This window comes from Vigna umbellata, chromosome 4, assembly GCF_029865625.1.
Source record: "Vigna umbellata cultivar VRB3 chromosome 4, Vumbellata_1.0, whole genome shotgun sequence".
NCBI lineage: Eukaryota > Viridiplantae > Streptophyta > Magnoliopsida > Fabales > Fabaceae > Vigna > Vigna umbellata.
Genome location: NC_142168.1, coordinates 43,881,319 through 43,942,266, shown reverse-complemented (window position 1 = coordinate 43,942,266; position 60,948 = coordinate 43,881,319). Strand labels below are relative to the sequence as shown.

Here is a 60,948-nt window from a genome sequence, read left to right as displayed (position 1 = left end):
GTGCTGAAACGTGAACGGAGCAAGGGATGATGAGTTACCAAAGAGAGAAGAAAGACAGGTTTTAGAGAGAGAATGGAGAATTTAGGAGATCAGAAATTTGAGGAAGAAGATGAAATGCACAGAGAAAGGGAAAGAGTTTTCCAGAAAATCATTTCTTTCCCCACGCAGGACGATCGTCCAACCGTCTGCTGCCACTTGGATTCCATTAACGTTTTTAGAACGTTCCAAAATGACACTTGTCAGCATGCATGCATATTGAACGTGAGTGCGTTTTAAATGAAGGGTGGGCGTGTCAATGGAGGTGTAAGCGTGGCAAGGTGCATTTATGAAAGTAGAGAGGTGAGTCAGCAGAAAAATAATGGGGCGTGACAATCCCCCTAACTACAAAAATTTTCGTCCTCGAAAATTGAAGACTTACCAGGGAATAAATGAGGGTATAAGTCCTTCATGGCATCTTCAACTTCCCACGTAGAATCGCCAGTCTTGTCGTCCCACAACACTTTCACCAGTCGAACGTCCTTCCCTTTGTATAATTTAGAGCGTTCGTCTTCAATGCGTATCGGCTTCATTTCTATCGTTCGGTCTTGTTGAAGACGAACGTTCTCCAGCTCCAATATGTGCGAGGGGTCAGCTACGTACTTCCGGAGTTGAGACACGTGAAATACCGGATGAAGGTTGGACAATTGTGGAGGTAGGGCTAGTTCGTATGCAACAGGTCCAATCCTTTTCAAAATCTGATAAGGTCCCACGAATTTAGGAGATAATTTCTTTGAACGCAACGCTCTGCCCACTCCAGTAGTTGGATTCATCCTGAGAAAAACATGATCGCCAGCTTTGAACTCCAGTGGTCGTCTTCTCCTATCGGCGTATGACTTCTGCCTGCTTCTGGACGTTCTCAATCTTTCTTGTATCAATTTCACCTTATCCGTTGTCTGTTGAACGAGCTCTGGTCCAGTCAATATGTGTTCTCCTTCTTGAAACCAACAAAGTGGCGTGCGACATTTGCGTCCGTATAGGGCTTCAAAAGGAGCCATTCCAATGCTCGACTAGAAGCTGTTGTTGTAGGTGAACTCTATTAACGGTAGTACCTCATCCCAAACGCCCATGTGATCGAGTACGCACGTCCTTAATAAATCCTCGAGCGTCTGGATTGTCCTCTCGGATTGACCGTCCGTCTGAGGATGATAAGCAGAACTCATTTGGAGTTTGCTGCCCAGCTCGCTTTGCAACGACTGCCAAAACCGAGAGGTGAACCTTGTGTCTCGGTCAGAGATGATGCTGGACGGCACTCTATGCAAACGAACGATCTCTTTGATGTAGAGCTTGGCCAAGTTGGTCATGGACATCTTCAAATTGACCGCTAGGAAGTGAGCACTTTTGGTTAGACGATCCACTACTACCCAAATAGAATCGTGATTCTTGACCGTGCGAGGCAAGTGAGTCACGAAGTCCATTGAAATGCTGTCCCACTTCCATTCGGGAATCTCCAACTGCTGTAGTAAACCACCCGGTCTTTGATATTCAGCCTTAGCACGTTGACATGTTAGGCATGATGCCACAAAACGTGCAACGTCACTCTTCATCCCTGGCCACCAGAACGACTGCTTGAGATCGTGATACATCTTAGTCATGCCTGGATGCATGCTAAGACGGCTGTGATGGCCTTCTTCTAAGATAATTCTCTTCAGCTCGCCATCATTCGGAATGCACGTACGTCCCATGTAACGTAACATGCCGTCCGTTCCAGCGTTGAAATGCTTGGCTTGATCCGTACCGAGCGCACTTAAAATCTTCATCAATTCTTCATCCTCTCGTTGTTTCATCCAGATACGATCAAACACGCTGCTCGAAATACTAAGGTTACAGCATTTGATAACGTTCGTTCCCAGCTCGAACTGTAACCTTAGGTCTCGGAAACTCTCCACCAAACTTAGCTCTTTCACCATCATTACCGAGACATGAACCGCCTTCCTACTTAGAGCATCCGCCACAACGTTCGCTTTACCAGGGTGATAAAGCAACTCGAACTCATAATCCTTTAGGAACTCAAGCCACCTCCGCTGTCTCATATTCAACTCCTTTTGATCAAAGAGGTACTTGAGGCTCTTATGATCACTAAAGACTTGGAAGACGGATCCATACAAGTAGTGTCTCCAAATCTTTAGAGCAAAAACGACCGCTGCTAGCTCTAGGTCGTGCGTTGGGTAATTCTTCTCATGTATCTTCAACTGCCGTGATGCATACGCCACTGCTCGTTTCTCTTGCATAAGAACGCACCCCAAACCTTGGTGAGATGCGTCACAGTAAACTTCGAAAGGTTTGGCGGTGTCCGGAATTACCAATACTGGAGCGCTCGTCAGCTTCTGCTTCAACTCTTGAAAACTAGATTCACACCGATCGGTCCAAGCGAACGGGTGATCCTTCCTGGTCAGCTGGGTTAACGGTGCTACTATCTTAGAAAATCCTTCTATAAAACGCCTATAGTAGCCCGCGAGCCCTACAAAGCTTCTAACTTCTGTAACCGAGCGTGGACTCTCCCATTCCAAGACCGCTCGTACCTTGGCCGGATCAACTGAAATTCCACCCGCAGACACAACATGACCCAAGAACTGTACTTCCTTCATCCAGAATTCACATTTAGATAATTTGGCGTACAACTCCTTTTCTCTCAACACTCCAAGTACCACCCTTAAGTGTTCCTCATGCTCTTCACAACTCTTGGAGTAGATGAGAATATCATCAATAAACACCACCACGAACTTGTCCAAATACGGCCTGAAGATGCGGTTCATATAGTCCATGAAGACTGCTGGAGCGTTCGTCACACCGAACGGCATGACCACGTACTCATAATGTCCATAACGCGAACGGAAGGCTGTCTTCTGGATGTCTCCTTCCTTGACCCGAATCTGGTGATAGCCTGACCTCAAGTCTATCTTAGAGAAAACGCTCGCTCCATGCAACTGGTCCAGTAGATCGTCAATGCGAGGCAGTGGGTATTTATTCTTGATGGTCAGCTTATTCAACTGACGGTAATCAATACAAAGCCGAGAGCTGCCATCCTTCTTCTTCACCAATAACACGGGCGCTCCCCAAGGTGACACGCTTGGACGGATGAACCTCTTGTCCATCAACTCTTCTATTTGCTTTTTAAGTTCCACCAATTCAGCGGGTGCCATTCTATACGGTTGAACGGATATAGGGGCCGCAGTAGTTACCAAATCTATGGTAAATTCAACTTCACGAACGGGAGGCAAACCAGGCACTTCATCCGGGAAAACATCCGAGAATTCGTCCACGACCGTTCGTCCTTCAGCGTACTTATTGAACGAACTTTCACAACTCTTATCCGCCAACTCTCGGTCTTCATGCGTCATGATCAAGAAGCAACTGGCGCCCTCCATGATATCTTCTTTAACTTGACTGAGCGTCACTCCTAACTCTTCTTCACATTCCTCAGGAAAAATCAACTCCTTAGCCCCACAATCTATGAGGATGCGATTGGTATTCAGCCAATCCATTCCCAGAATCACTTCTAAGTCCTTGAGAGGCAAACATATCAAGTTTACCTTGTATCTACGCCCCTCTACTTCAACAGAACATCTAACGCACATGGTAGACGTCCTAACCTCTCCAGCAGCTGGGGTTGACACCACTAAGTCGAACTGCATCTCACTCTCGGTTAATCCCAACTTATCAACGCACGCCTTCGAGATGAAGGAGTGTGTTGCCCCAGAATCATACAACACACAGCAAGGAATTCCATGAACTAAGCAGGTACCAGTAACGAGCGTACCTGAGCTCGCTGCTTCTGCACCAGTGATCGCATATACTCGCCCTACAGCTTGGGCTCGTCCACCTCTTCCTTGCTGAGTCCTTCCAGCGTTCGGCGGCCTCATCACTGTACGTCCGCCCATATTACACTCGTTCTCCAGGTGACCGTTTCTTCTACAACGAGTGCAATATTTCCCTCCAACCAATTGAGGGCATGATGATCTAAAGTGAGGTCCTCCGCACTGAAAACATCTGACCGGCCCTTGTTGATTTGCTTGTCCAGCAACTACCATAGTTTGTGAACCACTCGACTGGGCTGGACGAGCGTATGGGGTCCGGTTCCGATTTACATTAGGTCTCGACATAACTGGTCCTCTCGACGCCTGTTGTTTCTTATGTTGTTCCACCTCAGCCATATTTTTCTCAAGTACTTTAGCCCTTTCAACCATGGCTGGGAACGTCCGGATACATAGACTGGAAATCAACACCTTGAGATCACTCCTTAATCCATTCTCGAATTTTCTACACTGCCACACTTCACTTGTGGCCATAGTATTGAACCTGACGAGATGTTTGAATTTGTTGGTGTACTCCGAGACGGACATATTTCCTTGAACCAATTGTAGGAATTCCACCTCCTTTGCAAACCGCACGCTGTCAGGGAAGTATTCCTCATAAAATTTGTTTCTAAATACTTCCCAGGTGATCGGTTGCTGCGCGTCCGTAAGAATAGCCCTAGCGCTCGACCACCAATGGCTCGCTTCTCCAGTCAGTAAATACTCAGCGTACGCCAACCTGTTCTCATCAGGGCATCGTTTAGCATTAAAGATCTTCTCTATATCCCTCAACCACTGATCCGCTTCGTCTGGGAGACCCTTCCCATTGAATTTAGCAGGATGGTGTTGGAGGAAACTCTCCAAGCTCCATTCGGCAGTAGGCGGGGCAGCGTTGGAAGAAGATGCTCCAGGCGCACCTCTAGTTGCAGCCAAGATCTCCATCAACTGCCTCTGCGTGTTTTCAGAGTTGACACGCGAGGCCTCCAAACCTTGCATAGCAGCTTGGTTTTGCTGCATCAGGGTGGCGTTTTGCTCCAGCAACGTGGTGTTCTGTTGATGCAGTCGTTCAACTACGGTTTCCAACAACCTAGTGTTGCTGGACGTATCGGACTCATTCGGTTGGGGAGGAGGAGGAAGTCTAGGTGCCATCGTTTTCTGTACCAGAGAAAACGAACGTTAGAAATGCCTAATAGTTAAATCATTAACTTATTAAACATACGATCAGCACACAGCAAAAACGCAATGCACTCATAACCTACAGCGTTCTTAAGAGAACAAAACTGCTCTGATACCAATAATGTAACATCCCAAAATTATACAGTCATCAACTATATACTTAGAATAATTACACGTATTAATAATCCAAAACAGTTTTAAACGTAAAGGAACAGATTAAACAAATGGCCGAACGGCCTGTTATATAAAAATTAACGAGCGTTTACAAAAATAAGGACGAACGGTTTACAAAATAAATACCGAACGTCAAACTATAACAAACGATAAAAGAGCGCTCGCTCACAGTCGCTCGCTAACCTAACTAACAACCGAACGCCTCTACTGTTCGGCCTTTACTTCCACTTCTACGAGGTTGGCGTCCTCCAAATTTTCTTCTTCCAACGTTTCTTCAAGTAACGCCTCCCCATCTGCTCACATCCACACGGATGATCATTGCATTCGACAAGACAGATATACATAGACGAGACAACACAAAGGAATTGCAAGGGTAAGCTTATTGAATTTAATTCAAGTCAATCATACAGTTCATACATAACAAACGTATCAATTTATTCATACCACATGCATTCAAATCATACATTAACTCAACCAAAATCCTGATACTAGACCGACCGTCCGGACTGTATGAAACCTGTGTAGCTAAGGCGTCCATGCACTCAGGTGGGTTAACTGGAATGCTCATCAGTATCCACCTGAGGTTAGTCTTTTTGCCAAGTTACAGTTATGGTCTAGACCTCCTGCCATTCCCACGCATGACCTACTCATCTCTACTTGAGAACGAGCACTCACGGAATATCAGGATGGATCACCATCTAAGCTTACCACGTTCATACTACAAATGTCAATATCCAGACAAGAGTCGTTCCACCCTGGAACGCTCGTTCAAATTCCAAAATCATAATATCAATTCATATATGGTTCGCACAATTTATACTTCCCTCAACATCACATTTTCATTCTTAATTACACTTCCATAAAAGACGAACGTTAAATCACTGTTTGGACGAACGCTATTTGAGATCAGAACGAACGCTATTTAAAGATCAGGACGAACGCTATTTAAAGACCAACGCTCGACAAGGGCCGAAAGCTATTAAAGACTAACGCTCGACAGAGGCCGAACGCTATTAAGGATGTACGCTCGACAAGGGTCGAACACTATCAAATACGAACGCTCGACAAAAGAACGAGCGCTATCACGAACGAACGCTCGACATAAGGTCGAACGCTACCAAAGACGAACGCTCGACAAAAGAACGAGCGCTGCTAATCGTTTGCCTTTTTGAACGAACGTTCGGTCTAAGACCGAACGCCACTTAGGACGTACGTTTTTAGGTTAAGGCTCTTAGCTGAATTCAAAATCATAGAAATTGGGATTTATATAAGATGAGATAATTTAAAGTTTATGTTTTAATAATTTGACTAAAAGTTCAAAGGGATATTCTCAGACTTCTCAATTCTCACACAACACTCGTGATGTTTACGTATGACCGAAAGCACAACGTAAAACTATATAAGAGGGCGTTCGTTCTCAAAGGGAGTCCTTTCCAAATGAAAGGGTCCGACTAACACAAGAATTCACTGATAATACCGAACGGTCAATGACCGTATCGATACGAACGTTCAATTTCATGCACTTTTCACATAAATCTTCTTTTACAGTAACTCATTTTCCAGTATAAACTTTCATGCATTAAATCAATCTTAACCTAGTATTTTTCCATGCTTCTCATGCTTTTAATCAACATCATATACTAACATTCAACTATCAAAATCATCCACATACAACGTCACAGACCATTCATACACTCAGCATATAATTCCCAGTACATACATGCAACATTTTCATATATCATCTCAGAATCATATTCCTAAACTCAAGAGTCAAATATCATAAATCACACTTTCAAACATTACGTAACGCGCATGCAGTACAGAGATCATGTGAATTAAATTCTAACAAGCTTCCCTTACCCGGATTAAGTAGCGTGCTTTCGTTCTTCAAAAAGAACACAAGATTCCAGTATATTCTTCTACCCTTAACGTTCAAAACCCCAAAACTCTTCCAACTAAAATTACAGAAAACCAATACTGGTTCAGAGAAGGTGCATGCAGATTAAAACGAAGCTTGCATGTTGAAAATGAAGAGTGGTTGAGGACGTGAAACTTACCCGTTTCAGAATCCAAAACCAATCGGTTTGATGGAAAGCTCACGGTGCAGGGATGCTTCTCACGGTGCTGAAACGTGAACGGAGCAAGGGATGATGAGTTACCAAAGAGAGAAGAAAGACAGGTTTTAGAGAGAGAATGGAGAATTTAGGAGATCAGAAATTTGAGGAAGAAGATGAAATGCACAGAGAAAGGGAAAGAGTTTTCCAGAAAATCATTTCTTTCCCCACGCAGGACGATCGTCCAACCGTCTGCTGCCACTTGGATTCCATTAACGTTTTTAGAACGTTCCAAAGTGACACTTGTCAGCATGCATGCATATTGAACGTGAGTGCGTTTTAAATGAAGGGTGGGCGTGTCAATGGAGGTGTAAGCGTGGCAAGGTGCATTTATGAAAGTAGAGAGGTGAGTCAGCAGAAAAATAATGGGGCGTGACACAAGACAATTAACTTGTAATTCGAATTTAAAGATGATGAATATAGCCAGTGAAACATTTTGTTGAAGTGAAGGCCATCATAAAATTTCTGGTTTATATTTTGCAAACTCAGTTACGAATTCTAATTATTTATTGCACACCCTTTGCATTTTCAGTTAATCATAACATGGCTCGCCTGAACACCATTCGAATTTGATACTTGTTTTATATGGCTTATAATGCTACTGCCTACTGATCACTATACAACAAACTCATTAATATAGAGGAAGACATCAAGTGGATAAAGGAACAATGCTAGTAAAGTATCTAAAAAATGAATTAATTGCTTAGTAAATTAACCTGCTACTAAACGAATCAAATTTATTTGCAAGTGATTGTTACTGCTCTTTCATTTTATCCAATTCTAAATTTATTTTTGCTCGTGATTGTCAAGATTCAGAATCCCTACAGATTTAATTGTTAACCATTCTTGTAAGGACCGCACGTTCTTTTATTTTAGAAAAGAAAATGTGGTGGGGGTGGGCCTCATGTGGGTGGCTGCACGTTCAGCAAAAGTGGAAGTACCACTGTTTTGGCTTTGTTCAGCAGCAGATGTGAGTGGTGGGTCTCTCTACCTGGAAGTGCTTCAGCCACCAAGGGAGACACCATCATTACCTTCGTAGTGGGCTTGGCATTGAGGAGTGGAAGGAACGGCTGAGTATCGTCCAAGCTAGCACCAACAGTGGAGTGTAGAGTCTTCTTTCCTTTTAAGAGAAGAACCCATTGGATTCAAGGGGTGCTGGTTCTGAAATTCTGGAGGAGTGGAATTCTTGCTGCCATATCTGTGAGAGGGTGAAGTGGGGAGCTGCTGAAGTGCAAGGAGGCCTTGGATTGCAAGTCTTGGAGGAGATTGATTCAAGAGGGGTGTTCGGTGCTACATCTGGAGGAGTCTAAGGCTTGCTGCAAATCTGGGAGAGGTGAAGTGGAGAACTTTTGGAGTTGCAAGGAGATCAAGACACTGCATTTCTAGATCAAAGGAAGTCTTTAAGAGGTAAGGGGAGCTAGATCTTTTGTTTGATTGTAAGGGGAGCTAGATCTTTTGTTTGATTGTAAGGGGAGTTAGATATTTTGTTTGATTGTTGAAATATACTGTATTTGATGCAAATCTGGGAAGAAGGGGATGAAAAATGGGGTTTCTGGGTTTTTTGGAAAATCTGGTGCGATTCTGCAGAATTCTGCAGAACGCGCGTACGTTCAATTTTGGTCAGTAAAAATGGGGCGTTCGTCCAAATTGCTCGACCAATTAGTGGTCGGCAAAAGTAACGGGCGTTCGCGTTCGTCCTTAGGCAAAGTAAGTAATATATTAGACGTTCGTCAAATTTGTGTTCTAAGGTAACGGGCGTTCGCGTTTGTCCTTAGGCAAAGTAAGTAATATACTAGACGTTCGTCCAAACAGTATCCAGTGAATTAGTAATGTTAGGCGTTCGTCCTTAGTTTAGCATTCTCATAAAGCAATCTGTAGCGTTCGGTCATGGTAGATTAATGATTATGAGCGTTCGTTCCCAATTTGGTATTTTAGGTTTCAATCTTGAATGTTCGTTCTTATATTGATATTCTGAGGTTTCAATTCTGAGCGTTCGGCCTTCGCGAAGTATTCTTAGGTTTGAATCATGAGCGTTCGGTATTCATCTGAAATTCTTAGGTTTGGATCTTAACGGTCGGTTTTGATGTATTAGTGATTGTAGTGTTCGATTTTAATTCAGTAGTCTCCAATGGTGATCTAGAGCGTTCGTCTGGGTGTATAATTGACTTTGCGCGTTCGTTGTTAAATTGGTACACTTAGGTTTCAATCTTGAGCGTTCGAACGATCGGTCTTTCGTGTATTAGTAATTGTAGCGTTCGGCCTTCATCTGATATTCATAAGATTGAATCTTGAACGTTCGGTTTTGATGTATTAGTGTGCGTTCGGTTTTAAATTTATATTCGTAAACTTAGATGTGGAACGTTCGGTTGTAAATTGATATTCTTTAGTTTGATATTGAACGTTCGAAATTGTAGTATTCGGATTAAATTAGTATTCTCAGGATTTGATTTTGTACCGAACGGTCAGAATGGATTTAGTACCGTTCGTTCAGGTGTTGATTTAATACTGTTCTGTTAAATGGATTTCGACCTTAGCGTTCGGCCTTGGGTATTAGCGAGTGTGAGCGTTCGGCTTAAAGTTGGTATTCCTAGATTTGGATCTTGAGCGTTCGGTCTTTGTGTTTGGGAACGTTCGGTATTAATTCAATGGTCTTAAGTTTGGGATTTTCTAGCGTTCGGTTTTAGTGAACTAAGGAATTGTAAGCGTTCGTCCTAAATTGTTATTTTCAGGAAGCGATCTTGAGCGTTCGTTTTGATGAATTAGTGATTTTAATCGTTCGGCTTAAAGTTGATATTCCTGGGTTTGGATCTTGAACGCTCGGTCTTGGTTTAATGCTGATTATGAGCGCTCGGTCTTGGTTTAATGCTGATTATAAGCGTCCGGTCTTGGTTTAATGCTGATTATGAGCGTTCGGTCTTAGTGTGTTAATAATGGATAGCGTTCGATCTTGATCATATTTTTCTCTGGCTTTAACTTTAGCGTTCGTTCAAATTGTGTTAGTCTTAGGCTTCCATCATAGCGTTTGTTCTGGCAGAATTCATTTTGAGTGATGCTCTGTTTTAGCGTTCGGCTGAATATTGTTGGTGCTCCGTTTTAGCGTTCGACATGATATTGTAGGAAATGATAACGTCCGTCCAAAGAGTGTTCGACCTGGTTTTTTTGAAAATAGCGTTCGTTGAGTAGCGTTCGTCTAATAGTGTTGGGTGATAGTGCTCGGTCAAATAGTATTCAGCAGATATCGTTCGGCATACAGAGTTCGGTCATACAGCGTTCGTCCAGTTCGTTTTGTTGAATAGCGTTCGGCCAAATTAGTCTCGGCAAATAGTGTTCTTCCAATTGACGTTCAGTGAATAGCGTTCGGATGAATAGTGTCCCGTGAATAGTGTTCGGATGAAAAGTGTTCTGCAAATAGTGTTGGGTTCTAAGTTGGTTTTCCCTGGAATTGAATTATGTGTACAAATGTTTGAAATATATGCTGTGATGTAAAGTATGTGAATGCATGAGATATGCTAAATTACTGGGATATTATGATTGTGAATGTGAATAATGAAATTGAGTATGATTTGGACATCTCGAGGAGAGATGGACGAAAGTGATGTGTGGTGTTGTTGTTCTATATAATAGTTCAAACACTTTTCCAATTAAAAATACAGTCATAAACTATATAATTTAGAAAATCACATTTAATAATAATTCACTGAACATCCTTAATCACTGTTACAACATAACGGACGAACGCGCACAGCCGCACGTCCAAACTAAAGTTACAATTGAAAACCGAACGTACAAGAAACCTGACCGAACGGTTTACACAAGAAAAATACCGAACGGTCTAACATCACTTAAGAACGAACACATGAAGTGGTCGAACGACCAACCAAACCAACAACAGCCAGCATTAACTTCCCACAGTCATACTTTACAAATTTTCAACCTTTAAATCATGAGTCGTTCCTACCTGGAACGCTCGTTCAACATCACAACTTTCTATTCATCTCATATACTCTCCAAAATTTACTATTCATCAATGAGTCGTCCCTAACTGGAACTCTCATTCAAAAGTCACAATTCATTTTCCATCACATATATTCCTCAACCTTTATCATTTATCATTTTATAATCATTTTCATCATTTCTTTGTAGACCATAAAAAAAACGAACGTTCTGTCCCCGATAAGGCCAAGGACGAACGCTGGACACGAGACCAAAAGACATTCGTTCGAATCAGTGTACGAACGGCAGAGTTTACAGTTACGTTCGGTAATGGCTGAATAATATACTGTTCATAGGACGAACGTTATTTACCTTGAGAATCAGTTTAAGGAACTAACGCTCGTGAATATTCCAGGAATAATTTAAGTGTAGAGGCCCTAGGCCGAACACATTAAACGCGAACATTTTAAGACTTCAAGGAAACGTTTTTATAAAAATTCTCATATATAAGAATTTTTGTATAAGAATACGAGCGCTCAGACCGAGTACCATTTTTGAGCGAGCACTCAATATAAGACCGAGCCCCTTTTTAGAACGAGCCCTCAGTATAAAACCGAACACCATATTTGAACGAGCGCTCATTATAAAACCGAGCACCTTTAAGGACGAACGGTCAGTTCAAACCGAGCACCATTAGGACGAAAGCTCAGTGTGAGACCGAGCACCAATTATAGCGAGCGTTCGGTATAAGACCGAACACCATTTTGAGCGAGCGCTCATTATAAACCGAGCACCAAACAAAACGAGCGTTCAGTATAAGACTGAACACCAATTAGGACGAACGTTCAGTATAAAACCGAACACCCTTTAGGACGAGCGTTCAGTATAAAACTGAGCACCCTTTAGGACGAACGCTGGTGTGAGACCGAACGTTAATAACCTTAAAATAATAGATTTTACGAACGAGAAATATACTATTTCAAACATACGAGATACAACAGTGCTTGGCCGAACGCTCCAACAGAGTATTTTGACACGAGGACGCTCGTCCTCAACAGAAGATTTATCCAAACGAAAAATCAACATTTGAACTGTGTTACTAAGGAAAACCGAACGGTCAATGACTGTTCAGTACGAACGTTCATATTCATAGAAAATTCTCACTTTTCATTTCCAGTTCATTTCTCATCATGCAAATCTCATAATTTCATTCGTTCATATCAAACACTCTTATATTCCATACGATCCATATCATGTAAATTCACATATTTCATTTCACCAAATCAACGAACGTTCATGTACTTCAGTCACATCCAACATCATGCATTTACACACATACCGTCTGTCGCAACCGGAATCGCGACGGGACGACGATCCAAAAAGAAACGGGTTTTGAAAAGAGATTTTGGAGTCACCACCATAGTTTATTCTGGAAAACTACGGAAAAAACCATAAAATAATAAGACACGGTCCACGAAAACCAGATTCTGGGTTCGGGAGTCGGTTACGCGTAGGGAAGGTATTAGCACCCTACAGCGCCTGCCCGAAGGCAGTACCTTTAACTAAATGCGCGAATGTGATGTGGTTTTCAAAATATTTAACTATCCCCTAAAATAAAATTCTAAATAAACAAAATATATTTTTTAGTTTTTTGGGGCCCGACAAGGATTGACCTTGCTCCTACGTATTCTCATTCAAAATGAGAAATCAGGGTTACGTAGTTCTTTCTGAAAAAGTTTGAGAGATTTGTTTGAGAAATTGATTGAAAGATTTGTTTGAGAAGATGATTGAAAGATTTGTTTGAGAAAATGATTACGGATAAATTTGGATTTTTGGGAAAGTGAACCTGACAAGGGCTAGCCTTGCTCCTACGTATCTCCACTTTCGATGGAGAATCAAGGGTTACGTAGTTCTGGATGAAAGATTACTTGTAGCTGGGAATATTTTAGTATTTTTAATAAAGGAAAAAGGTTTTCTAGCACAAGGCCTACGCGAGCGGTCGCACGTGTGCTTAAACCTTTTCAAATATTTTATTTGATTTTTAACTTTTGTAAAAGGAAAGGAAAAGGTTTTTTAGCACAAGGCCTACGCGAGCGGTCGCACGTGTGCTTAAAACCTTTTCAAAATATTTTTATTTGATTTTTAACTTTTGTAAAAGAAAGGGAAAAGATTTTCAGCACAAGGCCTACGCGAGCGGTCGCACGTGTGCTTAAACCTTTTCAAAATATTTTTATTTGATGTTTAACTTTTGTAGAAGAAAAGGAAAAGATTTTCAGCACAAGGCCTACGCGAGCGGTCGCACGTGTGCTTAAAACCTTTTCAAAATATTTTTATTTGATTTTTAACTTTTGTAAAAGAAAGGGAAAAGATTTTCAGCACAAGGCCTACGCGAGCGGTCGCACGTGTGCTTAAACTTTTCAAAATATTTTTATTTGATTTTTAACTTTTGTAGAAGAAAAGGAAAAGATTTTCAGCACAAGGCCTACGCGAGCGGTCGCACGTGTGCTTAAACCTTTTCAAAATATTTTTATTTGATTTTTAACTTTTGTAAAAGAAAGGGAAAAGATTTTCAGCACAAGGCCTACGCGAGCGGTCGCACGTGTGCTTAAACCTTTTCAAAATATTTTTATTTGATTTTTAACTTTTGTAGAAGAAAAGGAAAAGATTTTCAGCACAAGGCCTACGCGAGCGGTCGCACGTGTGCTTAAACCTTTTCAAAATATTTTTATTTGATTTTTAACTTTTGTAAAAGAAAGGGAAAAGATTTTCAGCACAAGGCCTACGCGAGCGGTCGCACGTGTGCTTAAACCTTTTCAAAATATTTTTTATTTGATTTTTATGGAGAATGAAACAAATAAGTCTAGCCGATATAAATAAAACAAAAGCGTGTGGACTATCATAAAGGGGTTACATGCAATAAAAACTAACTAATAAAAAGAAAACAAAAGCATAAAAATAAAGCAAGAGAAAAGCCCAACATGAATAGGGGTACAGAAATAAAAACCAGAGGTATGGAGTGAAATTGAGGCTCTTTGGGCCCAAACCCTTTTCTCCAACTTTGTATCTGTCAGGGGTGTAAGGGTGAAACTGGAGGTACATCCCGAAATAGTGTGCACAGGCCCAATTCTTCTTTTATTTTTGTTTGCAGAAACAGAATGGGCTGAAGCCCAAAACGGAACAGGGGTGCAAGTGGGCAGTGGAGGTGCGCTACATAATTCTTGGCCTAGGCCCAATTGAAAGAAAATGCGAAGGGGTGCGAACAGGAATGCAGCGCGTCCGGAAGAAGGTTCAGCCCACCAGCTAGGTCCAAAACTCCTTCTAACCTAGAAACCTGTAGGGGTTCAACCAAATTCAACTCATTCCACCATTCACAATCAGCACATCAGAGACCTAGGGTCTCTTTCTCTGATCGAACTAGCCTAGGGCTGGGATTGCCTCCCTTGAACACTTGCGCCACTACTTCTTCGAACCAGACCCCCGCGCCACCACCTTCTACCAGTCTCGGCATCGGCGGCGACCCCAAGCGCTACCGGAATTACTGCCGGCCGTGGCGTCACTGCCTTATCTTCCTCTTCTCCGTTCGAAAACAGCAACCCAAGGAGGGGTTTGCTTCTTCTACACGTGCGCCGTCACCTCCGCCATGACCGGCCGCCGCCAGTGCGCTGATGGCTGCCTTAGATCCTGCCAGTTGTCGCGTCAAGCTCTCGCTCCTCTACCTCCCTCCTTCGAATGGGGTTCACACTTTCCCAGGTTCACCGCCACGAATCGTGACTCCTCGCCGGTGCTGCCGCTCACTGCCGCGACACCGCCACACCACAACGCCGTGACCGGGAATGCCTCTGCCTTTGCGTGGAAGTGGCCCTTGGGATTTTTGCTGGGTGATATTGGGGTGGTTACGGGTGTATGAATGATGATGGTGTTAGAACACGTGATAGAGGTAGAGGTTTTTGGTCAGAGGTGAATGATGGATGCTGTGGGAGGTGAGGAATTGGGAGTGAATTGGAACAAGATGTTGAACTCTAGTCGTGTTCATGAATGGGTCATGGTTTGATAATGGTAATGGAAGTTCTGTGTGTGAACCGTGTGTTTTTATGTTTTGGGTGTTGAGATGGGTTGGAGTGATGGTGATAGGAATGTGATAGAGGTTAGGAAGTGAGTGAGTTCTTCTCTGTTTTTCAGGTGTTGAAGAAGATGGAAGGGTAAATCCAAGATGAACGGATGATGAGGAGGGCGTTTCTTTGTACGAGCGAATAGAGGAATTGAGAGTTGTGGCGTGTGACCAATGATGGATGATGGGTGTTGGAGATGAGGAACTTGGAGTGAAAAGGAATTGTGGTTGGGATGGTTACGGGTGAGGGGAGTCAAGGAGTTTGAGGTTAGGCCGTGGTATAAGGTGTTGGAGATGAAAATGAAAGATGAAGGGGATGAAGATGGTGATCTTGGCTGTCAGCCCCTATGGATGAATGATAATGGGTGTATATGAGTCAATGAAGGATCGTCCGAGGTGAATGATGGATGCCGTTGGAGGTAATGGATTTGGGAGTGAAAAGGGAAAAGTGGTTGGGGTCGTTACGGGCGTCTGTGGAGCAGAGGGGTGGTGGAGAGCCAAAAGGGCCGTGCCTGTGTCCGTGTGCGTGAGGGAGTAACCGTTTTTTTCCTTTTTTCTTTTTTTTTCTTTTTTGCTTTTTTTTAAAATACTTATATGAAAAATCAAATGAAATAAAAAAAACGAAATAAAATAATAATAAAAATAGAATTAAAATCATAAAAACATAAAATAAAATAAGGCAAAATCAAAAGAGACTCATTATTTAGTCAACCCGGACGAAATTGGGTGTTGACACCGTCAAATAACGAACGTTCATACCATTCATTATATCATACATCATGCATTATTTTCATGCAGTAAATTAACGAACGTTCATACAAAGCACACCACATGAATTAAATTCAATAAGCTTCCCTTACCTGGAAATGACCGAACGCTCACAGACTCACAAAGATGCTTCTCCACTCAGACTCTACTCGCCAACGCTCGTTAATTCACTATACGAACGAACCCCAAAAACTAAAATGTTGGAACAATCGGTACCGTTATAGAGTCGCGCAGCGGAATAAAATATTCGGAAAGCGTGTTACGGTCACGAATCAAGTTTCGATGGTCCGTTTTAGAAAAACAATTTTCTTAGAGAAAATTTATCAAACAGTTGATGTGCATAAAACAATAAAAAGAGTAGGGAGTAGAAAAATTGATACACTGGATTTTTATCCTGGTTCGATTCAAAAGAATCTACGTCCAGTTGTTAATCACTATAAAAAGTGATTAACGTTTTCACTAAGAACAGTTTCACCAATTACAATAAGAGTGAATAAAAAACAGAGAGATAAAACCTTCCTTCGACGAACGAACCGGAAGATGACTACTTTGCCAACTCGAAGAGAACCGCTCCGACTATCGACACACGAAACGCGAGCTTCTCCTATTCACGAGACCAAGCAAGGGAACTTGAACTATAGCTTCTGAGAACTTCCTCTGACAAACAGTATTCTGCTAGAGCTTCTGTTCAACAACGTTTTCGTTCTAATTTCTCCAAAACAAGATATATAGCCAAGTACACTGAATGCCAAAGGTCAGCTCCCAACTGCCATGAATAATCGATTATTGTAAGTGATAATCGATTATTCAAGTCCGTTACAGGGCTTTCAAAATGTGATAATCGATTATATGAAGAGATAATCGATTATTCCTGTATGACTTTGTGATAATCGATTATTGCCATTCCATAATCGATTATTGCAGTTAAAAATGCAAGTTTACAAGGTTTACAAGAATTTCCTACTACATTTAATTTCTACAAATTGCTTTTAACTAATTCTAATATCTTCTTCAACTAAAACTTCTTGTAGCATCATCAAAACAAATTTCTTCAAGATTTACCAATACTCCTTATTGGTAACAATCTCCCCCTTTTTGATGATGATCAAAAATTCAATTTTAAAAGCAAGTTTGGCTTACCTGCAAGACATACAATCTAACAAACAACAACAAGGTTATCAATACCTGTAATAATTTATACTTCTCCCCTTGTATTATTCTTCTCCCCCTTTTTGATCAGAAGCAAAAAGATCGGATGTTGAAGGCTCCCCCTAAATATGATCTCCCCCTCGATTAATCAAAGGATGCATATAATCAAGAGATCATTTTATTTATGAAAATAAATATTACATTATAAGAAGAATGGACAAACTAGCCGTTTATGGTCGTTTATGGCCGTTATGGGATGCTCCAACGGCTCTATTTTTGAACCTGTCAGCGTGATAATCGATTATGGCTTGTGATAATCGATTATCAGTTCAATAATTACTGCCCAGAATTGCATGATAATCGATTATGCATAATGATAATCGATTATCTGCTCAAGATTTTCCAGAATTGATTTTAATGCATGAATAATCGATTATAACTTAGTGATAATCGATTATGAAGCGTTAAGTTTACGAAAAATGCAAAAATTTGCATAGATTTTGATTCTAAGAAATGTCTAACACTCCTAACTCTCTTCTAAGCTCAAAAAAATCTATCTCCAGGTTTAACAAGAAAGCATTTCAGCTAGCACAATCAGTTCAGAAACTAATTTTGACAACACAAATTTCAACTTCCCAAACACCAACTATGATTCATGCACTCTCATATCCCAATTTGTTCAACTTCATATATTCAACTATGCATATCAAAACAACATATGAAAAAAAATTCAATCACAAGAGCTGATTCAGGTGCTATCTTTCAACATTTTTTAAACAAAATAATTTACATCAAAATTATACAAATTTGATTAGTTCATTTTCTGCATCCAGGCTCTCAATGTATATTATCATAGCTGATTCGTTATGCATTTGAACTTAAAAACAAATCTCCACAGAATCAACTTTGAAATAGAAATGACAATTTAATTTTCACATGTCTTAATCATCCAAAAATGCTAATGAAAATCTGTAAGCCAACTCATTGAAATGACTTTTTCATATTTTTGATGTTGGACAGAGATTACACCAAAGGTAACTTTAAAGTACTCATGAAATTGAATACTAATCCAGTTAAACACAAATTCAATAGATAATTATTAACAAAGCACTGAAATAACAATGCACATGGCTTTACATGACATGGATGAAATTCAACACATGAATATCTTAAATAAATGAATTTCACTTGATCAAAGTGTGTAAACAGACAAGAACACACCACAGGATGAATAAAATAGTGATGAAAATATCATTTGCCTAACCAGAAATGAATATAACAGTAATCAAATAATGGAAAATTAGAAAGATAACCAGAACAAAGTGCAATAACACAGTTCAAACAACACTTAGCTCAATCACATGGAGTTCGAACCAAGGCTTTGAATGCCATTTGATGGATTCACTTCCTGCTCTTAGATCATTATTTCCGAAAGCATAATACCATGGATCTCTCCTCTCCTTTTGAGAACTTAACCTGCAAAATCATCCAAGAGAGGTTTGGTGCCCACAATCTCATTTGGGTCCTCAGGGTTAGAGACAAATTACTTTATAATGGGAATCCAAGCACATTTTCCATTTGGAACATCAAAATGTTTAATTCTGCATTTGTTTGAAGTATGTCCCTTTTTCATGCAATAAAAACAACAAACATCATGCACTTTATTTTTCACAAAAGTCCCTTTCTCAACCCAAACTCTACGAGTTCTCTTAACTTTAGACTTTTTATGATGATGCATGTTTATATTTCTAACATTGCTCTTTCTAAAAACATTTTGAACATGTGAGATAGGCTTGATTTCTTTAGAGAGTAAATTTTCCAATATGTCAATGTCAAACATGTGACTTTTACAAGATAAACACTCAACAGGTTTTTCATTTGAATTAGATTCAGACAATTTTGTTTCAAGATTACTAACTTTGTTTCTTAATATGACTTCCTCATCTAATGCATTTTCATATTTCCATTTCAATTCTTTAAATTCCTTTTTCATATTTTTATAAGCAACATTCAATGTTTCAGATTCATCAAGTAATTCAAGAAACGCCTTTTGTAAATCAAATTCACTAGATTCATAGCTAGAATTACTTACTTGGCTTCCAGCATCATCAAAATTAGCTGTCAAACACAAGTTTATTTCTTCAACAGAGTCACTTGAACTAGAGGTGGTTGATGCATTATCCTTCGAGGCAATGTGAACCTTCTTCTTCTTGTGAATTTTCTTTTCTTTTCTTTCTTTACTTCTTTTGTTGCTTGAACAGTCAGCTTTCAGATGGCCTCTTTCACCACATCCATAACATTTGAAACTTGAAGAGGAACCTTGATAGTCCTTCTTTTCCTTCAAGATTTGGCTGTCAGATGATTTAACGTTGGCCATCAAGCATAAATTTTCTTGCTTACTAGAATCGCTTGAGCTTGAGGAGTTTGATGTAGAGCATGAATTCGAACAAGTCAACTTAGCCACATTCGATACTTCATCATGAGTGACTCTTAAAAATTTCCACATTTCCTGAGCACTTTTATAAACAGATACTTTGAAAAAATCATCAATGGTTAGTGCAGATAAAATTATATTTCGAGCCTTAATATCAAATTGGGCTCTTCTATTTTCCTCAACAGTCCAGTCAAAATATGATTTTTCTATTTCTACACCATCAACTGTACTTTTAGGAATGTAAGGACCATTTTGTACGGCTTCCCAGATACCTCTATTAACAGACCCCATAAAAATCTCCATTCTCACTTTCCAAAAAGCATAGTTATCACCAGTAAACAATGGAGGTCTGTTAATGGAAGCACCCTCAGCATATACATGGTTTTGATTGTGACCGACCATTTTCGCAAATTTTGAAAAACTATCAAAGCAAGCTCTGATACCAATTGTTGGAACAATCGGTACCGTTATAGAGTCGCGCAGCGGAATAAAATATTCGGAAAGCGTGTTACGGTCACGAATCAAGTTTCGATGGTCCGTTTTAGAAAAACAATTTTCTTAGAGAAAATTTATCAAACAGTTGATGTGCATAAAACAATAAAAAGAGTAGGGAGTAGAAAAATTGATACACTGGATTTTTATCCTGGTTCGATTCAAAAGAATCTACGTCCAGTTGTTAATCACTATAAAAAGTGATTAACGTTTTCACTAAGAACAGTTTCACCAATTACAATAAGAGTGAATAAAAAACAGAGAGATAAAACCTTCCTTCGACGAACGAACCGGAAGATGACTACCTTGCCAACTCGAAGAGAACCGCTCCGACTATCGACACACGAAACGCGAGCTTCTCCTATTCACGAGACCAAGCAAGGGAACTTGAACTATAGCTTCTGAGAACTTCCTCTGACAAACAGTATTCTGCTAGAGCTTCTGTTCAACAACGTTTTCGTTCTAATTTCTCCAAAACAAGATATATAGCCAAGTACACTGAATGCCAAAGGTCAGCTCCCAACTGCCATGAATAATCGATTATTGTAAGTGATAATCGATTATTCAAGTCCGTTACAGGGCTTTCAAAATGTGATAATCGATTATATGAAGAGATAATCGATTATTCCTGTATGACTTTGTGATAATCGATTATTGCCATTCCATAATCGATTATTGCAGTTAAAAATGCAAGTTTACAAGGTTTACAAGAATTTCCTACTACATTTAATTTCTACAAATTGCTTTTAACTAATTCTAATATCTTCTTCAACTAAAACTTCTTGTAGCATCATCAAAACAAATTTCTTCAAGATTTACCAATACTCCTTATTGGTAACAACATCCAACATCATGCATTTACACACATACCGTCAAATAACGAACGTTCATACCATTCATTATATCATACATCATGCATTATTTTCATGCAGTAAATTAACGAACGTTCATACAAAGCACACCACATGAATTAAATTCAATAAGCTTCCCTTACCTGGAAATGACCGAACGCTCACAGACTCACAAAGATGCTTCTCCACTCAGACTCTACTCGCCAACGCTCGTTAATTCACTATACGAACGAACCCCAAAAACTAAAAATCAGAACTACTCCACTCAAGAAAGAACGAACGTACAACTCAGAATTGAGTTTGCATGCACGGAAAAATGAACGTCAGAGAGGAAGGAAAGGACTTACCGGTCCTGATTAACGAACCGAACGGTTCTTCTGGAATTCCTTGACGCCGAGCGTCCTTCAACAGTGCTGAAAAATAGAACGGAGCGGATGCAACGGTGGTTCCTTAGAGAGAGAAAGAGTTGAGAAATGAAGAGAGAGGAAGGAGAGAAAGAATTCTCAAAAATGAGGCAAAGAGGGGCGTGCAGAGGGAGTGGAGAATAAGTTCAGAATCTCAGATTTGTTCCCACTCCCTTTCCAGCGCACGTCCAGTCTGGCAACCACAATCCTAATCTGACAGCGCACGTCCCCACTCAACCAGCGCACTCCACTACGCTCCTGTCGGCCGTACCGGACGGTCGTCCATTCTGAGGTCGCCACGTGTTTTCCACTACCACCGGACGCACGTTCACACCCTGGCAGCTGCTCCCCACTAACGGTTCTGACTCATCTCCAAGTGCGACACCTGGCGTCCGACAGGCGCTGCTGTCACCACGTACGTGGTTGAGGTGGCTCGTTCTGCGATCGCCACATGGACTCCACTAGCAGACTTTTTTTTTTTTTTTTTTTTTTTTTTGAGTCCTGACACCAGCAGACTATGTGAGCGTAAAGATGTGTGGGTTGTGGTTTAACGAGCATGTTTTAATTGTTCCTTTATATGTATTTATGTATGATGACATGAATTAACTGTGATATATGTATAACATGCTTTTTATATCTAGCTCACCCTTGCATTGTTTGTGTTGTGTGCCGTTTGGGTATGTTTCGTTGGCGATGATCATCCACTTGGATGGGAGCAGATGTTGTCGAGGAGATCCCCTTGGAGCAAGAGCTGGAGGTTACTGATGTTGCGGAGTAGTCTTCCTAGGAATTTCCTAATTGAACACTTGTAGTGTTTAATCCTTTCAACTGTTCAAGTTTAAATTTTCAGTTTCTTTTATTTCTGGATGACTGTAATTTCACATTTAATTACACGTCATACTCCGACTGTTCTCTATATTTGGATGTTAACGTCTTTATTATATAATATTGGTTATTATATAATCGGGATGTTACATTAATGGTATCAGAGCAGTTCTTTCCTTAGAAATCTGTAGGTTGTGGGTGCACTTCGTTTGTGATTGTGTACTCTAGTCTCGGGATGGAAGTTGTGTTGGTTTGAGTCAGGCTAATGGCCTTTCTTTCTGTGTTAACAAAAGATGGCACCTACGTCTCCTCATCGTTCTCCTCCGCGGGTTGATCAACTTGACTCTAATCAGATGCTGAACGCGGTGCTTCAGGCGTTGCAACAGCAGAAGGCTGCGTTGGTTCAAGCAGAACACCGTTGCATTGCAAAACCTTGAAGCCGCAAGGAGGTCGGCAGAGAATGCAAGAGTGTCTTCCGAGAACACTCAGAGGGAGTTCATGGAATTGATGACTAGTGCTAGGACTCCTCCAAGTGTTTCTTCCGTTGTTATTCCTGTGCAAGAATGGAGCTTGGAGAGATTTCTCCAACATCGCCCAACAAGATTCACTGGCAAGTGCAGTCCTGATGAAGCTGATCACTGGTTTGGGGACATGGAGAGGATATTTGAAGCCAAGGGGTGTCCTACTGAGAAGAAGTTGGCCTATACTCAGTATCTGCTTACCGGGGAAGCTGGCCATTGGTGGAATAGCATGAAGATGATTCTTGAAAGGAGTGGGACTCCTATTACTTGGGAGCTGTTTAAGACAAAATTTTACACTGAGTACTTTCCAGACAGTGTGAGATTTGCAAAGGAAGTGGAATTCTTAGAGCTGGTGCAAGGCAGCAGGACAGTGTCAGAGTATGCAAATCGCTTCAAGCATTTACTTCGCTTCAACACCATGGCAGTGGATGAAGAGTGGCAGTGCAGAAAGTTCGAGAATGGCTTGAGGAATGATATCAAGTTGATGGTAAAGGGATTGCGTATCAGAGAGTTCCCTACATTGGTGGAAATGTCCCGTGATCTGGAGAAGACGAAGAGCGAATCTGAGGGACAGCAGAGTCAGCCTGCTAGGAATGGGGGACCATCTGGGTCTCGTGATGGAGTTAGTACTAAGAAGACGCCTTACGCTAGACCATCCTTCTCTTTTGGGTCTAGGGGTTCATCCTATCAACCATCGGTGCAGTCAGGACCAGCCGGCTCATTCGGCACTGTTAAATGTTTTAATTGTGGAGGACCTCATTATCGGAGCAACTGCCCTGTGGGAAGAAGAGTAGTGAAGTGTTTCAAGTGCGGGAAAGAGGGGCACTTTGCTGATGAGTGTACTTCTGCAGTAGTGTCAGGGTCTCAAGCACAGAGGACTGGTTTGCCTCCACCCAGGGGAGGTGGCAGACCTCCGACGACGGGCAGAGTTTACGCCTTGGTTGGATCAGAGGCAGTCAACTCAGGTAACATCCTCGTCGGTATTTGTTTACTTCTTGTTTACCTATGTTGTACTTTTTGATTTGGGGGCAACACACTCCTTCATAGCGAAGGCATGTGTTGAAAAGTTGGGTATGTCTGTAGAAGAGTTAGGCGTTGATCTGTTGGTGTCTACACCAGCATCAGGGTTAATCGGGACGTCTTCTGTATGTCCGTTGTCCGATTGTCGTAAGTGGGACGTACATATCTATCAATGAATTGTTGACAAATAAATTGGAGGTAAAACCCTTCTTGATAATAGTTGAATGCAACTGGTGACCAATTCGTACGTATTCAAAGGATGCACACGAGCTCAAAATGCTTGTGTAGGTAAATTCATCTGGGTGAACGCCACATATTGTCATACCCAAGAACAACTCCATGACATTACTTAAATAGGAATTCTGTGAATAAACTCCTAGCATGGTGTTCCAGACAATCATATTTTGGTGAGATATAGCATCAAATACTTGGCGTGCAGCATCCAGCATCGCACACTTGCCATACATATTGATCAAAGAACTTGCAAAGTATATACTGGAATCGAAACCTTGCTTGATAGCCAGGGCATGAACTAGGAAGCCGTGATGGAGGGCGGCTAAACTGGCAATTGCACTTAAAACTCTTGCGAGTGTGGATCTTGAGGATTTGACACCATGCTTACTCATTTGACGAAAGAAGGCAAGAGCCTCCTGATAATGGCCTCTCTTGGCATGACCAGAAATCATGACATTCCAGGCCACAACATTGCAGGTGGAGATGGGCATCTGTGCAAACAATTGGCAAGCATTGTCCAGCTTTCCTAAAGAGGTGTAAGTGTTTAAGACGGTGACAAGTGCCACAGGGTCTAGAAGTGGAAAAGAAGCGGGAGAAACAGTGGTGCGTATTTTGTCAAATATGTGAAGTGCTTGCTGAGGCAAGCCGGCTTGAACATAACCAGAGATTAAAGAGGTCCAAGAAACAGGGTGGAGATGAGGGGAGGGTGCGGCGTCAAATAGGGTGCGAGCAGAAGTGAGAGAGTGGGAATTGGCGTAAAGATGGATGAGTGCGCCATAACAGAAGGAGGCAGATTGAAGACCCCTCTTAATTATGCAGCAGCGAACTGCCCTCCCCAACTCAACATTGTGTAGCTTTGCACAGGCGGACAGAGTGATGGCGAAAGTAAACTGATCAGGGGAATGGCCAGAGTTGAGAAAAAAAGCATAACATCGAAGGACACTTTGGGGCAATCCATGGGTGGAGTGCATGCGAAGAAGGGAATTCCAGGCACTGGCATTCCCCTTCGCCTTCCCCTGACACTCACTCTCAACACTCCAACGCCCATGGTAGCCTCTCCCTCTCACCACACCTCTCACTGTAACACTCACGCGCATCAATCAATTCGATTTGATTCCCTTTTCTCCCCCTTCCAACTATTCGCACATTCTTTCTCTTTTGTTCTTCTGTTAGAAGTAAAATCCAATTTGTGTATGGAACCTTCTATTCACGTTTTTAATTAAGGCCAAATGACAGACGACATTTCATCCTTCCCTATGAAGCTCCGAGACGGCTGGGAGGCCGCGCTTCCCCGCTTCCGACACTTTGCTGACACGAACACGTTTCGGGGGCGTGCACGACATGGTGTCAGACACCGTTTTTAGGGCTAGAATGCGACGAAGAAGATACGTCTTGGTTGTTGCAACCGAAAATCGAAAAAAGCGGAGTTGCATAGGAAAACTCTCTTTTTATGGAAACATTTTTCGGAAGCTTTTGATAGGGTGTAGGAAGCTTTAACCATTTTATTGTCTTATGTCCTTGCATTCCACCCTTTGTGAGCTACAATAATTCAGTCTCTTTTACATGATTTGCATAACAAGGGCTCTCGTCTTTCGGTCACATATTATAATAGTTAGAATGCAACTCATGTTACTGTTATTCCGATGGTTTATCAGAGGACCAAACATTTAGAGATATTTTCTTTCGGTCCAAGAGAAACTTCAACAAAGTCATGAAATTGTTACGCTTTTCTACAAAAGTGTCTCTCCAAACCTCTCTGGAATCAATATTCTCGCCTCCGATTTATGTGGGATATCAAAATACCATTAGTTGTCCCACTTCAGGTAGAAGAAGCACAGCAAGTTTGTCATACTAATTTTGCCAATTCTGGATGGTTCAAGAACTATTTGTCATGCTTCCTATTTATTTTGTTTTTTCCTTTCTGTTTTGCTGTTTTGTCCTATTTAGTTAGATTATTTCCTATCTATCCAGTTACAAGAAAAATTCAGTCTATGCATGCATCATTGTATCCCACTTTAAAATAAGGGAAAACAACATAGAACATTTCATCCTTAATAGTTTCATTCATCCCTAAATATCCAAAATGTCTGAAAAAGCAAAACAATAGCACTTCAAAGCAAATTCATTAGAACCCATCTCTATATATTATAAGGATTAAAACAATTAGAATAAAATTATAAGAACTAAAACCTAAGTATAGTAAAAGTACCGGAACTAAACTTCAGTTTGAGTATGGAATAACCAAGGCAATCCTATGGAGAAAAAATGTGCTCAAATTTAAAAAAGAAAAATTAATTATATATATATAAGGCCTGACCAAATGATAAGAAAACTGACAACGTCTTTTGTATAAGGAACTACGAGTTAAAATAGTACAGAAACAAATGTTCAAATTATACATGTCACAATAATAACCCATCATATCCTTTGTAGTTTTTCTTCCCCAGTTAACCATCTTGTAAGCCAACTCGGATCATCGGCAAAGAATTTACAAGATCTGGGAATGATCCCAAGGTCCGCACCAACTTGGTCATACTCCTTTAGAGCTGCTTCCATTTCTGTCGCAACGCTAGTATCATTAACAATTTCATATGAACTCGTGCTTAAAGCATCTGCGTAGTGTTGCTCCCTCTCAGAGTCATTTTGGAAAAGTTCCAAGGCAGGTCCCTGCATGCATGCCAAGGATAAAGGCAGTAAAAACTACATTTTGGCAGCAAGCAGCAAACATGCATATCACATCCTAATAAAGATGCTATTTTATCTGCTTCATTTCATATTTATTTCTTTGTCATTTCTTATTAAAAATATAACATGCCAATCAACCCAGCATGTACTTAAACTAAAGGAGAGATTTGTACCTCTGACAGCGCTTTCTTTGAAGCAAGCAATGGTAAGTGTTTCATACATAAGTCCAGATACAAAGTACTAGTTATGTGGGCATGTTTCTATTTCTCACGGTTAAAGCACATACCTGACATAGCTCGGCATAATGTTTATATATCTCACTGCTTTGATCTTGATCGCCGAGGAGACTACCTCCATACCACCCATTCGCCTCATTTGCTGAGGTCATTGCAAGGTACCTACCAGATCAAAAAGTATAAAAAGAGCATCATCTGTAAACTGAACAAGCTAAAGGCATCAAGTGAGAATATGCCGGAAGAGACAACACTGGATTCCCAACCAATGAAGAATGGGATTTCAGGTAGTTATAAATACAGTAAATCCTAGACAAGCACTTCATAAATTTTTAAAAGAAATCCTTCATTCATTATAATTTAAACCAACTGTAGCATGAACTTACTTCTTAATTGTAGAAAATAAACAAGTTTAGAATTATTCGTGGTCACTTAAAATATTAAGAGCACCAGCTCAACTTAACGGATCAAATTCAAATGCACCAAGCCTGTTCCCCATTATCAGCATGGCAGCTCTGTCTAGAGCTAAAAAAATCACAACGCACAATGTAAACATACAAATGAGTTTTATAGCGACCTACAGTGTAAACGTTAGCCAACAGAAAAATAATCAAATGGGATACTGATCATGAAAGGAAAAATGGAAGGTGCAATGAAGTCACACAAGGATAATGAACTTTTAAGATACATACCTTTGGAAAACATCCTCTTCATTCATATCACTGCCAGAAGAAAGCCAATTCAAGTCACAAAATCCATTAGCATGAGATCCTTCAACGTCAGTTTCATGAGAAGCTACTTTTGCAGCAGAGGAACCCTCTTCGTACTTTCTCTGGCCAAAAAGCCAATTCGGGCTTTTTAGCTGTATCTCACTGGGGATTAACAAACAATCATTGTCTCGACAAAATTACCTCAAGTTACTTAGATCACTGAATAGCTTTTGCATCTCACACTAGTCAGAAATTCTACCCACTATTTCCATACAAAATAATGTACATGGTTAGGGTGGAAGGAATGGCTTAAATGGCAACTAAGTTTAAACAGAAATTACATTCATCTAGAAATGGTGATTCTAATCTTACTTTCAAGAGAGATTGTCTTCTAAATAATCTACCAAAATTATCAAGCGGATTAATGGATTGCTTCTATTTGATGTTGTTTGACATCAGAGGGAGTTGATTGAAAGGAATCCAACTTTTTGCTGCTTGTGTTAGTTAGAATCTGAACTGAACATGCGGTGAATTATTCATTCATAATCACAAAATTTAATAGGCATTCATAAACCAATCAAACAAAACTATCTCAATTAGATTCCTGAGCATTGATAGAAAATTAGTTGAAGGGACAGAAGCTAAAAAGCACAGGACAATATGGCATGCGGACCAATTATGTCAGAGACCCAAAGAGTAGAAGAAGAAACAGGGAAAATGAGAGAATATATGGATTATTTCAAAAATGAAACAGAAAATACAGTAGGATGGTGATTTCTACTGCCGCATCCTCTAGACAAGTTAGCACCTTCAAGCCATAACAGAATTCCACAATATATTTTCGTATCCTCTCTTCTCATTCTCCTCCCCTTTATATTCCCACTACTTCTCACTCCTCAACTAATTTTGTTACACCCTTTGCCACATCAGCATTTTTATTCACACCCTTGTTTCTCCTCTCCTGCACTCTCCAAATCCCGGGCCTAGTTTCAAAATGTAAGCCCACATTTCCAGTCCTAACAAATTATTTTTGAAATGATAAAACCGGTCAAGTAAGTACTAAGAAGCGGGGAGAGACAAAATCAGCTACTTTTGTCTTATAATAAGAACCAAAGCTACAGGAACTGGTCTTTAAGTGGAATGGCAAGAAAATTTCTAATATTTACATATGCATGTCAGAAAATCACGAGAAAAGGGAAGCAGTCTATAAAAAGTACAATAAACAAGAAATAAAATCATTAAACAGCAACTCAGAATAAGAGAAATTACGCTGCATCAGGTGCCACTCCACTGTTTCCAGAACTCCCACCTGGTCTTTGATCAGGTTCAGAGCATAGTCTTACATTTTTAATTGTACTACAGGTCTTCTCAATTAACTTGTCAAACGATGTCAACTTTATCCGTAAAAAGTCTTCTCTGCAAGCGGGTATTGGGGTGAATACTATTCCACCACTTTCAGAAGGCTTAGGATTCGGTTCAGAACTGAAAAATTCAGGAAGAAAATATGAACTGATAGGGAAAATAAACAATAGAAACTGTATTTACATACAAAAGAAATGAGAAAATCAATTCTAAATATCATAGAAGCATGTGCATGTCACTAATGGATTTTAATATCAGCCAATTTAACTAGGATGACTCACCACTTCTCAGGAATTAGATCATCCCCAACCCCAGATACATGGAGATAATAATCTGAATCCAGCTCCCACAGAGCAGGTTTCCCTTCATGTGGTTGGAAGTAACCTAAAAATCTGGAAAAAGAACAATATATTAAATATTTAAAATATTAATTATTTATTCAACACTAGATTAACCAAGGGACAGAGGAATAATACAAGTTTATTGCATCTTGCTTTTCACCATCTGTGTAAGCATTGCTATAATATCGTTTTATGGACTTCAAAAACTCTCTTGATTGTGTTGTTGCTTTCCACTTTCCCTGCCTCTCCGGAAACACCTGTCATTCACCAAAATATACACACATGTATTATAGCAAACAGCAGAAGAAGACGGAGACTAGATATTTGTGAAGGAGAATCTCATAAAATATGTCATACAGTATTGTGAGCTGCTGAACCACCATACTGCTGAGCAAGAGCATCCCCCATGCTTTGATACATATCCATTAGAGCTGCAGCGATACTACTATCAGGATCCACTTTGGGCACATCACTCAAACCCATTGCATGGAGCTGGCGTCCTAAAGCTTGAAGACCATATGCATACTGGGCAACATTTGTACGGTCCAAGCAGTCAATGCAGTTGGTACGAAGAACTCCACTCTGAAAATGTGGTGCATCACTACTAAAATTATCTTTTTTATTCTGATGGTTAGTGTCAGTCTCTTTGTCTCGGTTAACCACAGAGTTTATCATTTCATTACTGTTCCCAATCCTCACAATATCACCAGAACTAGCTCTCAGATCTCTCAGTGAAGCATCCCTAACAAAATAAAGAATTAGTTGAAAACATAAATAGAACTTCCATTCTCTAAAGCAACATGTTGCACTTTTACAATTATGATAAAATAAAACTGCAGTAGCATTCTGTTAGGCTGTCAGCCCAGTACACAGACAAACCCAGCCAAAGATTGATATTCTTAGTAATAGGTTTGAGCTGTTAGTTCTACGGTTCCGTTTGTTGTTTGGTCCTAGGCCACACTTCACGTCATAAGGAATCTTCAAGTGGTACAAATTTGAGAATAAATTCTCTTCAAGAAAAAGGGTATGATAAAGTATTATCTCCTAAACATATATGAGAAGAACTTGAGGAAGAACATTTGTCATTCAAAGGATCTATGACAAGGTAAAAGATAACACGTCTCCATGAAACTTATAATATTCCATGAAGGAGGAAAATAAAGAACATGAAGATCATGAACACAATTATAGAATAATTTAAGAAATTAAATAAGTTTTAATTTTATTTTAATTTTACAAAATGTTAAATTTGTTGGGCGACCCAATCAGTGTTTGCTAGGCGAGCGGGCCTCGCTAAGTGAAAGTGAAAGTTTGCGTCTGTAATTTTCATTTTCAGTTATTTTTGTGTTGTGGGCGTTATTTTAGGATTTCAAGGTAATAGAGATACTAAAAGTTGATGTAAACACTAGAGTCATATTATATGCATTTGTATTTTTTGAGAGAAGTTTATGTTCGTTCTTATATTAGAACTTTAATTCTTATCAAAGACTAAGATTTTTGTGGCGAATCTTCACTTAACTTATCAATCTGCTAGACTATGGCATTCCCATTTCTCTCTTGTTCCACATTCTTTATTCCCCATACTTTTTCCTAAACAAGATCGTATCATTGGGTATTAGAGCAAGGTTCTGGTTTGAATTTTTTTTCTTAGTTACTATTGTAATTAGAGAAGACATCTTTAGAATCTTCCTAATTAGGGAAAATAGATGTATAATTGTAACATCCCAAAATACAGTAATTACCATAAATCAGAATTAATTACAATTAACAGTAATCACAAACAGTCTTTACACTAAACCAGAATCAAAAGCCGAACGGCATCAGTTCAAGAGCACGCGCATAACGCATACGAAGGAAACCTAACACGAGCGTTCCTAGATGAATAAAACAACGTACGCAAAATAGGGGGATACAAGATTAAGACGAACGGCCTTACAAAATACTTGACCGAACGTTCTTTCTACACTAACATTTACAATCCCTATTCTAACGAGCGCTTCTAAGGCTCGGCCTTCACTTCAACCTCCACCAGATTTGATTCATCCAAATTTTCTTCCTCCAGCACTTGCTCAAGGGATGCACCATCATCTGCTCACATCCACAACGGATGATCATTGCATTTTGACAAGACGAAAGATACATGGACAGTAGACAACACAATGGAAATGCAAGGGTAAGCTTATAATATTTAATTTATACAATCACACATACATTTGCTTTTCAAACACACATACAGCATGTATTCATCAAATAATGATCATAGAAAGACGTATAATAAGACAGACCGTCCGGACTGTATGAACCATGTAGTTACAAGCGTCCTTGCACCCGAGTGGTGTAGTAACTGGGATACACCAAACAGCTGCCACTCGAGGTTGACCCTATCTGTCCAAAGTACTCAATAGGACTAGGGCCTCCTGCCATTCCCACGCATGCATACCCCCTTCTACTTGAAGAGGCGTATCACGGAATATCAGGATGGACTGCGAGGCTTAACTTATCCAGGTTCATACTTTACCATTCAATATTTCAACCACATCTGAGACGTTCCTCCTTGGAACGCTCGTTAAAAATCCACTTCCAATTATCCATTCAAAATATCATTCGCTCATAATAACCAGATCTCTTTATTCACATTTTCCTTCTGTGTTTCATTCTCTTAACATTAACAAAATGCATCCTTTAATCAAATAAACCACAAGTATTCCAGTTCGTTTGACCACATGTTTCTGAACAAAAGAAACAAACTCTTTTCCAATTACGGACGTTTAGAAAACTTAACTTATTTAAATAAACTTGAATTTAGAAGATCAGGATAATACTTAGGAGATTTGGAGTACAAGGACTTTAGGTTGAATCAAGAGGACAAATACCTTACAAACTGACTTGGATAATTAATCAGAGTAATTGTAAATCAGAAAACAACACTTACTGTCAATGACCGAACGTTCCATAAATACTGTGGACGAACGCCAGATACGTTCGCTCAGAATTCAATAATAAGGACGAGCGTTCAGTTATAAAACCGAACCCTCCTTGGACGAACGCTGGGTCAATGACCGAGCACAAATCAGAACGAACGCTTGGTATAAACCAAGCGCTATCCAGGACGAACGCTTCGGTATAAGACCGAGCGCCAATTGGGACGAACGTTCAATATAATGACGAACGCTCTGTAAAACGAACGTTCGACATAAGGTCGAACGACATTAAGGACGAACGCTCGACTTAAGGCCGAACGTCACGTATTTATAAAGTTTCAAGTATTTATCTATACTGAGCTGAACCGAACGCTCATTCACAAAAATGGGGACGCTCGTTCTCGAGCAGAATTCTTTCCAAATGAAAGAATCCCAATCTAAGTTATTTTAATGAAGACCGAACGGTTTAAGACCGTTCAGGGACGAGCGTCATTTATCAGTGGGAAAGAATAAAATTTCAGATTTCTCAACCTTAGAAATTTTCCAGATTTCAACATTTAAGCTTTTTACTATATACTTCAGATGATTCTCAAATTTATGAACTTTTAACATGAATTCCAGTAGCTTCATATTCAACATCAAGATTCAGATTTACTTCATACAATTAAACATCAATTTTTCATACGTTCCAAACCAACATGCAGATCAATAAAATCAGAACCCAGATTTCATAACAGTGGTCAACCATACAACTCAAACATCATGCAGTTCATACATGCACAATAACAGTGATAAATCATACGGCTCAAACATCATATTTTTCATACATACCACTTAGATTATACCACATACAGTATAAATTAAACATATAAGCTTCCCTTACCTGGTCTAGCAGTGAACTCCCTACGTGAACGTTTGCTAGCTTGCCCAAAATACAATTTCCTACCCTCAACGTGATTCTCAAGTGTTTCACTAACTCTAACCAAAAAGAACGAAGGAGAACTCAGTGTATATTCTAACATGCAGTTGCATCAGGTTCGCATGCAACTCAGAAAAGGGTTTCTAGGGTTTGAAAGCTTACCGGATGCAGAATTCTCAGATATTTGGTTCCAGTGAAAGCTTACGACTCCGTGAACGTCCCTACGGTTTCAGAAAGTTGATTGGAGTTGAAAGAGATGAGTAATGGTAGAAAGAAGATGAAGGTTCTTAGAGAGAAGTTGAAAAGGGTTTAGAGAGAAGCTGGAGAAAAGAAATGGCTAGAGTTTCGTGGGGAAGAAGGTGAATGCATAGAATGGAGTGAAGTGTTTTTCAGAGAAATCATTTTCTCTTCCTCGTCAAACGGTCGTGCGCTCCCGCACTGCCACCTGGATCCCACTACAGCTTTTAGAAGCTTCTAACGTGACAGATGGCCTGCGTGCATGCAGCGCTTGGTGCGTTTTTAATGCACTGAGTGTGTGTGACGTGGTGCGTGTCCAGTGCACAGCAGAGACAGCAGAGATGAAATCAGAATTGGGGTGGGTTTTTAAGAGATCTAAACATTGATTGCAGTGTGAATTAATTTGATTTAACACAGAATTATCATTGCTAATTATAGAGGGTTTTACATTCTCCCTAACTACAAAATTTTCGTCCTCGAAAATTCAGAGATTACATGTAAATAAATGCGGATACAGATCCTTCATTGCACTCTCCACTTCCCAAGTTGAATCTCCAGTCTTAGCGTCCCACACTACCTTCACCAAACGAATATCTTTTCCTTTATGTAACTTGGTGCGTTCATCTTCAATACGGACTGGTTGTAGCTCCAACGTTCGGTCTGGACGCAGTTGAATGTTTTCCAGCTCCAAGACATGAGAAGGATTAGCTATGTATCTCCTAAGCTGAGACACATGGAAGACTGGATGCAGATTTGATAGCTGAGGAGGCAATGCGAGTTCATAGGCCACTGGTCCAATCTTCTTCAATATTTGATACGGCCCTATGAACTTGGGAGACAGCTTCTTTGGACGAACTACTCTGCCTACTCCAGTGATCGGATTTAGTCTCAAGAACACGTGGTCTCCTGCAGCAAACTCCAATGGTCTTCTTCTTCTATTCGCATAGGATTTCTGCCTGCTCAAGGATGTCTTTAATCTATCTTGGATCAACTTAACCTTCTCGGTTGTTTGCTGGATGAGTTCAGGTCCAGTTAGCACGTTCTCTCCCTCTTGAAACCAGCAAAGTGGCGTTCTGCACTTCCTCCCATAGAGAGCTTCAAACGGCGCCATTCCAATGCTAGACTGGAAGCTATTGTTGTACGTGAACTCCACCAGAGGCAAAACCTCATCCCATGCGCCTAAATGGTCTAGGACGCACGTCCTCAATAAATCTTCTAGCGTCTGGATGGTACGTTCGGACTGGCCGTCCGTTTGCGGATGATATGCTGAACTCATCTGCAGCTTGCTTCCCAATTCACCTTGTAAGGATTGCCAAAAACGAGATGTGAATCTCGTGTCTCGGTCAGAAACTATGCTTGAAGGTACTCCATGCAGACGAACAATCTCATTAATATACAACTTGGCCAAATTAGTCATTGACATCTTCAGGTTCACGGCCAAGAAGTGTGCGCTCTTCGTTAATCTGTCCACGATCACCCAGATTGAATCATGATTCCTCACCGTTCGTGGTAGATGAGTCACGAAGTCCATGGAAATGCTGTCCCACTTCCATTCAGGAATTTCCAGTGGTTGAAGCAAACCACCTGGTCGTTGGTGTTCGGCCTTAGCACGCTGGCAAGTTAAGCAAGACGCTACAAATCGTGCTACATCACTCTTCATTCCAGGCCACCAGAACGAACGCCTAAGATCTTGGTACATCTTAGACATACCGGGATGTATGCTAAGACGACTATGGTGTGCTTCCTCCAATATAATCCGCTTCAGCTCGCCATCGTTAGGAACGCACGTCCTACCATTGTAACGCAGCATGCCATCCGTTCCTGTGTTGAATTCCTTATCCTTATTTGAAGCAAGCGCGTTTAATATCTTCACCAGATCTTCATCCTCACGCTGCTTCTTCCAGATTCGATAAAACACATTACTTGATATTCTAAGGTTGCAGCACTTGATGCTGTTCGGTTCTAACTCAAACTGCAACCTTAAATCCCTAAAGCTCTCCACTAAGCTTAACTCTTTCACCATCATAACCGAGACATGCACTGCCTTCCTGCTTAGTGCGTCCGCCACCACATTGGCCTTCCCAGGATGATACAACAGTTCAAACTCATAATCTTTCAGAAATTCCAACCAACACCTCTGCCTCATGTTCAATTCCTTTTGATCAAATAAATACTTGAGGCTCTTGTGGTCACTGAAGACTTGGAATGTGGATCCGTATAGATAATGCCTCCAAATCTTCAATGCGAACACAACCGCTGCCAGTTCCAGGTCGTGTGTGGGGTAGTTCCTCTCATGAATTTTCAATTGGCGAGATGCGTAAGCTACTGCTCGTTTCTCCTGCATCAGCACACAGCCCAACCCTTGATGAGACGCGTCACAGTAGACTTCAAAGGGCTTGGACGTGTCTGGAATAATCAGCACTGGAGCACTCGTCAACTTCACTTTCAACTCTTGGAAACGTTCCTCACACAAGTCAGTCCAAGCAAACGGCTGGTCTTTCCTTGTAAGCTGCGTCAACGGTGCTACTATCTTGGAAAACCCTTCAATGAAACGCCTATAGTAGCCCGCAAGACCAACAAAGCTTCTCACTTCCGTGACTGAACGAGGACGTTCCCATTCCATAACTGCACGCACCTTGGCTGGATCTACCGAGATCCCTCCAGCGGACACAATATGTCCAAGAAACTGCACCTCCTTCATCCAGAATTCACACTTGGACAGTTTGGCATACAACTCCTTCTCTCTCAATACGTTTAGTACTGCCCTCAAGTGTTCTTCATGTTCGGCTTGTGTCTTAGAGTAGATGAGAATATCATCTATAAAAACGACCACAAACTTGTCCAGGTATGGCCGAAAGATGCGGTTCATATAATCCATGAATACTGCAGGAGCGTTTGTTACTCCAAAGGGCATCACTACGTACTCGTAGTGTCCATAACGGGACCTGAATGCTGTCTTTTGGATGTCGTCCTCCTTCACCCTGATTTGGTGATATCCCGAACGCAAATCAATCTTAGAGAACACCGTTGCCCCATGCAGTTGATCCAACAAATCATCAATCCTTGGCAACGGGTATTTGTTCTTGATGGTCAGCTTGTTCAACTGCCTGTAGTCTATACATAACCGAGAGCTGCCATCCTTCTTCTTCACTAAGAGTACAGGCGCTCCCCAAGGGGACACGCTCGGCCTGATGAACTGCTTATCCATGAGTTCTTCAATCTGTTTCTTGAGTTCAACCAACTCTGCAGGCGCCATACGGTATGGTTGAACTGAGATAGGTGCAGCTGTTGTCACCAAATCAATGGTGAATTCAACTTCCCTAACAGGAGGTAACCCAGGTATTTCCTCTGGAAAAACGTCCCGAAACTCCTCCAAAATGGACGTTCGCTCTTGCCTTAAATTTCCCAGCTCTTGGTCCTCATGTGTCATAATGAGAAAACAAGCCGCGCCCTCCATAATATCTTCTTTTAACTGACCGAGCGTCACACTCAAACATTCCTCATCTTCTTCAGGAAACACTAACTCCTTATTGCCACAATCTATGAGGATGTGGTTGGCAGCCAACCAATCCATCCCTAGAATGATTTCTAAGTCCTTCAAAGGTAAACAGATTAAGTTCACCTTATAGCTATGCCCCTCAACCACAATAGGACATCTAATGCACACGGTAGATGTCCTAAGCTCTCCAGCCGCTGGTGTTGATACCACCAAGTCGAACTGCATATCTTTCTCCACTAATCCCAGTCTTTCAACACACGCCTTCGAGATGAAGGAGTGCGTTGCCCCAGAGTCAAACAACACACAGCAGGGTATTCCATGAACTAAGCAGGTACCAGTGACGAGCGTACCTGAGCTCGCTGCCTCCGCTCCAGTGATCGCATAAACACGCCCAGTAGCTTGGGCTCAACCACCCCTTCCTTGCTGATTTCTTCCTGCATTCGGCGACCTCATCACAGCACGTCCGCCCATGTTGCACTCGTTCTCCAGATGTCCATTTCGCCTACAACGAGTGCAATATTTCACTCCAACCAGCTGAGGACATGATGAACGATAATGGGGTCCTCCACACTTGTAACAGACAACACTACCTTGCTGCCCAGACTGTCCAGCAGGAATCAAGGCTTGAGATCCACTCGTGTTGGCTGCTGGACGAGTGTAAGGGGATCCTCTCGGATTCACATTTCCCCTTGAGACAATCGGCCCCCTTACTGTTTGCTGTTTCTTGTACCGTTCCGCCTCTGCCAAGTTCTTCTCCAACACCTTGGCCCTCTCAACCATGGCAGGGAATGTTCGGATACACAAACTGGAAATTACCACCTTCAGATCACTGCGTAGTCCGTTTTCAAATTTTCTGCACTGCCACTCCTCACTAGTGGCCATTGTATTGAAACGAATCAAGTGCTTGAACTTGTTCGTATACTCAGAAACTGACATTCCCCCCTGAACTAGCTGTAAAAACTCAACCTCCTTTGCAAAACGGACACTGTCAGGGAAGTACTCTTCATAGAATTTGTTTCTGAACACTTCCCAAGTAATCTGCTGGTGAGCGTCCGTTAAAATGGCTCTGGCGCTCGCCCACCAGTGGCTTGCTTCTCCAGTCAGCAAGTACTCCGTATACGCCAAGCGGTTTTCATCCGGACATCTCTTGGCGTTGAATATTCTCTCCATGTCCCTCAGCCACTGGTCCGCCTCATCTGGAAGACATTTGCCACTGAACTTGGACGGATGGTGCTGGAGAAAACTCTCCAAACTCCATTCAGCATTTGGTTGAGCAGCATGTGGTGTGGCGTTTGAAGAAGAAGCTCCAGGCGCACCTCTAGTGGCAGCCAAGATCTCCATCAATTGCCTTTGCGTGTTTTCAGAATTGACACGCGAGGCCTCCAAGCCTTGCATAGCAGCTTGGTTTTGCTGCATCAGCGTGGCGTTTTGCTCTAGGAGGGTAGTATTCTGTTGTTGGAGTCTCTCAATGACGCTCTCCAACAATCTAGAGTTGTTGGAAGTATCAGGGTCACTCGGTTGAGGAGGGGGAGGCAATCTAGGAGCCATTCGTTCTCTGGTTCATCAGAAAACGAGCGTTAGAATTGTTCAAGAGTTAAATACTTCAATAACTCATTAAACACATAACAAGCACACAACGAAAACATAGTGCACTCATAACCCTACTTGTCCTTAAAAGAACAAAACTGCTCTGATACCACTAATGTAACATCCCAAAATACAGTAATTACCATAAATCAGAATTAATTACAATTAACAGTAATCACAAACAGTCTTTACACTAAACCAGAATCAAAAGCCGAACGGCATCAGTTCAAGAGCACGTGCATAACGCATACGAAGGAAACCTAACACGAGCGTTCCTAGATGAATAAAACAACGTACGCAAAATAGGGGGATACAAGATTAAGACGAACGGCCTTACAAAATACTTGACCGAACGTTCTTTCTACACTAACATTTACAATCCCTATTCTAACGAGCGCTTCTAAGGCTCGGCCTTCACTTCAACCTCCACCAGATTTGATTCATCCAAATTTTCTTCCTCCAGCACTTGCTCAAGGGATGCACCATCATCTGCTCACATCCACAACGGATGATCATTGCATTTTGACAAGACGAAAGATACATGGACAGTAGACAACACAATGGAAATGCAAGGGTAAGCTTATAATATTTAATTTATACAATCACACATACATTTGCTTTTCAAACACACATACAGCATGTATTCATCAAATAATGATCATAGAAAGACGTATAATAAGACAGACCGTCCGGACTGTATGAACCATGTAGTTACAAGCGTCCTTGCACCCGAGTGGTGTAGTAACTGGGATACACCAAACAGCTGCCACTCGAGGTTGACCCTATCTGTCCAAAGTACTCAATAGGACTAGGGCCTCCTGCCATTCCCACGCATGCATACCCCCTTCTACTTGAAGAGGCGTATCACGGAATATCAGGATGGACTGCGAGGCTTAACTTATCCAGGTTCATACTTTACCATTCAATATTTCAACCACATCTGAGACGTTCCTCCTTGGAACGCTCGTTAAAAATCCACTTCCAATTATCCATTCAAAATATCATTCGCTCATAATAACCAGATCTCTTTATTCACATTTTCCTTCTGTGTTTCATTCTCTTAACATTAACAAAATGCATCCTTTAATCAAATAAACCACAAGTATTCCAGTTCGTTTGACCACATGTTTCTGAACAAAAGAAACAAACTCTTTTCCAATTACGGACGTTTAGAAAACTTAACTTATTTAAATAAACTTGAATTTAGAAGATCAGGATAATACTTAGGAGATTTGGAGTACAAGGACTTTAGGTTGAATCAAGAGGACAAATACCTTACAAACTGACTTGGATAATTAATCAGAGTAATTGTGTAACATCCCAATAAATAGTAATTACCATTAATCAGAACTAATCACATTTACAGAAAATACAGTGCAGTCTTAAAATAAATAACAGCTGCTCCAAAAGAAAACAGCATGTATAAAAATAAACAGTACTGTACAGTACATTACAGCAGATGTTCAACATTTAAAACTGAACTTGCAGCACTTTACAGTGTTCAGAAACTCATCAAAATATAAAACAGTTCAGTATTTACAATTCTGCAAAACTATATACAGAACTGTCAAAATACAGTACAGAACTAAATCCTAAAACTTCTACGGAATGAGCCTCTACTGCTCAGCTTTAACTTCAACTTCTACGAGGTTGGCATCCTCCAAATTTTCTTCTTCCAGCATAGATTCAAGGGGTGCCTCACCATCTGCTCACATCCACAACGGATGATCATTGCATTGACAAAACGGACATACAGAAAACAGTAGACAACACAAGGACATTGCAAGGGTAAGCTTAGGTAATTTAATTCAATACAATCAACATAATTTAACATATAAAATCAGTCATACAATTCATACAATATTAAACACATATCCATGCATACAGTAACTCATCCAAATTCTCATAATTAAAGACTGTCCGGACTGTATGATCCATGTATCTACAGGCGTTCTTGCACCCGGGTGATGTAGTAACTGGGATACCCTCAACAGCTGCCACCCGAGGTTAACCCTTATCAGCCCAAGTACTATAAGGACTAGGGCCTCCTGCCATTCCCACGCATGAACTACTCTCCTCTACATGAGGATGAGCAATCACGGAATATCAGGATGAACAGCCATCAGTAGCTTAATCCATGGTCATACTACACTACTTCTCATATTCACATCATGGAGACGTTCCTCCTTGGAACGCTCTTTCACAATCCAATCCAATAAATCCATTCAAATCACCATTCGTACATATTCACAACTTCTCTTAATCAAATTTTCATTCTGTGTTCCACTCTCTTAATTTTAAAGGACGTTCATCACTCAATAGATGGGGAAGAACATATTACAGCACTCATACATTCACGTTTCTGAACAAAAGAAACGCACCCTTATTCATGCACGGACACTGATACAATTAACTAATTTAATTGAAATTGAGTCTAAAAGATCCAAATAATACTTAGGAAAAATTCTAAGTATAAAGACTTGAGATTAAATGAAAAGAACCAGTACAGTTTTCCATGAATTTAAGTAAATAATCAGAGCCTTTGAAATTTCGGAAACGAACAATGCCAGTCAAAGACCGAACGTTAATTAATCAATTGAACGAACGTTACGAAATTCGCCCACGAAGCAATGGTAAGGACGAGCGTTCAGTAGAAACCGAACCCTCTTTAGGACGAACGTCAGGTCAATGACCGAACACCATTTGAACGAACGTGCATTTGAACGATCGTGCATTTGAACGAACGTTCGGTATCAGACCGAACGCTAACTAGGACGAACGCTCAATCTAAGATCGAGAGTTCATTTGGACGAACGCTCAGTATAATACAAAGCGCCACTTAGGACGAACGCTGGTAAACCAAAACCGAGCGTCCTAACTATACTTCACTTTATTTTCAATAGTTGGACACGCTAGGCTAAGCCGAACGCTCACGCCTAACTCTTGACAACTAATAACGCTCGTTCCAGATCAGGGTCCTTTCCAAATGAAAGAATCCTTATTCTAAGTGATGTTCCAGGGAAACCGAACGGTATAAGACCGTTCGATGACGAGCGTACATGATAGATCAGAGAAGGTAAAATTTCCAGGTTTTTCAACTCGATAACTTCACAGATTTTCATGTGATTCATAATTTTAAAGTTTTCATTTCCATCCTACATTTCATATATTACAGAATTCATATTACTCCATCATCAATACAGAAATTTCCAGTTCCAAACATATCATTCCAAATTCTACATAGCTTCAATAATATCCCAAATCATACAGCACATTTTCTGCATAAAATTCAACATTTTTCAACATCTGATCAACCCGAATTAATCATTTTCCAGTGCAGACATACCAGCATTAATATACAGTTTCAAACATTAACATTCATACACAACCAGTGCAACATACTCATACATGCATACTTAAAATTCATATATTTCATACAATTCAACATCCAGTGCACTTCATTACTGTCATTAACATTAAAACAGCATTAAATTAAATTACTAAGCTTCCCTTACCTATTACTGCAGTGTACTTCCAATTGCTCAGAATTTCACTCTTTCACTCACGGCTTTCTATCCAGGAATTCACTCAACCACTTCCACTAAATCTAATACACCAAAACTCATAACAGATCAGACTTCTAATCCTGCATGCAACCAGAATTTTGGTTCGCATGAACTAAGTGGACAATTGTGCAGAAACGAGAACTTACCAGTTCAGTTCTCAATTCTGTTCGGATCTGAATAGTGCTCACGGTGCAGGGAAACTTTCTCCTGTGTCTGAAATGAGATCAGAGGGTTTGATGGTAAGTTATCTTGAGGAGAAGATGAACGAGTGCAGAGAAATTTCAGAGAGAATTTGAGGTCAGAATTTTCGAGAGAAGGAAGGTGATTGCATGCAGAGAATGGGAAGAGTTTTCCTGAAAATTTACTTCCTTCTTTCACAGAAACTAACTCCCATTCTCCACACACCACTTGTCTTCCACTAACATTCGCAGAGTGCTTCCACTGTGACACATGGCAGACACATGCAGTGGGAATGTGAGTGGATTTTGACGTGGCAAAACGCATCATAAGAGTGATCAGAGAGTGGTTTTGTGTGCTAATTAAATCAGGTTCTCACAAATTGTAAATCAGAAAACAACACTTACTGTCAATGACCGAACGTTCCATAAATACTGTGGACGAACGCCAGATACGTTCGCTCAGAATTCAACAATAAGGACGAGCGTTCAGTTATAAAACCGAACCCTCCTTGGACGAACGCTGGGTCAATGACCGAGCACAAATCAGAACGAACGCTTGGTATAAACCAAGCGCTATCCAGGACGAACGCTTCGGTATAAGACCGAGCGCCAATTGGGACGAACGTTCAATATAATGACGAACGCTCTGTAAAACGAACGTTCGACATAAGGTCGAACGACATTAAGGACGAACGCTCGACTTAAGGCCGAACGTCACGTATTTATAAAGTTTCAAGTATTTATCTATACTGAGCTGAACCGAACGCTCATTCACAAAAATGGGGACGCTCGTTCTCGAGCAGAATTCTTTCCAAATGAAAGAATCCCAATCTAAGTTATTTTAATGAAGACCGAACGGTTTAAGACCGTTCAGGGACGAGCGTCATTTATCAGTGGGAAAGAATAAAATTTCAGATTTCTCAACCTTAGAAATTTTCCAGATTTCAACATTTAAGCTTTTTACTATATACTTCAGATGATTCTCAAATTTATGAACTTTTAACATGAATTCCAGTAGCTTCATATTCAACATCAAGATTCAGATTTACTTCATACAATTAAACATCAATTTTTCATACGTTCCAAACCAACATGCAGATCAATAAAATCAGAACCCAGATTTCATAACAGTGGTCAACCATACAACTCAAACATCATGCAGTTCATACATGCACAATAACAGTGATAAATCATACGGCTCAAACATCATATTTTTCATACATACCACTTAGATTATACCACATACAGTATAAATTAAACATATAAGCTTCCCTTACCTGGTCTAGCAGTGAACTCCCTACGTGAACGTTTGCTAGCTTGCCCAAAATACAATTTCCTACCCTCAACGTGATTCTCAAGTGTTTCACTAACTCTAACCAAAAAGAACGAAGGAGAACTCAGTGTATATTCTAACATGCAGTTGCATCAGGTTCGCATGCAACTCAGAAAAGGGTTTCTAGGGTTTGAAAGCTTACCGGATGCAGAATTCTCAGATATTTGGTTCCAGTGAAAGCTTACGACTCCGTGAACGTCCCTACGGTTTCAGAAAGTTGATTGGAGTTGAAAGAGATGAGTAATGGTAGAAAGAAGATGAAGGTTCTTAGAGAGAAGTTGAAAAGGGTTTAGAGAGAAGCTGGAGAAAAGAAATGGCTAGAGTTTCGTGGGGAAGAAGGTGAATGCATAGAATGGAGTGAAGTGTTTTTCAGAGAAATCATTTTCTCTTCCTCGTCAAACGGTCGTGCACTCCCGCACTGCCACCTGGATCCCACTACAGCTTTTAGAAGCTTCTAACGTGACAGATGGCCTGCGTGCATGCAGCGCTTGGTGCGTTTTTAATGCACTGAGTGTGTGTGACGTGGTGCGTGTCCAGTGCACAGCAGAGACAGCAGAGATGAAATCAGAATTGGGGTGGGTTTTTAAGAGATCTAAACATTGATTGCAGTGTGAATTAATTTGATTTAACACAGAATTATCATTGCTAATTAAAGAGGGTTTTACAATAATCTTCTATTTTATTTTGTTTCCTTAGTTTTCGTATTTCTCTTTTTAGGAGAATTAGATTGTGTGAGAACCTGATAAATTAATAAACACTAATCAATTCTCTGATCACCCTTTTAATGCACCATGCCACGTCAAAATGCACTTACGCTTTCACTGCATGCATCTGCCAAGTGTCATGGCTGAAGGTTTGGAAAATAGATAGTGGAAAACGTGTGGCAGTGGTTGAATGGATGTTCATTCTGCATATGAGTGAAAACAATTCACTCTTTGAATGTACCAAATGCCATCTGTCACGTTGGAAGTTTCTAAAGCTGTAGTGGAAACCAGGTGGCAGTGCGTGAATGCTCAACCGTTTGACGAGGAAGAGAAAACAATGTCTCTGAAAAACACTTCTCTTCAATCCATGCAATCACCTTCTTCCTCTAGAATTCTGATCTTACATCTTCTCTGCATTTTGTCTGCACTCTTTCATCTTCTCTCTAAGATAACTCACTATCAATTCCTCCAATCCTATTTCAGACACCGTAGAAACCTCCTCTACACTGTGAGCATCATTTTGATCCGAACAGAACTGAGAACTGAACGGGTAAGTTCTCGTCTCTGCACCTTTTTCTGTTTTAGTTCATGCGAACCAAATCTTGGTTGAATGCATGGGTTATAGGTTGGAATCTTATGTCATTTTTGGTATCTTAGATTTAGTGAAAATCGTGGAGTGATTCATTGGGTAGAAAGCTGTTATTGATCGAGAGAAAACCTTAAGCATTTGGAAGTGCACTGCTAGACCAGGTAAGGGAAGCTTGAGTAATTTGATTTAATACTTGGTTGATGTTTATGACAGTAAGGAAGTGTACTGGATGTTGAATTGTATGAAATATATGAATTTTGGAGTATGCATGTACGTGTATGTTGTACTGGTTGTATATGACTGTAAATGCTTTGAACTGTATGTTTATGATGTTATTGGTTGAACTGTATGCAGAGAATGAGATGTGTGATTTTGGATAGGATTGATTTCTGTATGGTTTGTACCGAAAATGATTTGACTGTATGTTGATGATGATATGTTTGAACTGGAAAATTCTGTATTGAAGAGATGATAATATGAATTCTGTAATGTATGAGAATTATGTTGGAGAAAAGAAATTCTAAGTTATGGATCGTATGAAAACTGTGAAATTATCTGGTTGAAAAATCTGGAAATTCTTATCTTCTCTGATTGATCATGTACGCTCGTTATCGAACGGTCTTATACCGTTCGGTTTCCCTGGAACATCACTTAGAATGAGGATTCTTTCATTTGGAAAGGACTCTGATTAAGAACGAGCGTTATTGGTGTCAAGAGTTAGGCGTGAGCGTTCGGCTTAGCCTAGCGTGTCCAACCAATGAAAATAAAGTGAAGTATAGTTAGGACGCTCGGTTTTGTTTACCAGCGTTCGTCATAAGTGGCGCTTAGTATTATACTGAGCGTTCGTCCAAATGAACTCCCAATCTTAGATTGAGAGGTCATCCTAGTTAGCGTTCGGTCTGATACCGAACGTTCGTTCAAATGCACGTTCGTTCAAATGCGCGTTCGTGTTATTTTGTGCTCGGTCATTGACCTGGCGTTCGTTCTGAACAGTGTTCGCTTTTATAATTGAACGCTCGTTTTTCATTGCTACGTGAGCGAACGTATATGGCGTTCGTCCAAATCATTAATTAACGTTCGGTCTTTGACTGGCAGTGTTGCTTTTTGAATTCAATCATATTTGGCTGTTTATATAAATACTTTCTTACTGGCTTTATTCTTTGGATTCCACCTGGAGTCTTTATACTTAAAATTTTTCTAAGTATTACCCATAATTTCTAAGATCAAACCCTTCAAATTATTAAGTGTCATCAAGTATCAAGTGGATAAATGGTTCGTTTCTTTTGTTCAGAAACGTGGATGTATGAGTACTGCAATATGTTCCTTCCTATCTATTGAGTGATGGACGTTCTTTGAAAGTAAGAGAGTGAACACAGAATGGAAATTTGAATAAGAGAAATTGTGAATATGTACGAATGGAAATTTGAATGGAATTATTGAATTGGATTGTAAATGAGCGTTCCAAGGAGGAACGTCTCCATGATGTGAATATGAGAAGTAGTGTAGTATGACCATGGTAAAATCGCTGATGGCTGTTCATCCTGATATTCCGTGATTGCTCATCCTCATGTAGAGGGGAGTAGTTCATGCGTGGGAATGGCAGGAGGCACTAGTCCTATTGAGTACTTTGGACTGATAAGGGTTAACCTCGGGTGGCAGCTGTTGAGGGTATCCCAGTTACTAACGCCTGCGGTTACATGGATCATACAGTCCGGACAGTCTTTAATTATGAGATTTTGGATGAGTTACTGTATGCGTGAATGTATATCTAATGTTGTATGAAATGTATGATTGACTTACCATGTTAAAATATGTTGATTGTATGAATTAAATTACCTAAGCTTACCCTTGCAATTTTCCCTGTGTTGTCTACTGTTTCTGTATGTCCGTCTTGTCAATGCAATGATCATCCGTTGTGGATGTGAGCAGATGGTGTGGCACCCCTTGAAACAATGCTGGAAGAAGAAAATTTGGAGGATGCCAACCTTGTGGAAGTGGAGGTTAAAGCTGAACAGTAGGGGCTCGTTCCGTAGTAGCTGTTAGATTTTCTGTACTGTATTTTGGAAGTTCTGTGTTTAGTTTTGCAGAGCTGTTCATTCAGAACTGTTTTGTATTTTTGACAGACTCTGAACTCTGTAAAATTACTGTATGTGCTGTTTTCTTTTGGAGCAGCTGTTGTAAATATTAAGACTGCACTGTATTTTTTGTAAATGTGATTAGTTCTGATTAATGGTAATTACTATTTATTGGGATGTTACAGATTGTTATAAATAAAAGATATGAAAATGTATTTAAATGATTAAGAATAATAAAATCAGTCCTATTTTCTACTTGGTGTCAGAGTTCTGATCTTGGAGCTACATCCTGCTGCACAAGTCGCGCCGCTGCCGCTGTCCGACTACCGCCGTCGCCGGTTGGGGTCGTTGATAGGGCAGAAAGATGCGCCTAACACCGACAACCACAACGTCGGACGTTGCTCCAGGAGAGAAGCCGCCACTCGCCGCCACCGTCGTCGGCGCGTATAGCCCACGCACCCACCTCCGGTGAAACTCACTTACCGCCACCGCCACAGACAGAGTCGTCAAAGCCTCCTGAGTCTGTTCCGGGTCGGTGACGACCCGTTTGGCCTATATTTGAGTAGATCTGAGTTTTAAGTTCTGCTCCTTTTTTTTTTTGTGTGACCCACACGCTGTCATTGTCTCAGAAAAGGTCACCGGAGCCTCCTGGGCTTTGAAGTAAAAAATGAAAGAAGCAAGGTATGCCTCCTGAAGAAAGCATTGTATGGGCTTAAGCAATCCACTAGAGCATGGTTTAGAAGATTTACAAAAGCAATGGTTTCCTTGGGATACTAACAAAGCCAAGGAGATCACACTTTATAACAAAGCCAAGGAGATCACACTTTATTCATAAAGCACTCTTCTACAAGTAAACTCACTCTATTGTTTGTCAATGTAAATGATATGATTATTGTAGGAGATGATGAAATAGAAAAATTGGCACTAAAAGATAAATTGGCAGCTCAATTTGAAATGAAAGACCTAGGAAAACTCAAATATTTTCTTGGAATAGAGGTTGCCTACTCCCAAAACCGATATGAATTTATTCAAAACAAGAAAGGATATGAATTTATTCAAAAAGTTCATGATTTTCATGGAGACTTCTAGTTGTGACATCCCAAAATATATAACAATGTATATACGTAGTGTAAGACCCTTGTAAACTCAAAATTTTACCAAGTTGTAAAAATTTCAAGTTATAATGTAAAATAGAATGCTGTCTGTAAAACCCTCTATAATTAGCAATGATAATTCTGTGTTAAATCAAATTAATTCACACTGCAATCAATGTTTAGATCTCTTAAAAACCCACCCCAATTCTGATTTCATCTCTGCTGTCTCTGCTGTGCACTGGACACGCACCACGTCACACACACTCAGTGCATTAAAAACGCACCAAGCGCTGCATGCACGCAGGCCATCTGTCACGTTAGAAGCTTCTAAAAGCTGTAGTGGGATCCAGGTGGCAGTGCGGGAGTGCACGACCGTTTGACGAGGAAGAGAAAATGATTTCTCTGAAAAACACTTCACTCCATTCTATGCATTCACCTTCTTCCCCACGAAACTCTAGCCATTTCTTTTCTCCAGCTTCTCTCTAAACTCTTTTCAACTTCTCTCTAAGAACCTTCATCTTCTTTCTACCATTACTCATCTCTTTCAACTCCAATCAACTTTCTGAAACCGTAGGGACGTTCACGGAGTCGTAAGCTTTCACTGGAACCAAATATCTGAGAATTCTGCATCCGGTAAGCTTTCAAACCCTAGAAACCCTTTTCTGAGTTGCATGCGAACCTGATGCAACTGCATGTTAGAATATACACTGAGTTCTCCTTCGTTCTTTTTGGTTAGAGTTAGTGAAACACTTGAGAATCACGTTGAGGGTAGGAAATTGTATTTTGGGCAAGCTAGCAAACGTTCACGTAGGGAGTTCACTGCTAGACCAGGTAAGGGAAGCTTATATGTTTAATTTATACTGTATGTGGTATAATCTAAGTTGTATGTATGAAAAATATGATGTTTGAGCCGTATGATTGATCACTGTTATTGTGCATGTATGAACTGCATGATGTTTGAGTTGTATGGTTGTCCACTGTTATGAAATCTGGGTTCTGATTTTATTGATCTGCATGTTGGTTTGGAACGTATAAAAAAATTGATGTTTAATTGTATGAAGTAAATCTGAATCTTGATGTTGAATATGAAGTTACTGGAACTCATGTTAAAAGTTCATAAATTTGAGAATCATGTGAAGTATATAGTAAAAAGCTTAAATGTTGAAATCTGGAAAATTTCTAAGGTTGAGAAATCTGAAATTTTATTCTTTCCCACTGATAAATGACGCTCGTCCCTGAACGGTCTTAAACCGTTCGGTCTTCATTAAAATAACTTAGATTGGGATTCTTTCATTTGGAAGGAATTCTGCTCGAGAACGAGCGTCCCCATTTTTGTGAATGAGCGTTCGGTTCAGCTCAGTATAGATAAATACTTGAAACTTTATAAATACGTGACGTTCGGCCTTAAGTCGAGCGTTCGTCCTTAATGTCGTTCGACCTTATGTCGAACGTTCGTTTTACAGAGCGTTCGTCATTATATTGAACGTTCGTCCCAATTGGCGCTCGGTCTTATACCGAAGCGTTCGTCCTGGATAGCGCTTGGTTTATACCAAGCGTTCGTTCTGATTTGTGCTCGGTCATTGACCCAGCGTTCGTCCAAGGAGGGTTCGGTTTTATAACTGAACGCTCGTCCTTATTATTGAATTCTGAGCGAACGTATCTGGCGTTCGTCCACAGTATTTATGGAACGTTCGGTCATTGACAGTAAGTGTTGTTTTCTGATTTACGATTACTCTGATTATTTATCCAAGTCAGTTTGTAAGGTATTTGTCCTCTTGATTCAACCTAAAGTCCTTGTACTCCAAATCTCCTAAGTATTATTCTGATCTTCTTTAAATAAGTTAAGTTTTCTAAACGTCCGTAATTGGAAAAGAGTTTGTTTCTTTTGTTCAAGAAACGTGTGGTCAAATGAACTGGAATACTTGTGTTTTATTTGATTAAAGGATGCATTTTGTTAAGGTTAAGAGAATGAAACACAGAAGGAAAATATGAATAAAGAGAACTGGTTATTATGAGCGAATGATATTTTGAATGGATAATTGGAAGTGGATTTTAACGAGCGTTCCAAGGAGGAATGTCTCAGATGTGATTGAAATATTGAATGGTAAAGTATGAACCTGGATAAGTTAAGCCTCGCAGTCCATCCTGATATTCCGTGATACGCCTCTTCAAGTAGAAGGGGGTATGCATGCGTGGGAATGGCAGGAGGCCCTAGTCCTATTGAGTACTTTGGACAGATAGGGTCAACCTCGAGTGGCAGCTGTTTGGTGTATCCCAGTTACTACACCACTCGGGTGCAAGGACGCTTGTAACTACATGGTTCATACAGTCCGGACGGTCTGTCTTATTATACGTCTTTCTATGATCATTATTTGATGAATTACATGCTGTATGTGTGTTTGAAAAGCAAATGTATGTGTTGATTGTATAAATTAAATATTATAAGCTTACCCTTGCATTTCCATTGTGTTGTCTATTGTCCATGTATCCTTCGTCTTGTCAAAATGCAATGATCATCCGTTGTGGATGTGAGCAGATGATGGTACGCCCCTTGAACAAGTGCTGGAAGAAGAGAATTTGGATGAAGCTAACCTGGTGGAGGTTGAAGTAAAGGCCGAGCCTTAGAAGCGCTCGTTAGAATAGTACTGTGCGTGTTAGTATAGTATGAACGTTCGGCCAATTATTTTGTAAGGCCGTTCGTCTTAATCATATTTTGTCGTACGTTAGTGAATTTATCTAAGAACGTTTACTCTTAGTTTCATTCGTACACGTTATACGCGTTCCCTGTACTGATGCCGTTCGGCTTTTGTTTCTGGTTTAGTGTAAAGACTGTTTGTGATTACTGTTAATTGTAATTAATTCTGAATTATGGTAATTACTATATTTTGGGATGTTACACTGTCAAAGTTTGACATGGTTTACTATTTTATGTATAACTTTTTATACAATTAATATTTTGGGTTGATTCTTTTTCCATTGGAAAGTAGACTCAAAAAGTTTCGATTCGAGTACTCATACGCCTAATTCCGACTTCGGGAAGGGGTTCAACCGAACTGTCAAAGTTGTGACAGATGTGCTGTTTGGGTGGATGGCGCCAGGCGCCGTTTTCTGTGGGGCGCCCGGCGCGAGAGTTGTCGGTTTTCGCGTTTTGGATCTAAAACACGTGGGACTTACGTGGAAAGTTGGGGAATCTGTCCCAGATCCAACATTTCGGTCCTTTGGGCCATAGAAGAGCATGGGATGATCCTCTTTTTCAATTTTGAGTGATTCTTTTTGGAGTGAAGGGCCATGGTTGTCCCTTGGGGCAGATTTGAATAAGAGAAAGGGGTGGAATCTGCACTTGGACTTAGGTGCTGAATTACAAAGAAGAAAGTGGTCCGTGAGAGAGTTTTCTAGAGGTCTTTGGAGCAAGGTGCTGCCCAGATTCGTAGTGAAGGATTCAAGGTGTCCCAAGGAGGTCTTCAAGAGGTAAGGGGAGCTAACTTTGATTTAAAAAAAATGCACATGTGTTGTTTGATGAAAGTCCTGTGAAATGTTTGTTGTGAGATCTTAGATTAGAAATGTCCTATTCTTAGATGATGGTTGTTGAGTATGTTTTGATGGTAAAAAGATGAATCAAATGGGTATTTGCTATAACTTTGATATATGAAATTTGTATGAATTGGATGAAATGTGTTAAGCATATGGAGATGATGTTAGATTGATCCTTAATCTTTGGTTTTCTGTTTGAATCTATGGATTTGTTATTATCAATATGATAAGGTGAGATAATCAAATGATGGATTGAGAATTCTGAATATGAAAGAGGCTTGAAGGTAAAGTTGTAAGGAAAGTTAGATTTAATCTATGAATTATGCATAAGTTGTATGATAAAATAATTGTGCAAGGTAATGAATATATGTGAATTGGATGATGGAAATTGTAACATCCCAAAATATAGTAATTACCATAATTCAGAATTAATTACAATTAACAGTAATCACAAACAGTCTTTACACTAAACCAGAAACAAAAGCCGAACGGCATCAGTACAGGGAACGCGTATAACGTGTACGAATGAAACTAAGAGTAAACGTTCTTAGATAAATTCACTAACGTACGACAAAATATGATTAAGACGAACGGCCTTACAAAATAATTGGCCGAACGTTCATACTATACTAACACGCACAGTACTATTCTAACGAGCGCTTCTAAGGCTCGGCCTTTACTTCAACCTCCACCAGGTTAGCTTCATCCAAATTCTCTTCTTCCAGCACTTGTTCAAGGGGCGTACCATCATCTGCTCACATCCACAACGGATGATCATTGCATTTTGACAAGACGAAGGATACATGGACAATAGACAACACAATGGAAATGCAAGGGTAAGCTTATAATATTTAATTTATACAATCAACACATACATTTGCTTTTCAAACACACATACAGCATGTAATTCATCAAATAATGATCATAGAAAGACGTATAATAAGACAGACCGTCCGGACTGTATGAACCATGTAGTTACAAGCGTCCTTGCACCCGAGTGGTGTAGTAACTGGGATACACCAAACAGCTGCCACTCGAGGTTGACCCTATCTGTCCAAAGTACTCAATAGGACTAGGGCCTCCTGCCATTCCCACGCATGCATACCCCCTTCTACTTGAAGAGGCGTATCACGGAATATCAGGATGGACTGCGAGGCTTAACTTATCCAGGTTCATACTTTACCATTCAATATTTCAATCACATCTGAGACATTCCTCCTTGGAACGCTCGTTAAAATCCACTTCCAATTATCCATTCAAAATATCATTCGCTCATAATAACCAGTTCTCTTTATTCATATTTTCCTTCTGTGTTTCATTCTCTTAACCTTAACAAAATGCATCCTTTAATCAAATAAAACACAAGTATTCCAGTTCATTTGACCACACGTTTCTTGAACAAAAGAAACAAACTCTTTTCCAATTACGGACGTTTAGAAAACTTAACTTATTTAAAGAAGATCAGAATAATACTTAGGAGATTTGGAGTACAAGGACTTTAGGTTGAATCAAGAGGACAAATACCTTACAAACTGACTTGGATAAATAATCAGAGTAATCGTAAATCAGAAAACAACACTTACTGTCAATGACCGAACGTTCCATAAATACTGTGGACGAACGCCAGATACGTTCGCTCAGAATTCAATAATAAGGACGAGCGTTCAGTTATAAAACCGAACCCTCCTTGGACGAACGCTGGGTCAATGACCGAGCACAAATCAGAACGAACGCTTGGTATAAACCAAGCGCTATCCAGGACGAACGCTTCGGTATAAGACCGAGCGCCAATTGGGACGAACGTTCAATATAATGACGAACGCTCTGTAAAACGAACGTTCGACATAAGGTCGAACGACATTAAGGACGAACGCTCGACTTAAGGCCGAACGTCACGTATTTATAAAGTTTCAAGTATTTATCTATACTGAGCTGAACCGAACGCTCATTCACAAAAATGGGGACGCTCGTTCTCGAGCAGAATTCCTTCCAAATGAAAGAATCCCAATCTAAGTTATTTTAATGAAGACCGAACGGTTTAAGACCGTTCAGGGACGAGCGTCATTTATCAGTGGGAAAGAATAAAATTTCAGATTTCTCAACCTTAGAAATTTTCCAGATTTCAACATTTAAGCTTTTTACTATATACTTCACATGATTCTCAAATTTATGAACTTTTAACATGAGTTCCAGTAACTTCATATTCAACATCAAGATTCAGATTTACTTCATACAATTAAACATCAATTTTTTTATACGTTCCAAACCAACATGCAGATCAATAAAATCAGAACCCAGATTTCATAACAGTGGACAACCATACAACTCAAACATCATGCAGTTCATACATGCACAATAACAGTGATCAATCATACGGCTCAAACATCATATTTTTCATACATACAACTTAGATTATACCACATACAGTATAAATTAAACATATAAGCTTCCCTTACCTGGTCTAGCAGTGAACTCCCTACGTGAACGTTTGCTAGCTTGCCCAAAATACAATTTCCTACCCTCAACGTGATTCTCAAGTGTTTCACTAACTCTAACCAAAAAGAACGAAGGAGAACTCAGTGTATATTCTAACATGCAGTTGCATCAGGTTCGCATGCAACTCAGAAAAGGGTTTCTAGGGTTTGAAAGCTTACCGGATGCAGAATTCTCAGATATTTGGTTCCAGTGAAAGCTTACGACTCCGTGAACGTCCCTACGGTTTCAGAAAGTTGATTGGAGTTGAAAGAGATGAGTAATGGTAGAAAGAAGATGAAGGTTCTTAGAGAGAAGTTGAAAAGAGTTTAGAGAGAAGCTGGAGAAAAGAAATGGCTAGAGTTTCGTGGGGAAGAAGGTGAATGCATAGAATGGAGTGAAGTGTTTTTCAGAGAAATCATTTTCTCTTCCTCGTCAAACGGTCGTGCACTCCCGCACTGCCACCTGGATCCCACTACAGCTTTTAGAAGCTTCTAACGTGACAGATGGCCTGCGTGCATGCAGCGCTTGGTGCGTTTTTAATGCACTGAGTGTGTGTGACGTGGTGCGTGTCCAGTGCACAGCAGAGACAGCAGAGATGAAATCAGAATTGGGGTGGGTTTTTAAGAGATCTAAACATTGATTGCAGTGTGAATTAATTTGATTTAACACAGAATTATCATTGCTAATTATAGAGGGTTTTACAGAAATTCGTTCTGGCATGTTGGTATATGAGTAAATGAAGTTTTTGATGGATCTAGGTGTGAATTGGGGTGGTAAACAACTAAGTTTTAACTCGCTTTTCATGGAATACGAAAATTGTATGTTTTGCTTAGTTAATGAATTTTTGGTTGGATGAATTGATGGGAGTATGAGATGACTATTGGAAAACAATCAAAATGTTGGATCTGTGATGAACGTAAGTTTATTGATTTTTGAGGATTGATTATCATGAATATGAGAAGAGTCATGGTTGAGAGTGAAAGGAAATCAAGTGTCTTTATGGTCAATTTGGGCTATTTTAGAGGAACTGAGGTAGGGATTTTGAGTAAATGAGGGCTGCAGTGTTCCTGGACTGTTTGGGCAGTCTAGACAAGTCCATTGTGACTTGTTAGAAACATAAAAGTAGTCAAAAACATGTTCCAAGTAGTAGAATCAAATTTGGGTCCCTAAGTTGCTGAAGTTAGTGTTTTGGAGTTGAAAGTGAACTTTAATCACTTAAGAATGGTGGTAGAGATGCTTAGAATCATTTGGATAAGTTTAATTAAGTCTAAAACGAGAATTAAGAGTTTAAGAAGTTGAGAAAAGTGGTTAAAAATGATCAAGGGAAGTTCTGCTATCATTCTGCAGAATTCTGCAGAATGCGAAAACTGACCGTTCGTCCTCGTCGGATTTGGACGATCGGTCATGCCATGTGCTGAGTAGCGTTCGGTTAAATGTTGGTTAACGTTCGTTCTTGGTAGTAGCGTTCGGTCATAATCATGCTTTGGCTTAGGCGTTTAGCGTTCGTCCTTGTCTGGAGAGCGTTCGGTTTTAGGGGATGATATTAATAGCGTTCGGTCATTGGTTTAAATAACGATCGCTTAGGTGTTGGTTAGTAACGTTCGTTCATTCGCTGGTTAGTAGTGTTCGGTCAGTTGATGGTTAAGTGAGCGTCCGGTCTTCATAGGCGTTGAGCGCTCGTTCAAATATTGAATTCAAAATGGTGTTCGGTTTTGAGCGTTCGGCAGAATCTTTGATCTCACAGTGTTCGTCCATGAAGAGCTAGCATTAATAACGCTCGTCCCAATAGTGCTCGACTAAGAGTAACAGCGTTCGTCCAAACAGTGTCCGTTCAATAGCTTATGACGTTCGTCCAAATAGTTGACACGCACCTGCACATTGCAGAATTTGTTTTCGATAGTTTTGGGGGTTCTGGATGTCCGTTTTGGACGTTCTCTAGGTCGTTTTGGGGGTTCTTGACCCTTCCAGAACTGTTGGTGATGGTTTCAAAGCTGTTTGAGTTACCTAAAAATGAGTATTAAAAGGATATAAAGAAAATGTGTTATGTGTACACTGTTTTGAGTTGTTTGATATATCTATTTAATATAGAAATATTGTGTGATCGGTTTGACATTGCAAATTGATATGAGAATGATGTTTGGATGGTTAAGTACTGTTGAAATCATGGTTGTATATGATTTGATTATAAGTTTCATGTTAAATGAAGAATTGAGGTTATTAATGATATGGTATTGTGATAATCTCACTTATGCATTTGAATATATTGAATATATGCTGAGTTCATGGTTGGTGAATAAGTGATGATGATATGATATGGGCGTTATGGTATGGTTGGATTGGTATTGTAAGGATTATTGTATATGGGTATTTTGGTCAGATGATGTTATTAAACGAGTAGTGGATAGTAAGCGTTGTGCATGTTGGCCCGGGGAATCTCTTTAGGTGAGTGATGGGGGGTATACTTGCACTTGTCCGGGGAAGCTCTTGTTCAGAGTGATGGAGGGTGACATTGTGTACTTGCCCGGGGAATCTCCCTATAGAGTGATGGGAAGCAGCACTACACATTGGGGTAATGTGTAACCGCCCGGGGAATCTCTTACATTTATGTAAGAGTGATGGGGGTGACGTGGGGTACTAGTCCGGTGAAGCTCATTACAAATTTGATTGGCGTTGTGCTTGCGGGCCCGGGGAATCTCTTTAGGTGAGTGATGGGGGGTATACTTGCACTTGTCCGGGGAAGCTCTTGTTTAGAGTGATGGAGGGTGACATTGTGTACTTGCCCGGGGAATCTCCCTATAGAGTGATGGGAAGCAGCACTACACATTAAGGTAATGTGTAACGGCCCGGGGAAGCTCTGAAAAGAGTGATGGGAGTGACGCTAGTACATATTGGTGTATGTATTTTGATTGATCTGTAATATTGGTGGATGTAGTCTGATTTATTTTGTAACGCATATTGGTGTATGCATTCTAATTTGATATTTTGATACATATTGGTGTATGCATAAGGTTGAAGCATAATTCGTACTTGAGTATATAGTTTGATCTGGTTAAGGTGTGGATGATAGTATGTTATTATGAGTATATTTATGATGTATATGAATTGTATTTTGTTAGCTCACCCTTGCTTGTTTGTGCATGTGAATGCGATGATCGTATAATGTGTGATGTTATACGGGAGCAGATGTTATTGCAGATGTGATGGCTGATGTTACTGAACATGCATAAAGGATGAAAGAGAGATGGGATAGATGACTGGGAATGTATTTGTTTATTTTCGATCCTGAACTATTTAAACGTTTTATTTTCGGAATAATCGGTTTGTAATAAATATCGTAACTATTTTTCCGTTGAGGTTGAATATTAAAATTTGAATTTTTACTTACGTGTTTTACGGAAAATTTAGTCGGCGTAACACCAAATTTCGGGGTGTTACACTTGGAGTTCATGGTTGGTGAATAAGTGATGATGATATGATATGGGCGTTATGGTATGGTTGGATTGGTATTGTAAGGATTATTGTATATGGGTATTTTGGTCAGATGATGTTATTAAACGAGTAGTGGATAGTAAGCGTTGTGCGTGTTGGCCCGGGGAATCTCTTTAGGTGAGTGATGGGGGGTATACTTGCACTTGTCCGGGGAAGCTCTTGTTCAGAGTGATGGAGGGTGACATTGTGTACTTGCCCGGGGAATCTCCCTATAGAGTGATGGGAAGCAGCACTACACATTGGGGTAATGTGTAACCGCCCGGGGAATCTCTTACATTTATGTAAGAGTGATGGGGGTGACGTGGGGTACTAGTCCGGTGAAGCTCATTACAAATTTGATTGGCGTTGTGCTTGCGGGCCCGGGGAATCTCTTTAGGTGAGTGATGGGGGGTATACTTGCACTTGTCCGGGGAAGCTCTTGTTTAGAGTGATGGAGGGTGACATTGTGTACTTGCCCGGGGAATCTCCCTATAGAGTGATGGGAAGCAGCACTACACATTAAGGTAATGTGTAACGGCCCGGGGAAGCTCTGAAAAGAGTGATGGGAGTGACGCTAGTACATATTGGTGTATGTATTTTGATTGATCTGTAATATTGGTGGATGTAGTCTGATTTATTTTGTAACGCATATTGGTGTATGCATTCTAATTTGATATTTTGATACATATTGGTGTATGCATAAGGTTGAAGCATAATTCGTACTTGAGTATATAGTTTGATCTGGTTAAGGTGTGGATGATAGTATGTTATTATGAGTATATTTATGATGTATATGAATTGTATTTTGTTAGCTCACCCTTGCTTGTTTGTGCATGTGAATGCGATGATCGTATAATGTGTGATGTTATACGGGAGCAGATGTTATTGCAGATGTGATGGCTGATGTTACTGAACATGCATAAAGGATGAAAGAGAGATGGGATAGATGACTGGGAATGTATTTGTTTATTTTCGATCCTGAACTATTTAAACGTTTTATTTTCGGAATAATCGGTTTGTAATAAATATCGTAACTATTTTTCCGTTGAGGTTGAATATTAAAATTTGAATTTTTACTTACGTGTTTTACGGAAAATTTAGTCGGCGTAACACCAAATTTCGGGGTGTTACACTTGTGGTATCAGAGCAGTGATTCTTTTTCGAAAATAAAATTTTGGGGATTGGGGAGTGAGAAATTCTATCATGCATTCTTGTGATTTTCTTGTTTCTTTATGAAATTGATTGTGTTATTATTATGCGTGTAAAGAGCATGATGTCTCAGAGAACTGAGAATTGCAACTCTCACAATGTGACTGAGAGAATCGAAGGAATTGTTGGTGTAGTTTCTTATGAGAAACTAGTGTAAACTAGTGTTTTCTACAACACATATCGGGTTAGATCTCAACCAGTTTAGTCTGTGTTGGAATCGCGATCTTTTGGCTGGACACAAGTTCAAGGAGAACTTGATTTTCTACCATCCTATGGTTTAGATTTCATCCTAGGAATGTATTGGTTGATTGCAAATCACATTCTTCTCGACTGTGGACGACAACAGTTGGTGTTTCCGGACTATGACGATTTTAAGTTGATCACAACTAAGGAAGCCTTGAAGGAGGTCAGTAATGGAGCCACATGTTTTGTAGTGATGGCTCAGGAGAAGAAGAAGAGTTCTGGAGAAAAAGCAATGAGAATCCCAATGGTAGAGGAGTTTACGGATGTGTTTCCGGATGAAGTTCCAGGATTTACCACCAAGTAGAGAAGTAGAGTTCTCCATTGATCTAGTACCAGGAGCTGGACCAGTGTCTGTGGCCCCGTACAGGATGGCTCCGGTAGAATTGGTCGAACTAAAGAAGTAGATTGAAGAGTTGTTAGAAAAGAAATTCATCAGGCCAAGGGCTTCACCTTGGGGGGCACCAGTACTATTAGTGAAGAAGAAGGATGGAAGTTCGAGGTTATGCATTGACTACCGGCAGTTAAACAAGCTGACGATCAAGAACAAGTATCCATTACCGAGGATTGAAGACTTGTTGGATCAATTGCGTGGAGCTAGCGTGTTTTCAAAGATCGACTTAAGGTCTGGGTACCAATAGATCCTAGTGAAGCCTGAAGACATACAGAAGACAGCCTTTCGGTCACGTTACGGTCACTACGAGTTTGTGGTGATGCCGTTCGGAGTGACCAATGCTCCTGCAATATTTATGGATTACATGAATCGAATCTTCCGGCCTTGGTTAGATAAGTTTGTTGTTGTGTTCATAGACGACATTCTCATTTATTCTAAGGATCAGGAAGAGCATGCTAAACATTTGAGGACAGTGTTAGAAACACTCAGGGAGCACCAGTTGTTCGGGAAATTGTCCAAGTGCGAGTTTTGGTTGGATGAGGTACAGTTTCTAGGTCATGTGATTTCTGCCCAAGGAATTTCTGTGGATCCAACCAAAGTAGATGCAGTGTTGAAGTGGGAACGTCCAAAAACAGTATCCGAAGTGAGGAGTTTTGTGGGCCTAGCCGGGTACTACAGGAGATTTATCAAAGATTTCTCAAGGATAGTAGGTCTACTGACGCAGTTGACTCGGAAGGATCAACCATTCTCTTGGACGGACAAGTGTGAAGCAAGCTTTGAAGAGATGAAGAGAATGCTGACAAGTGCTCCAGTGCTAATGATCCCAGATACTTCGAAGGTTTTTAAAGTGTTTTGCGACGCTTCACACCAAGGACTCGGATGTGTGTTAATGCAAGAGAAGAGACCAGTGGCCTACGCATCGAGGCAATTGAAGGTACATGAAAGGAATTACCCAACACACGACCTCGAGTTAGCCGCTGTTGTTTTCGCTCTGAAGGCTTGGAGACATTATCTTTATGGATCACGTTTTCAGGTCTTTAGTGATCATAAGAGCTTGAAGTATCTTTTCGATCAGAAGGAGTTAAATATGAGGCAGAGAAGATGGATGGAATACTTGAAGGACTTTGACTTTGACTTACAGTACCATCCAGGGAAGGCAAATGTTGTTGCAGATACTTTGAGCAGGAAGCGGATACAAATGTCAGTTGTGATGGTTAAGGAACTAGAGCTAATCGAAAAGTTTAGAGATATGAACTTGGGTTTACAGTTGAACCAAGATCATATTTGGTGTAGTCATTTGAAGATCACAAGTGACTTCTTGGAGAAGATTAAAGCAGAGCAAAAAGAAGACGCAAACTTACAACAGACGGTGGAGTTGTTAGGGACAGAGCAGGCTAAGGATTTTAGTCTAGGAGCTGACGGAGTTTTGCGGTTTAGAAACAGGGTGTGTTCCAGCAAAGTTGGAATTGATAAGAAAGATTCTGGAAGAAGGAAATAAGAGTCGTCTTAGCATACATCCTGGTATGACTAAGATGTACAAGGACCTGAAGGATTCTTTTGGTGG

The 60,948-nt window shown here is 40.4% G+C and overlaps 4 protein-coding genes and 2 pseudogenes across 4 annotated transcripts; 1 reads left to right on the top strand and 5 right to left on the bottom strand.

The window, feature by feature from the left end:
* Window positions 1-377: 377 nt before the first annotated feature.
* Window positions 378-1,034, bottom strand: LOC148200315 (uncharacterized). Its single transcript, XM_088112897.1, has one exon. The coding sequence runs from the start codon at window positions 1,032-1,034 to the stop codon at window positions 378-380; it is 657 nt and encodes a 218-aa protein (XP_087969023.1).
* A 256-nt stretch (window positions 1,035-1,290) lies between these two features.
* Window positions 1,291-8,319, bottom strand: LOC148200314 (uncharacterized). The gene is made up of 7 exons (XM_088112896.1): window positions 8,236-8,319; window positions 3,789-4,649; window positions 3,121-3,707; window positions 2,685-2,775; window positions 2,559-2,618; window positions 1,715-2,060; window positions 1,291-1,493 (listed from the first exon to the last, which is right to left on the bottom strand). Exons 1-7 carry the CDS (start codon window positions 8,317-8,319, stop codon window positions 1,291-1,293), a joined length of 2,232 nt encoding a protein of 743 aa, XP_087969022.1.
* Window positions 8,320-18,514: 10,195 nt separating this feature from the next.
* On the bottom strand, window positions 18,515-20,088 carry LOC148200313 (uncharacterized). Its single transcript, XM_088111893.1, has 2 exons — window positions 19,345-20,088; window positions 18,515-18,728 (listed from the first exon to the last, which is right to left on the bottom strand). The coding sequence occupies exons 1-2, from the start codon at window positions 20,086-20,088 to the stop codon at window positions 18,675-18,677; spliced, it is 798 nt and encodes a 265-aa protein (XP_087968019.1). The 3' UTR covers window positions 18,515-18,674.
* Window positions 20,089-20,395: 307 nt separating this feature from the next.
* LOC148200312 (uncharacterized) lies at window positions 20,396-23,800 on the top strand (annotated as a pseudogene).
* A 106-nt stretch (window positions 23,801-23,906) lies between these two features.
* On the bottom strand, window positions 23,907-25,130 carry LOC148200311 (pentatricopeptide repeat-containing protein At3g09040, mitochondrial pseudogene; annotated as a pseudogene).
* Window positions 25,131-26,143: 1,013 nt separating this feature from the next.
* Window positions 26,144-37,015, bottom strand: LOC148200310 (uncharacterized). The gene is made up of 12 exons (XM_088112895.1): window positions 36,602-37,015; window positions 36,279-36,422; window positions 36,077-36,235; window positions 35,696-35,971; window positions 35,229-35,578; window positions 29,722-30,172; window positions 29,500-29,621; window positions 29,305-29,415; window positions 28,931-29,143; window positions 27,644-27,823; window positions 27,005-27,116; window positions 26,144-26,700 (listed from the first exon to the last, which is right to left on the bottom strand). The coding sequence occupies exons 1-12, from the start codon at window positions 37,013-37,015 to the stop codon at window positions 26,452-26,454; spliced, it is 2,781 nt and encodes a 926-aa protein (XP_087969021.1). The 3' UTR covers window positions 26,144-26,451.
* Window positions 37,016-60,948: the final 23,933 nt, after the last annotated feature.

What these genes read in the sequence shown, in the direction of transcription:
- LOC148200315 (XM_088112897.1), bottom strand. Translation starts at nt 1,034, where the DNA reads ATGGCTCCTTTTGAAGCCCTATACGGACGCAAATGTCGCACGCCACTT.
- LOC148200314 (XM_088112896.1), bottom strand. Translation starts at nt 8,319, where the DNA reads ATGGTGTCTCCCTTGGTGGCTGAAGCACTTCCAGGTAGAGAGACCCAC. An exon ending in TGAACAAAGCCAAAACAGTG is followed by an intron (nt 4,650 to 8,235) that starts GTACTTCCACTT and finishes TTCAATGGGAAG; the next exon opens with GGTCTCCCAGACGAAGCGGA. An exon ending in TTTCAGTTGATCCGGCCAAG is followed by an intron (nt 2,061 to 2,558) that starts GTACGAGCGGTC and finishes AATATGAGACAG; the next exon opens with CGGAGGTGGCTTGAGTTCCT.
- LOC148200313 (XM_088111893.1), bottom strand. Translation starts at nt 20,088, where the DNA reads ATGGTCGGTCACAATCAAAACCATGTATATGCTGAGGGTGCTTCCATT. An exon ending in TTGATGATGCTGGAAGCCAA is followed by an intron (nt 18,729 to 19,344) that starts GTAAGTAATTCT and finishes ATGATTTTGCAG; the next exon opens with GTTAAGTTCTCAAAAGGAGA.
- LOC148200310 (XM_088112895.1), bottom strand. Translation starts at nt 37,015, where the DNA reads ATGGATTGGTTGGCTGCCAACCACATCCTCATAGATTGTGGCAATAAG. An exon ending in TGTCCCCTTGGGGAGCGCCT is followed by an intron (nt 36,423 to 36,601) that starts GTACTCTTAGTG and finishes TCACCAAATCAG; the next exon opens with GGTGAAGGAGGACGACATCC. An exon ending in ATTATGCCGAGCTATGTCAG is followed by an intron (nt 26,701 to 27,004) that starts GTATGTGCTTTA and finishes GCATGCATGCAG; the next exon opens with GGACCTGCCTTGGAACTTTT.